We start from the raw sequence: 72,089 nt of genomic DNA, 5'->3' as shown, positions 1-72,089 counted from the left end.
GAGGGCACCACAGTAGCTGACGGTGTGTACAGGAGAGGGTACCGCAGGAGCTGATGGTGTGCACAGGAGAGGGTACCACAGAAGCTGATGATGTGCACAGGAGAGGGCACTACAGAAGCTGATGGTGTGACTGATGGTATGTACAGGAGAAAGCAGCAGAGAAGGTGATGGTGTATACAGGAGAGGGTACCACAGAAGCCGATGGTGTGTACAGGCAGTGGCACTGCAGAGGCTGACGGTGTGTACAGGAGGGGGCACCGCAGAAGCTGATGGTGTGTGCAGGAGAGGGCACCACAGGAGCTGATGGTGTGTACAGGAGAAGGTACCTCAGAAGCTGATAGTGTGGACAGGAGAGGGCACCACAGAAGCTGATGGTGTGTACAGGAGAGGGCACCGCAGAAGCTGACAGTGTGTGCAGGAGAGGGCACCACAGGAGCTGACGGTGTGTACAGGAGAGGACGCCGCAGGTGCTGACTGTGTGTACAGGAGAGGGTACCGCAGAAGATGACGGTGCGACCAGGAGAGGGCACCAAAGGAGCCTACGGTGTGTAAACGAGAGGACACCAAAGAAGCTGACGGTGTGTATAGGAGAGGGCACCACAGAAGCTGATGGTGTGCACAAGAGAGGGCACTACAGAAGCTGATGGTGTGACTGATGGTGTGTACAGGAGAGGGCAGTAGAGAAGCTGATGGTGTGTACAGGAGAGGATACCACAGAAGCTGATGGTGTGTACAGCAGAGGGTACGACATAAGCCAATGGTTTATACAGTAGAGGGTACCACGGAAGCCAATGGGTTGTACAGGAGAAAGCACCACAGGAGCTGACCGTGTGTACAGGAGAGGGCCCCGCAGAAGCTGACTTGTGTACAGGAGAGGGTACCGCAGAAAGTGTGTACAGGAGAGGGTACCACAGGAGCTGATGGTGTGTACAGGAGAGGGTACCGCAGAAGCCGATGGTGTGTACAGGAGAGTGCACCGCAGAAGCCGAAGGTGTGTACAGGAGAGGGCACCACAGGAGCTGACGGTGTGTACAGGAGAGGGCTCCACAGGAGCTGAGCGTGTGTACAGGAGAGGGTACCGCAGAAGATGACGGTGTGTACAGGAGAGGACACTGCAGGAGCTGACCGTGTGTACAGGAAAGGGCACCACAGTAGCTGACGGTGTGTACAGGAGAGGGTACCACAGAAGCTGATGGTGTGACTGATGGTGTGTACAGGAAAGGGCAGTAGAGAAGCTGATGGTGTGTACAGGAGAGGATACCACAGAAGCTGATGGATGGTACAGGAGAAGGCACCACAGGAGCTGACCGTGTGTACAGGAGAGGGCCCCGCAGAAGCTGACGTGTTTACAGGAGAGGGTACCGCAGAAGGTGTGTAAAGGAGAGGGTACCACAGGAGCTTATGGTGTGTACAGGAGAGGGTACCGCAGAAGCCGATGGTGTGTACAGGAGAGTGCACCTCAGAAGCCGAAGGTGTGTACAGGAGAGGGCACTGCAGAAGCTGATGGTGTGTACAGGAGAGGGCACCACATGAGCTGACGGTGTGTACAAGAGAGGGCACCACAAGAGCTGACTCTGTGTACAGGAGAGGGCACAGCAGAAGATGATGGTGTGTACAGGAGAGGGCATCACAGGAGCTGACCGTGTGTAAATGAGAGGGCACCACAGAAGCTGACGGTGTGTACAGGAGAGAGCACCACAGAAGCTGATGGTGTGCACAGAAGGTACTACAGAAGCTGATGGTGTGACTGATGGTGTGTACAGGAGAGGGCAGCAGAGAAGCTGATGGTGTGTACAGTAGAGGCTACCACTGAGGCTGATGGTGTATACAGGAGAGGGTACCACAGAAGCTGACGGTGTATACAGGAAAGGGCACAGCAGAATCTGATGGTGTGTACAGGAGAGGGTACCACAGATGCTGATGGTGTGTACAGCAGAGCGTACCACAGAAGCCAATGGTGTATACAGGAGAGGGTACCACAGAAGCCAATGGTGTGTACAGGAGAAGGCACCACAGGAGCTGACGGTGTGTACAGGAGAGGGCACTGCAGAAGCTGACGGTGTGTACAGGAGAGGGTACGCAGAAGCTGACGGTGTGTACAGGAGAGGGTACCACAGGAGCTGATGGTGTGTATGGGAGAGGGCACCACAGAAGCCGATGTGTGTACAGGAGAGGGAACCGCAGAGGCTGATGCTGTGTGCAGGCGAGGGCACCGCAGAAGCTGATCGCGTGTACAGGAGAGGGCACCGCAAAAGCCGACGGTGTGTAAAGGAGAGGGCCCCACAGAAGCTGATGGTGTGTACAGGAGAGGGCACCACAGAAGCTGATGGTGTGCACAGGAGAGGGCACTACAGAAGCTAATGGTGTGACTGATGGTGTGTGCAGGAGAGGGCAGTAGAGAAGCTGATGGTGTGTACAGGAGAGGATACCACAGAAGCTGATGGTGTGTACAGCAGAGGGTACCACATAAGCCAATGGTTTATACAGTAGAGGGTACCACAGAAGCCAATGGTGTGTACAGGAGAAGGCACCACAGGAGCTGACGGTGTGTACAGGAGAGGGCCCCGCAGAAGCTGACGTGTGTACAGGAGAGGGTACCGCAGAAGGTGTGTACAGGAGAGGGTACCACAGGAGCTGATGGTGTGTACAGGAGAGGGTACCGCAGAAGCCGATGGTGTGTACAGGAGAGTGCACTGCAGAAGCCGAAGGTGTGTACAGGAGAGGGCACTGCAGAAGCTGATGGTGTGTACAGGAGAGGGCACCACAGGAGCTGACGGTGTGTACAAGAGAGGGCACCACAAGAGCTGACTCTGTGTACAGGAGAGGGCACCGCAGAAGATGATGGTGTGTACAGGAGAGGGCATCACAGGAGCTGACCGTGTGTAAAGGAGAGGGCACCACAGAAGCTGACGGTGTGTACAGGAGAGAGTACCGCAGGAGCTGATGGTGTGCACAGGACAGGGCACCACAGAAGCTGATGTGTGCACAGGAGAAGGTACCACAGAAGCTGATGTGTGCACAGGAGAAGGTACTACAGAAGCTGATGGTGTGTACAGGAGAGGGCAGCAGAGAAGCTGATGGTGTGTACAGTAGAGGCTACCACAGAGGCTGATGGTGTATACAGGAGAGGGTACCACAGAAGCCGATGGTGTGTACAGGAGAGGGCACTGCAGATGCTGACGGTGTGTACAGGAGGGGGCACCGCAGAAGCTGATGGTGTGTGCAGGAGAGGGCACCACAGGAGCTGATGGTGTGTACAGGAGAAGGTACCTCAGAAGCTGATAGTGTGGACAGGAGAGGGCACCACAGAAGCTGACGGTGTGTACAGGAGAGGGCACCGCAGAAGCTGACAGTGTGTACAGGAGAGGGCACCACAGAAGCTGACGGTGTGTACAGGAGAGGACGCCGCAGGTGCTGACTGTGTGTACAGGAGAGGGTACCGCAGAAGATGACGGTGCGACCAGGAGAGGGCACCAAAGGAGCTGACGGTGTGTACAGGAGAGGGCACCACAGAAGCTGATGGTGTGCACAGGAGAGGGCACTACAGAAGCTGATGGTGTGACTGATAGTGTGTGCAGGAGAGGGCAGTAGAGAAGCTGAATGGTGTGTACAGGAGAGGATACCACAGAAGCTGATGGTGTGTACAGCAGAGGGTACCACATAAGCCAATGGTTTATACAGTAGAGGGTACCACAGAAGCCAATGGTGTGTACAGGAGAAGGCACCACAGGAGCTGACGGTGTGTACAGGAGAGGGCCCCGCAGAAGCTGACGTGTGTACAGGAGAGGGTACCGCAGAAGGTGTGTACAGGAGAGGGCATCACAGGAGCTGACCGTGTGTAAAGGAGAGGGCACCACAGAAGCTGACGGTGTGTACAGGAGAGGGCCCCGCAGAAGCTGACGTGTGTACAGGAGAGGGTACCGCAGAAGGTGTGTACAGGAGAGGGCATCACAGGAGCTGACCGTGTGTAAAGGAGAGGGCACCAGAGAAGCTGACGGTGTGTACAGGAGAGAGTACCGCAGGAGCTGATGGTGTGCACAGGACAGGGCACCACAGAAGCTGATGTGTGCACAGGAGAAGGTACTACAGAAGCTGATGGTGTGACTGATGGTGTGTACAGGAGAGGGCAGCAGAGAAGCTGATGGTGTGTACAGTAGAGGCTACCACAGAGGCTGATGGTGTATACAGGAGAGGGTACCACAGAAGCTGACGGTGTGTACAGGAAAGGGCACAGCAGAAGCTGATGGTGTGTACAGGAGAGGGAACCGCAGAGGCTGATGCTGTGTGCAGGAGAGGGCACCGCAGAAGCTGATTGTGTGTACAGGAGAGGGCACCGCAAAAGCCGACGGTGTGTATAGGAGAGGGCACCGCAGAAGCTGATGGTGTGTACAGGAATGGGCACCGCAAAAGCTGATGGTGTGTACAAGAGATGGCACCGCAGAAGCTGACGGTGTGTAGAGGAGAGGGCACTGCAGAAGCCGACGGTGTGGACAGGAGAGGGTACCGCAGAAGCCGATGGTGTGGACAGGAGAGGGCACCGCAGAAGCCGATGGTGTGTACAGGAGAGGGCACAGCAGAAGCTGACAGTGTGGAAAGGAGAGGGCAAAGCAGAAGCTGACGGTGTGGAAAGGAGAGGGCACCGCAGAAGCTGATGGTATGTACAGGAGAGGGCACCACAGGAGCTGAGTGTGTGTACAGGAGAGGGTACCGCAGAAGATAACAGTGTGTACAGGAGAGGACAATGCAGGAGCTGACCGTGTGTACAGGAGAGGGCACCACAGTAGCTGACGGTGTGTACAGGAGAAGGTACCGCAGGAGCTGATGGTATGCACAGGAAAGGGTACCACAGAAGCTGATGATGTGCACAGGAGAGGGCACTACAGAAGCTGATGGTGTGACTGATGGTATGTACAGGAGAGGGCAGCAGAGAAGCTGATGGTGTGTACAGTAGAGGGTACCACAGAGGCTGATGGTGTATACAGGAGAGGGTACCACAGAAGCCGATGGTGTGTACAGGCAATGGCACTGCAGAGGCTGACGGTGTGTACAGGAGGGGGCACCGCAGAAGCTGATGGTGTGTGCAGGAGAGGGCACCACAGGAGCTGATGGTGTGTACAGGAGAAGGTACCTCAGAAGCTGATAGTGTGGACAGGAGAGGGCACCACAGAAGCTGATGGTGTGTACAGGAGAGGGCACCGCAGAAGCTGACAGTGTGTACAGGAGAGGGCACCACAGAAGCTGACGGTTTGGACAGGAGAGGGCACCGCAGAAGCAGATGGTGTGTGTAGGAGAGGGCACCGCAGAAGATGATGGTGTGTACAGGAGAGGGCATCACAGGAGCTGACCGTGTGTAAAGGAGAGGGCAACCACAGAAGCTGACGGTGTGTACAGGAGAGAGTACCGCAGGAGCTGATGGTGTGCACAGGACAGGGCACCACAGAAGCTGATGGTGTGCACAGGAGAAGGTACTACAGAAGCTGATGGTGTGACTGATGGTATGTACAGGAGAGGGCAGCAGAGAAGCTGATGGTGTGTACACTAGAGGCTACCACAGAGGCTGATGGTGTATACAGGAGAGCGTACCACAGAAGCTGACGGTGTGTACAGGAAAGGGCACAGCAGAAGCTGATGGTGTGTACAGGAGAGGGTACCACAGATGCTGATGGTGTGTACAGCAGAGCGTACCACAGAAGCCAATGGTGTATACAGGAGAGGGTACCACAGAAGCCAATGGTGTGTACAGGAGAAGGCACCACAGGAGCTGACGGTGTGTACAGGAGAGGGCACTGCAGAAGCTGACGGTGTGTACAAGAGAGGGCACCATAAGAGCTGACTCTGTGTACAGGAGAGGGCACCGCAGAAGATGATGGTGTGTACAGGAGAGGGCATCACAGGAGCTGACCGTGTGTAAAGGAGAGGGCACCACAGAAGCTGACGGTGTGTACAGGAGAGAGTACCGCAGGAGCTGATGGTGTACACAGGACAGGGCACCACAGAAGCTGATGGTGTGCACTGGAGAAGGTACTACAGAAGCTGATGGAGTGACTGATGGTGTGTACAGGAGAGAGCATCAGAGAAGCAGATGGTGTGTACAGTAGAGGCTACCACAGAGGCTGATGGTGTATACAGGAGAGGGTACCACAGAAGTCAATGGTGTGTACAGGAGAAGGCACCACAGGAGCTGACGGTGTGTACAGGAGAGGGCCCCGCAGAAGCTGACGTGTGTACAGGAGAGGGTACCGCAGAAGGTGTGTACAGGAGAGGGTACCACAGGAGCTGATGGTGTGTACAAGAGAGGGTACTGCAGAAGCCGATGGTGTGTACAGGAGAGTGCACCGCAGAAGCCGAAGGTGTGTACAGGAGAGGGCACTGCAGAAGCTGATGGTGTGTATGGGAAAGGGCACCACAGAAGCCGATATGTATACAGGAGAGGGAGCCGCAGAGGCTGATGCTGTGTGCAGGAGAGGGCACCGCAGAAGCTGATCGTGTGTACAGGAGAGGGTACCGCAGAAGGTGTGTACAGGAGAGGGTACCACAGGAGCTGATGATGTGTATAGGAGAGGGTACCGCAGAAGCCGATGGTGTGTACAGGAGAGTGCACCGCAGAAGCCGAAGGTGTGTACAGGAGAGGGCACTGCAGAAGCTGATGGTGTGTACAGGAGAGGGCACCACATGAGCTGACGGTGTGTACAAGAGAGGGCACCACAAGAGCTGACTCTGTGTTCAGGAGAGGGCACAGCAGAAGATGATGGTGTGTACAGGAGAGGGCATCACAGGAGCTGACCGTGTGTAAATGAGAGGGCACCACAGAAGCTGGCGGTGTGTACAGGAGAGAGTACCGCAGGAGCTGATGGTGTGCACAGGAAAGGGCAACAGAGAAGCTGATGGTGTGCACAGAAGGTACTACAGAAGCTGATGGTGTGACTGATGGTGTGTACATGAGAGGGCAGCAGAGAAGCTGATGGTGTGTACAGTAGAGGCTACCACAGAGGCTGATGGTGTATACAGCATAGCGTACCACAGAAGCCAATGGTGTATACAGGAGAGGGTACCACAGAAGCCAATGGTGTGTACAGGAGAAGGCACCACAGGAGCTGACGGTGTGTACAGGAGAGGGCACTGCAGAAGCTGACTGTGTGTACAGGAGAGGGTACGCAGAAGCTGACGGTGTGTACAGGAGAGGGTACCACAGGAGCTGATGGTGTGTATGGGAGAGGGCACCACAGAAGCCGATGTGTGTACAGGAGAGGGAACCGCAGAGGCTGATGCTGTGTGCAGGAGAGGGCACCGCAGAAGCTGATCGTGTGTACAGGAGAGGGCACCGCAAAAGCCGACGGTGTGTATAGGAGAGGGCACCACAGAAGCTGATGGTGTGTACAGGAGAGGGCACCACAGAAGCTGATGGTGTGCACAGGAAAGGGCACTACAGAAGCTGATGGTGTGACTGATGGTATGTGCAGGAGAGGGCAGTAGAGAAGCTGATGGTGTGTACAGGAGAGGATACCACAGAAGCTGATGGTGTGTACAGCAGAGGGTACCACATAAGCCAATGGTTTATACAGTAGAGGGTACCACAGAAGCCAATGGTGTGTACAGGAGAAGGCACCACAGGAGCTGACGGTGTGTACAGGAGAGGGCCCCGCAGAAGCTGACGTGTGTACAGGAGAGGGTACCGCAGAAGGTGTGTACAGGAGAGGGTACCACAGGAGCTGATGTTGTGTACAGGAGAGGGTACTGCAGAAGCCGATGGTGTGTACAGGAGAGTGCACTGCAGAAGCCAAAGCTGTGTACAGGAGAGGGCAGTGCAGAAGCTGATGGTGTGTACAGGAGAGGGCACCACAGGAGCTGACGGTGTGTACAAGAGAGGGCACCACAAGAGCTGACTCTGTGTACAGGAGAGGGCACCGCAGAAGATGATGTTGTGTACAGGGGAGGGCATCACAGGAGCTGATGGTGTGCACAGGAGAAGGTACTACAGAAGCTGATGGTGTGACTGCTGGTGTGTACAGGAGAGGGCAGCAGAGAAGCTGATGGTGTGTACAGCAGAGGGTACCACATAAGCCAATGGTTTATACAGTAGAGGGTACCACAGAAGCCAATGGTGTGTACAGGAGAAGGCACCACAGGAGCTGACGGTGTGTACAGGAGAGGGCCCCGGAGAAGCTGACGTGTGTACAGGAGAGGGTACCGCAGAAGGTGTGTACAGGAGAGGGTACCACAGGAGCTGATGGTGTGTACAGGAGAGGGTACCGCAGAAGCCGATGGTGTGTACAGGAGAGTACACTGCAGAAGCCGAAGGTGTGTACAGGAGAGGGCACTGCAGAAACTGATGGTGTGTACAGGAGAGGGCACCACAGGAGCTGACGGTGTGTACAAGAGAGGGCACCACAAGAGCTGACTCTGTGTACAGGAGAGGGCACCGCAGAAGATGATGGTGTGTACAGGAGAGGGCATCACAGGAGCTGACCGTGTGTAAAGGAGAGGGCACCACAGAAGCTGACGGTGTGTACAGGAGAGAGTACTACAGAAGCAGATGGTGTGACTGATGGTGTGTACAGGAGAGGGCAGCAGAGAAGCTGATGGTGTGTACAGTAGAGGCTACCACAGAGGCTGATGGTGTATACAGGAGAGGGTACCACAGAAGCTGACGGTGTGTACAGGAAAGGGCACAGCAGAAGCTGATGGTGTGTACAGGAGAGGGTACCACAGATGCTGATGGTGTGTACAGCAGAGCATACCACAGAAGCCAATGGTGTATACAGGAGAGGGTACCACAGAAGCCAATGGTGTGTACAGGAGAAGGCACCACAGGAGCTGACGGTGTGTACGGGAGAGGGCACCACAGAAGCCAATGTGTGTACAGGAGAGGGAACCGCAGAGGCTGATGCTGTGTGCAGGAGACGGCACCGCAGAAGCTGATCGTGTGTACAGGAGAGGGCACCGCAAAAGCCGACGGTGTGTATAGGAGAGGGCACCGCAGAAGCTGATGGTGTGTACAGGAATGGGCACCGCAAAAGCTGATGGTGTGTACAAGAGAGGGCACCGCAGAAGCTGACGGTGTGTAAAGGAGAGGGCACCGCAGAAGCCGACAGTATGGACAGGAGAGGGTACCGCAGAAGCCGATGGTGTGGACAGGAGAGGGCACCGCAGAAGCCGATGGTGTGTACAGGAGAGGGCACAGCAGAAGCTGACGGTGTGGAAAGGAGAGGGCAAAGCAGAAGCTGATGTTGTGGAAAGGAGAGGGCACCGCAGAAGCTGATGGTGTACAGGAGAGGGCACCACAGGAGCTGACGGTGTGTACAGGAGAGGGCTCCACAGGAGCTGAGTGTGTGTACAGGAGAGGGTACCGCAGAAGATGACGGTGTGTACAGGAGAGGACACTGCAGGAGCTGACTGTGTGTACAGGAGAGGGCACCACAGTAGCTGACGGTGTGTACAGGAGAGGGTTCCGCAGGAGCTGATGGTGTGCACAGGAGAGGGTACCACAGAAGCTGATGATGTGCACAGGAGGGGGCACTACAGAAGCTGATGGTGTGACTGATGGTATGTACAGGAGAGGGCAGCAGAGAAGCTGATGGTGTGTACAGTAGAGGGTACCACAGAGGCTGATGGTGTATACAGGAGAGGGTACCACAGAAGCCGATGGTGTGTACAGGCAATGGCACTGCAGAGGCTGACGGTGTGTACAGGAGGGGGCACCGCAGAAGCTGATGGTGTGTGCAGGAGAGGGCACCACAGGAGCTGATGGTGTGTACAGGAGAAGGTACCTCAGAAGCTAATAGTGTGGACAGGAGAGGGCACCACAGAAGCTGATGGTGTGTACAGGAGAGGGCACCGCAGAAGCCTACAGTGTGTACAGGAGAGGGCACCACAGAAGCTGACGGTTTGGACAGGAGAGGGCACCGCAGAAGCTGATGGTGTGTGCAGGAGAGGGCACCGCAGAGGATGATGGTGTGTACAGGAGAGGGCATCACAGGAGCTGACCGTCTGTAAAGGAGAGGGCAACCACAGAAACTGACGGTGTGTACAGGAGAGAGTACCGCAGGAGCTGATGGTTTGCACACGACAGGGCACAACAGAAGCTGATGTGTGCACAGGAGAAGGTACTACAGAAGCTGATGGTGTGACTGATGGTATGTACAGGAGAGGGCAGCAGAGAAGCTGATGGTGTGTACAGTAGAGGCTACCACAGAGGCTGATGGTGTATACAGGAGAGGGTACCACAGAAGCTGATGGTGTGTACAGGAAAGGGCACAGCAGAAGCTGATGGTGTGTACAGGAGAGGGTACCACAGATGCTGATGGTGTGTACAGCAGAGCGTACCACAGAAGCCAATGGTGTATACAGGAGAGGGTACCACAGAAGTCAATGGTGTGTACAGGAGAAGGCACCACAGGAGCTGACGGTGTGTACGGGAGAGGGCACCACAGAAGCCGATGTGTGTACAGGAGAGGGAACCGCAGAGGCTGATGCTGTGTGCAGGAGAGGGCACCGCAGAAGCTGATCGTGTGTACAGGAGAGGGCACCGCAAAAGCCGACAGTGTGTTTAGGAGAGGGCACCGCAGAAGCTGATGGTGTGTACAGGAATGGGCACCGCAAAAGCTCATGGTGTGTACAAGAGAGGGTACCGCAGAAGCTGACGGTGTGTAGAGGAGAGGGCACAGCAAAAGGCGACAGTGTGGACAGGAGAGGGTACCGCAGAAGCCGATGGTGTGAACAGGAGAGGGCACCGCAGAAGCCGATGGTGTGTACAGGAGAGGGCACAGCACAAGCTGACGGTGTGGAAAGGAGAGGGCAAAGCAGAAGCTGACGGTGTGGAAAGGAGAGGGCACCGCAGAAGCTGATGGTGTGTACAGGAGAGGGCTCCACAGGAGCTGAGTGTGTGTACAGGAGAGGGTAACGCAGAAGATGGCGGTGTGTACAGGAGAGGACACTGCAGGAGCTGACCGTGTGTACAGGAGAGGGCACCACAGTAGCTGACGGTGTGTACAGGAGAGGGTACCGCAGGAGCTGATGGTGTGCACAGGAGAGGGTACCACAGAAGCTGATGATATGCACAGGAGAGGGCACTACAGAAGCTGATGGTGTGACTGATGGTATGTACAGGAGAGGGCAGCAGAGAAGCTGATGGTGTGTACAGTAGAGGGTACCACAGAGGCTGATGGTGTATACAGGAGAGGGTACCACAGAAGCCGATGGTGTGTACAGGCAATGGCACTGCAGAGGCTGACGGTGTGTACAGGAGGGGGCACCGCAGAAGCTGATGGTGTGTGCAGGAGAGGGCACCACAGGAGTTGATGGTGTGTACAGGAGAAGGTACCTCAGAAGCTGATAGTGTGGACAGGAGAGGGCACCACAGAAGCTGATGGTGTGTACAGGAGAGGGCACCGCAGAAGCTGACAGTTTGTACAGGAGAGGGCACCACAGAAGCTGACGGTGTGGACAGGAGAGGGCACCGCAGAAGCTGATGGTGTGTGCAGGAGAGGGCACCACAGAAGCTGACTGTGTGTACAGGAGAGGGTACCGCAGAAGATGACGGTGCGACCAGGAGAGGGCACCAAAGGAGCTTACGGTGTGTAAACGAGAGGGCACCAAAGAAGCTGACGGTGTGTATAGGAGAGGGCACCACAGAAGCTGATGGTGTGCACAGGAGAGGGCACTACAGAAGCTGATGGTGTGACTGATGGTGTGTACAGGAGAGGGCAGTAGAGAAGCTGATGGTGTGTACAGGAGAGGATACCACAGAAGCTGATGGTGTGTACAGCAGAGGGTACGACATAAGCCAATGGTTTATACAGTAGAGGGTACCACGGAAGCCAATGGTGTGTACAGGAGAAGGCACCACAGGAGCTGACCGTGTGTACAGGAGAGGGCCCCGCAGAAGCTGACGTGTGTACAGGAGAGGGTACCGCAGAAAGTGTGTACAGGAGAGGGTACCACAGGAGCTGATGGTGTGTACAGGAGAGGGTACCGCAGAAGCCGATGGTGTGTACAGGAGAGTGCACCGCAGAAGCCGAAGGTGTGTACAGGAGAGGGCACCACAGGAGCTGACGGTGTGTACAGGAGAGGGCTCCACAGGAGCTGAGTGTGTGTACAGGAGAGGGTACCGCAGAAGATGACGGTGTGTACAGGAGAGGACACTGCAGGAGCTGACCGTGTGTACAGGAAAGGGCACCACAGTAGCTGACGGTGTGTACATGAGAGGGTACCGCAGGAGCTGATGGTGTGCACAGGAGAGGGTACCACAGAAGCTGATGATGTGCACAGGAGAGGGCACTACAGAAGCTGATGGTGTGACTGATGGTATGTACAGGAGAGGGCAGCAGAGAAGCTGATGGTGTGTACAGTAGAGGGTACCACAGAGGCTGATGGTGTATACAGGAGAGGGTACCACAGAAGCCGATGGTGTGTACAGGCAATGGCACTGCAGAGGCTGACGGTGTGAACAGGAGGGGGCACTGGAGAAGCTGATGGTGTGTGCAGGAGAGGGCACCACAGGAGCTGATGGTGTGTACAGGAGAAGGTACCTCAGAAGCTGATAGTGTGGACAGGAGAGGGCACCACAGAAGCTGATGGTGTGTACAGGAGAGGGCACCGCAGAAGCTGACAGTGTGTACAGGAGAGGGCACCACAGAAGCTGACGGTGTGGACAGGAGAGGGCACCGCAGAAGCTGATGGTGTGTGCAGGAGAGGGCACCACAGGAGCTGACGGTGTGTACAGGAGAGGACGCCGCAGGTGCTGACTGTGTGTACAGGAGAGGGTACCGCAGAAGATGACGGTGCGACCAGGAGAGGGCACCAAAGGAGCTTACAGTGTGTAAACGAGAGGGCACCAAAGAAACTGACGGTGTGTACAGGAGAGGGCACCACAGAAGCTGATGCTGTGCACAGGAGAGGGCACTACAGAAGCTAATGGTGTGACTGATGGTGTGTACAGGAAAGGGCAGTAGAGAAGCTGATGGTGTGTACAGGAGAGGATACCACAGAAGCTGATGGTGTGTACAGCAGAGGGTACCACATAAGCCAATGGTTTATACAGTAGAGGGTACCACAGAAGCCAATGGAGTGTACAGGAGAAGGCACCACAGGAGCTGACCGTGTGTACAGGAGAGGGCCCCGCAGAAGCTGACGTGTGTACAGGAGAGGGTACCACAGAAGGTGTGTACAGGAGAGGGTACCACAGGAGCTGATGGTGTGTACAGGAGAGGGTACCGCAGAAGCCGATGATGTGTACAGGAGAGTGCACCGCAGAAGCCGAAGGTGTGTACAGGAGAGGGCACTGCAGAAGCTGATGGTGTGTACAGGAGAGGGAACCACATGAGCTGACGGTGTGTACAAGAGAGGGCACCACAAGAGCTGACTCTGTGTACAGGAGAGGGCACAGCAGAAGATGATGGTGTGTACAGGAGAGGGCATCACAGGAGCTGACCGTGTGTAAATGAGAGGGCACCACAGAAGCTGACGGTGTGTACAGGAGAGAGTACCGCAGGAGCTGATGGTGTGCACAGGACAGGGCACCACAGAAGGTGATGGTGTGCACAGAAGGTACTACAGAAGCTGATGGTGTGACTGATGGTGTGTACAGGAGAGGGCAGCAGAGAAGCTGATGGTGTGTACAGTAGAGGCTACCACAGAGGCTGATGTTGTATACAGGAGAGGGTACCACAGAAGCTGACGGTGTATACAGGAAAGGGCACAGCAGAAGCTGATGGTGTGTACAGGAGAGGGTACCACAGATGCTGATGGTGTTTACAGCAGAGCGTACCACAGAAGCCAATGGTGTATACAGGAGAGGGTACCACAGAAGCCAATGGTATGTACAGGAGAGGGAACTGCAGAGGCTGATGCTGTGTGCAGGTGAGGGCACCGCAGAAGCTGATCGTGTGTACAGGAGAGGGCACCGCAAAAGCCGAAGGTGTGTATAGGAGAGGGCACCACAGAAGCTGATGGTGTGTACAGGAATGGGCACCGCAAAAGCTGATGGTGTGTACAAGAGAGGGCACCGCAGAAGCTGACGGTGTGTAGAGGAGAGGGCACTGCAGAAGCCGACAGTGTGGACAGGAGAGGGTACCACAGAAGCCGATGGTGTGGACAGGAGAGGGCACTGCAGAAGCCGATGGTGTGTACAGGAGAGGGCACCGCAGAAGCCGACGGTGTGTACAGGAGAGGAAACTGCAGAAGCCGATGGTGTGTACAGGAGAGGGCACTGCAGAAGCTGACGATGTGGAAAGGAGAGGGCACCGCAGAAGCTGATGGGGTGTACAGGAGAGGGCACCACAGGAGCTGACGGTGTGTACAGGAGAGGGCTCCACAGGAGCTGAGTGTGTGTACAGGAGAGGGTACCGCATAAGATGACAATGTGTACAGGAGAGGACAATGCAGGAGCTGACCGTGTGTACAGGAGAGGACACCACAGTAGCTGACGGTGTGTACAGGAGAGGGTACCGCAGGAGCTGGTGGTGTGCACAGGAGAGGGTACCACAGAAGCTGATGATGTGCACAGGAGAGGGCACTACAGAAGCTGATGGTGTGACTGATGGTATGTTCAGGAGAGGGCAGCAGAGAAGCTGATGGTGTGTACAGTAGAGGGTACCACAGAGGCTGATGATGTATACAGGAGAGGGTACCACAGAAGCTGACGGTGTGTACAGGAGAGGGTACTGCAGAAGCCGATGATGTGTACAGGAGAGGGTACCGCAGAAGCTGATGGTGTGGACAGGAGAGGCCACCGCAGAAGCTGACGGTGTGTACAGGAGAGGGCACCACAGAAGCCGATAGTGTATACAGGAGAGGGCACTGCAGAAACTGACGGTGTGTACAGGAAAGGGCACCACAGAAGCTGATGGTGTGACTGATGGTGTGTACAGGAGAGGGCAGCAGAGAAGCTGATGGTGTGTACAGGAGAGGGTACCACAGAAGCTGACCGTGTGTATTGGAAAGGGCACAGCAGAAGCTGATGGTGTGTGCAGGAGAGGGTACCACAGATGCTGATGGTGTGTACAGCAGAGGGTACCACAGAAGCCAATGGTGTATACAGGAGAGGGTACGACAGAAGCCAATGGTGTGTACAGAAGAAGGCACCACAGGAGCTGACAGTGTGTACAGGAGTGGGCACTGCAGAAGCTGACGGTGTGTACAGGAGAAGGTACCGCAGAAGCTGACGGCGTGTACAGGAGAGGGTACCACATCAGCTGATGGTGTGTACAGGAGAGGGCACCACAGAAGGCGATGTGTGTACAGGAGAGGGAACCACACAGGCTGATGGTGTGTACAGGAGAGGGCACCGCAGAAGTTGATGGTGTGTACAGGAGAGGGCACCGCAGAAGCCAACGGTATGTATAGGGGAGGGCACCGCAGAAGCTGACGGTGTGTACAGGAGTGGGCACCGCAGAAGCTGACGGTGTGTACAGAAGAGGGCACCACAGAAGCTGACAGTGTGTACAGGAGAAGGTACCGCAGAAGCCGATGGTGTGGACAGGAGAGGGCCCCGCAGCAGCCAATGGTGTGTACAGGAGATGGCACCGCAGAAGCTGACTGTGTGTACAGGAGAGTGCACTGCAGAAGCTGATGGTCTGTACAGGAGAGGGCACCTCAGAAGCTGACGGTATGGACAGGAGAGAGCACCGCAGAAGCTGTTGGTGTGTACAGGAGAGGGCACCACAGGAGCTGACGGTGTGTACAGGAGAGGGCTCCACAGGAGCTGACTGTGTGTACAGGAGAGGGTACTCCAGAAGATGACGGTGTGTACAGGAGAGGGCACTGCAGGAGCTGACCGTGTGTACAGGAGAGGGCACCACAGAAGCTGATGGTGTGTAACCGATAGGGTACTGCAGGAGCTGATGGTGTGCACAGGAGAGGGTACCACAGAAGCTGATGATGTGCACAGGAGAGGGCACTACAGAAGCTGATGGTGTGACAGATGGTATGCACAGGAGAGGGCAGCAGAGAAGCTGATGGTGTGTACAGTAGAGGGTACCACAGAGGCTGATGGTGTATACAGGAGAGGATACCACAGAAGCTGACGGTATGTACAGTAGAGGGTACAGCAGAAGCCGATGGTGTGTACAGGAGAGGGCATTGCAGAAGCTGACAGTGTGTACAGGAGAGGGCACCACAGAAGCTGGTGATGTGGACAGGAGAGGGCACTGCAAAAGCTGATGGTGTGTACAGGAGAGGGCACCACAGGAGCTGACGGTGTGTACAGGAGAGGGCCCCGCAGGAGCTGACTGCGTGTACAGGATACAGGAGAGGGCACCACAGGAGCTTACGGTGTGTACATGAGAGGGCACCACAGAAGCCGACGGTGTGTACAGGAGAGGGCAGCACAGAAGCTGATGGTGTGCACGGGAGAGGGCACTACAGAAGCTGATGGTGTGACTGATGGTGTCTACAGGAGTGGGCAGCAGAGAAGCTAATGGTGTGTACAGTAGAGGGTACCACAGAAGCTGACGGTGTGTACAGGAGAGGGTACCGCAGAAGCTGATGGTGTGTACAGGAGAGGGCTCTGCAGAAGCTGACAGTGTGTACAGGAGAGGGCAACACAGAAGCTGACGATGTGGACAGGAGAGGGCACCGCAAAAGCTGATGGTGTGTACAGGAGAGGGCACCAAAGGAGCTGACGATGTGTACAGGAGAGGGCACCGCAGGAGCTGACTGTGTGTACAGGAGAGGGTAGTGCAGAAGATGACGGTGCATACAGGAGAGGGCACCACAGGAGCTTACGGTGTGTACATGAGAGGGCACCACAGAAGCCGACGGTGTGTACAGGAGAGGGCAGCACAGAAGCTGATGGTGTGCACGGAAGAGGGCACTACAGAAGCTGATGGTGTGACTGATGGTGTGACTAATGGTGTGTACAGGAGAGGGCAGCAGAGAAGCTAATGGTGTGTACAGTAGAGGGTACCAGAGAGGATGATGGTGTATACAGGAGAGGGCACCACAGAAGCCGATGTGTGTACAGGAGAGGGTACCGCAGAAGCCGATGATGTGTACAGGAGAGGGTACCGCAGAAGCTGATGGTGTGGACAGGAGAGGGCACCGCAGAATCTGATGGTGTTTGCAGGAGAAGGCACCACAGGAGCTGACGGTGTGTACAGGAGAGGGCACTGCAGAAGCTGACGGTGTGTACAGGAGAGGGTACCGCAGAAGCTGACGGTGTGACTGATGGTGTGCACAGGAGAGGGCAGCAGAGAAGCTGATGGTGTGTACAGTAGAGGCTACCACAGAAGCTGATGGTGTATACAGGAGAGGGTACCACAGAAGTTGACCGTGTGTATTGAAAAGGGCACAGCAGAAGCTGATGGTGTGTGCAGGAGAGGGTACCACAGAGGCTGATGGTGTGTACAGCAGAGGGTACTACAGAAGCCAATGGTGTATACAGGAGAGGGTACGACAGAAGCCAATGGTGTGTACAGAAGAAGGCACCACAGGAGCTGACAGTGTGTACAGGAGAGGGAACCACAGAGGCTGATGGTGTGTACAGGAGAGGGTACCACAGGAGCTGATGGTGTGTACAGGAGAGGGCACCACAGAAGCCGATGTGTGTACAGGAGAGGGAACCATAGAGGCTGATGGTGTGTACAGGAGAGGGCACCGCAGAAGCTGATGGTGTGTACAGGAGAGGGCACCGCAGAAGCCGACGATATGTATAGGGGAGGGCACCGCATAAGCTGATGGTGTGTACAGGAGTGGGCACCGCAAAAGCTGAAGGTGAGTACAAGAGAGGGCACCGCAGAAGCTGACGGTGTGTACAGAAGAGGGCAGCACAGAAGCCGACGGTGTGTACAGAAGAGGGTACCGTAGAAGCCGATGGTGTGGACAGGAGAGGGCCCCGCAGCAGCCGATGGTGTGCACAGGAGAGAGCCCCGCAGAAGCTGACTGTGTGTACAGGAGAGGGCACTGCAGAAGCTGATGGTGTGTACAGGAGAGGGCACCTCAGAAGCTGACGGTATGGACAGGAGAGGGCACCGCAGAAGCTGATGGTGTGTACAGGAGAGGGCACCACAGTAGCTGACGGTGCGTACAGGAGAGGGCTCCACAGGAGCTGACTGTGTGTACAGGAGAGGGTACTGCAGAAGTTGACGGTGTGCACAGGAGAGGGCACTGCAGGAGCTGACCGTGTGTACAGGAGAGGGCACCACAGAAGCTGACGGTGTGTACCCGAGAGGGTACTGCAAGAGCTGATGGTGTGCACAGGAGAGGGTACCACAGAGGCTGAGGATGTGCACAGGAGAGGGCACTACAGAAGCTGATGGTGTGACTGATGGTATGCACAGGAGAGGGCAGCAGAGAAGCTGATGGTGTGTACAGTAGAGGGTACCACAGAGGCTGATGGTGTATACAGGAGAGGGTACCACAGAAGCTGACGGTGTGTACAGGAGAGGGTACCGCAGAAGCCGATGGTGTGTACAGGAGAGGGCACCGCAGAAGCTGACAGTGTGTACAGGAGAGGGCAGCACAGAAGCTGACGATGTGGACAGGAGAGGGCACCGCAAAAGCTGATGGTGTGTACAGGAGAGGGCACCACAGGAGCTGACGGTGTGTACAGGAGAGGGCACCGCAGGAGATGACTGTGTGTACAGGAGAGGGTACCACAGAAGATGACGGTGCATACAGGAGAGGGCACCACAGGAGCTTACGGTGTGTACATGAGAGGGCACCACAGAAGCCGACGATGTGTACAGGAGAGGGCAGCACAGAAGCTGATGGTGTGCACAGGAGAGGGCACTACAGAAGCTGATGGTGTGACTGATGGTATGTACAGGAGAGGGCAGCAGAGAAGCTAATGTTGTGTACAGTAGAGTGTAGCACAGAGGATGATGGTGTATACAGGAGAGGGTACCACAGAAGCTGACGGTGTGTACAGGAGAGGGCATTGCAGAAGCTGATGGTGTGTACAAGAGAGGGTACCACAGAGGCAGATGGTGTATACAGGAGATGGTACCACAGAAGCTGACGGTGTGTATTGGAAAGGGCACAGCAGAAGCTGATGGTGTGTATAGGAGAGGGTACCACAGATGCTGATGGTGTGTACAGCAGAGGGTACCACAGAAGCCAATGGTGTATACAGGAGAGGGTACCACAGAAGCCAATGGTGTGTACAGGAGAGGGAACCGCAGAGGCTGATGGTGTGTACAGGAGAGGGCACCGCACAAGCTGATGGTATGTACAGGAGAGGGCACCGCAGAAGCCAACGGTGTGTATAGGGGAGGGCACCGAAAAGCTGACGGTGTGTACAGGAGAGGGTACTGCAGAAGATGACGGTGTGTACAGGAGAGGGCACTGCAGGAGCTGACCGTGTGTACAGGAGAGGGCACCACAGAAGCTGACGGTGTGTACCCGAGAGGGTACTGCAGGAGCTGATGGTGTGCACAGGAGAGGGTACTACAGAAGCTGATAATGTGCACAGGAGAGGGCACTACAGAAGCTGATGGTGTGACTGATGGTATGCACAGGAGAGGGCAGCAGAGAAGCTGATGGTGTGTACAGTAGAGGGTACCACAGAGGCTGATGGTGTATACAGGAGAGGGTACCACAGAAGCTGACGGTGTGTACAGGAGAGGGTACCGCAGAAGCCGATGGTGTGTACAGGACAGGGCACCACAGAAGCTGATGGTGTGCACAGAAAGTACTACAGAAACTGATGGTGTGACTGATCGTGTGTACAGGAGAGGGCAGCAGAGAAGCTGATGGTGTGTACAGTAGAGGGTACCACAGAGGCTGATGGTGTGTACAGGAGAGGGCACTGCAGAGGCCGATGGTGTGTAGAGGAGAGGGCACCTCAGAAGCTGATGGTGTGTACAGGAGAGGACACCGCAGAAGCTGATGGTGTGTACAGGAGAGGGCACCACAGGAGCTGACGGTGTGTACAGGAGAGTGCTCCACAGGAGCTGACTGTGTGTACAGGAGAGGGTACTGCAGAAGATGAAGGTGTGTACAGGAGAGGGCACTGCAGGAGCGGACCGTGTGTACAGGAGAGGCCACCACAGAAGCTGACGGTGTGTACCCGAGAGGGTACCGCAGGAGCTGATGGTGTGCACAGGAGAGAGTACCACAGACGCTGATGGTGTGTGCAGCAGAGGGTACCACATAAGCCAATGGTGTATACAGGAGAGGGTACCACAGAAGCCAATGGTGTGTACAGGGGAAGGCACCAAAGGAGCTGATGGTGTGTACAGGAGAGGGCACCGCAGAAGCTGACGGTATGTACTGGAGAAGGTGTGAAGAAGTACTGGTGGGGGGTGCCTGTACTTCGCTCTCTATATGGTAGAGGAGAGGCACAGAGGACCCCAGCCAAGATTCTCAAGCGGTAGAAATGGATGAGCAATCAAGGCCTAGCTTCTCGGGAGGTGATGCAGGCTGGTTCTTAAGTACAGTGTAGTCCCCGAACCCCGACAAAGGAATGTCCACACACTGTATTACTGAAAACACAGTCTTTATATAATTAATATTCAAAGGTATGTACACGATCACAATAACGCACTTTGTACTCGGAAATCAACAATGATAAATATATACAATTCTAAAGTGGTACCACCAATGTCATCAAATCTCATTAAAGTGCATCAACTGTACGGTTAAAATGTCACACAGATCAATAAGGAGGAAACCAGCAATAGAGATAGGAAGGAACGCAAAGTGGTTGAAACAATAGGCAGATGTCTGACCCCTACCCTTAGGCACAGTTCTGTGTGGAGATCCCCCCACCTGGGCAACCTGTAAAATAAAGATATATAGCACAAGCCCAGTCCATAGATTGTTCAATAGCCTTATTTCCTCCTATTAAGGTTTTACCCCACCAATGTACCTGGTGGAGTAGAGTTCTTCGAAGACATGTCGAAGGATCCTTCTTGAGTGACTCCCTTTAAAGCAGGAGCCACGGATCGTCGAGAGGCGTCGAAGATGGTGAACTTGTCATCGACGGCGGCGATGAAAAGTTCAAGGGTGCTGAGACCCCGATGTCGATCCAGGTGGTGCTCGTCAGCGACGTCCTGCGAGGATGAGGTGTGCGAGGCACCTTGGCGATAGATGGTTCAGGACCGCAAAGGGTTTCGGAAGAACTGTGGCCCAACAAGGGCGTCGAGTCGTCGAAGTCTTTGAGGTCGTGAGGTGGCGGGAAACCCACCGGACGGATTCTCCTCTGCGCGTTGGTCGTCCTCGACTTTCTCCAGCGGGACAAAGCGGTCGACGCTGCGGACAAGGGAGTCCTTGGATTCAAATGTTCTTAGGCAAAGGAGCGGGCTGCTCCGGTCGTCGGCGGCACAGCGTCAAGTGGTCCCACGGCTGGGCAACACAACTTCGACGGGCCTCCAGTGGTTACACAAACCTTCGAACCCTGGTCGACGGCAATGCACTTCGACATCGGCGAAGTCCAGGTGCTTTGCTTCGTTCTCCTCAGCGGTCCCGTCTCAGGTCGGCAGCCTTACGAGGGTCTGACTTCCAGGGAGCTTCGGCAAAGGTTAGCGGTGCTCGATGGTCCCTTGGAGCACGGGAAGAGGGCGCCTTACCAGGTCCTCTCTCGGATCAGTCTTCGATGGATTTGGCAGCTTTCAGATCGGTCAAAGCAAATGCAACAGCAAGTCTTCTTCTTCTTGCTGGGCGTCGAGGATCAGCAGTTCCAGTTACTCTTAATGTGAAGACACAGCTTCTGAACGCTTCTGAACAATTTCCAGTGGTGAGAGGTCCCCAGATATACTATCTTGTCTCTCATCCACACTGCTGTGTCACTCTCAGCAGCCAATCATGCAGAAGGGCATTCATGCAGTCAGTCAGCCAATCAGGCACACAGTGCATTCAGGCCATCCTCCTCCCTCTCAGACACTCACAACAAGGAATGTGGATTGGGACAAGTACCCAGCCATTCAACACTACACACTGCATTCAGGCCAGTTTCGGGCAGGGCTGTCTCAGTCTTTGTCTCTCATCCCAGAAACCAGACAACCACAACAAGAAGTACATATTGGTCACACACTCCATTCACCCAGGTCCCACCCACAGGAGGTACCCACAACATACAATCACAGGGAAGGCTCCAGCTAGTCTGGCCGGGCCTTCACAACAACACCATCTATGGCACTTCCACCCAACAGCCAGTCAGGGGGAAGGGACAGAGTCAGGGCTTCCCAGGACTTTGGGAAAACAAGGTAATAGGTACTAGAAAGCAAGAGGCCACAGGGGCCATCTTGTTTTCCATCAGGAATCAACTGATTCCAATGGCAGGGCCAGGGTATCCCAAAATGGCGGATACTCAGCGCACCTGTCAAATTCAGCATGGAGCTGCCACCAGCCCATACCCTGCTCTGCGGGCCACCCACAGGTGCCCAAAAACATACACTAGGGGCACAGGGTTGTACCCCCACCCACGGGTGCCATAAGGGTATCCCACGGGTCTGTTCACCAAACCAAAAGAGAGCGAGCTGCACCGCCAGGAGTCCCACATGAACTCCTGCGCGGAAAATACAACAGAACACATGATAAAAGGCAGTAAAGGACAAGGATACGGAGGCCCTGTCCCTCCGATGCATTTCCAGCATCACAGTCGCCCCCCCCCCAAGACTGAGGTGGAGGGTGCCTAATCTCCCACGGGATAGACACCCTCATCCAGACGGTCAACGTACCTTCTAGAAAGGCCATCTGCATTATCGTGACTCTTCCCTGGTCTGTGTTCTATGGTGAAGTCTAGCCCTTGCAGGCTAATAGACCACCTGAGCAGTTTCGGATTTTCACCCTTCATCTGCATAAGCCACTTCAGGGGCTTATGGTCTGTTTGGACCTTGAAGGTAGACCCCGTAAGGTAGGGCCTAAAACGCCTAAGGCTCCAAACTATACTGAAACACTCCTTCTCAACAGTAGCCCACCTACGTTCTCTACCCTTGAGCTGTCTACTGATGAAGATGATAGGATGTTCCCTCCCTTTGTCCTCTAACTGGGACAAGACAGCTCCATTTCCGGTGTCGCAGTCATCCGTCTGGACGATAAAGGGTCGGCTGTAGTCAGGCGCACACAACACAGGTGCCCTACACAGACTTTCTTTCAAGCCATCACAGGCCCTCTGACAGTCTTCTGTCCAATTAACCTTCCTAGGTTGTTTGGGGGAAGTCAGAGCTGTCAGTGGTGCAGCTATGGTTCCATAGTCCACCATGAAATTGCGATAATACCCAGTGAGGCCCAAAAAGGCTCTCACCTGGGTTTGAGTAGTGGGAGTCTCCCAGTCCTATACATCCTGTACCTTACTGGGGAGAGGTTGGATTTGACCCCCTCCTACCTCATGACCAAGATATGTGACTTTCCCCTGAGCTATCTGGCACTTGGTGGCCTTGATAGTGAGGTTAGCCCTTTTCAAGGCCTGCAAGACCTTACCCAGATGAGTCAAATGCTCTTCCCAAGTGGAACTGTAGACGGCAATGTCGTCTAAATAAACCACATAAAAGGATTCCAACCCACTGAGAGCATGATTGACCAATCTCTGGAAGGTGGCAGGGGCATTCTTCAACCCAAAAGGCATGACCCTAAACTGGTAGAGTCCCTCTGGTGTTGAGAACGCCGTCTTTCCTTGTCATGGTTCATCAGAGCTATTTGCCAATAGCCTGAGGTGAGGTCAAAGTTGCTCACAAACTTGACAGCACCTATGGCAGAGGTCTTCAAACTGTGGGGCGCGCCCCCCAGGGGGGCGCGACCGCCTACTAGGGGGGCGCCAGAGCCCAGCATGAAATGTGTAAAAAAAAATTTTTTAAAAAAATTCTTTTTTTTTTGTTTTTTTTTTTAGATTGGAGGAAATGGGAGGGGGAAGATCACATGGACCATAAAACTGTCTTAGGCGCCAATGAGAACATGGCCAGCAGTTTCAAATGGATATTCAGTCCTTTAGTCACAGACTGAATAGTACCCAAGGGGTTGTTTTTTATTCAAATGTAAACAAATTGTGATATTTAAAGAATATTTATTCAGCAACAATGGTCAAAACTACTAGCTGCATAGTGAAGCAACTCCTCAAACTGGCCCACATTGGCCATAAAAGTGGCCCATTTTGACTGGCCTACACTAGCATTTTGCATTTTTGGTACAGTCATCGCCCTATTGCCCTATAGGTCAGTCCAAGCCTCCCGACTCATCCATAATGGGTGAGGAGGCATCCACCCACTGGCCACCTCACCCATTATGGAGGAGCCGAGGAGCCAGCGCAGTGAAACACTGAGCACTCCCTCAGCTGCTTTATCCAGCTGAGGGAGTGCTCCTGGGCCAGCTGAACTGTCAAAGGGAAACACTGTTTGCCTTTGACAGTTAATTTCCCCAGCCGCACATGACCACTGAGCCATGCAACGTTGGGGTGTTTTGCTTCGCCAGCCTTGCATAGCTCATTGGAAATGCTGGCTGGGACACTGCATGTATGTATGTGCAAGGGTGTGCTCCTGCGCCTCCTCGCACATACGGGCAGAGCAACCTGGAGGGGGCATTATAGCAACCACACGCAGGCCCCTGCAGAAGGTACGTTTATGGCGATTTATTTTTTATTTAAATGTGTATGGATGTGTGTATGTTTGTGTTATGGGACTGTGGTGGGAGCAGGATGGGCGGCAGCACTGAGATAGTGGTGGGAGTAGGGTGGGGGAGAGCCCAGGGTCTGTACTGGGAGTAGGGTGCGGTGACGGCACGCAAAAGTTCATAGCGATTTCTACATACTGTCCATCCAGCACTTTTAGGGGGGCCCGGCCTGCCTAAACTTGGCTCAGGGGAGGCCCGAGCCAAAAAGTTTGAAGACTACTGACCTATGGTGTCCACAAGCTCATCAGCCCTGGGCAACGGGTGCGCGTCAGTTTTGGTGACGGCATTGACTCCTTGGTAGTCCTCACAGAACCTCCAATCCTTGGTACCTGCCTGGGAACTTGACTTGGGGGCAAGGACCACGGGACTGGACCAGGGACTGGTTGAGGGTTCAATAACACCCAGATCCAACATCTTGGCGACCTCAGCCTGGATGTGGTTCTTAACAGTATCTGACATACGGTAGCACCTGCTTTTGACAGGCACCCTGTCACCAGTGTCAATCTTGTGCTTACACCACGGTGTAAGGCCTGGCGTCAGCGAAAACTGAGAGGCATACTGCTGGAGCAAAGTCCTGCAGGCCCTCTGCTGCTCTGTTGCCAAATCTGGAGAGAGATGCACTCCCTCCACTGAGCCATCCTGAGGGTTGCTATACAGCAAATCAGGAAGGGGCTCACTCTCATCCTCTTCTTGCTCTGAAGCTAGCAAGAGACATGAGACCTCTGCTCGCCTGTGGAAAGGCTTGAGCCTATTGACATGGAATACCTGAGGGGCTACCCCTGGGATTCCCATGTCAACCAGATAATTGACCTTGCCCATCTTGGAGATTATCCTGAAGGGTCCAGTCCATTTATCTGCCAATGCCCGAGGCTTGGTAGGCTCCATCATGAGGACCTCCTGTCCCGGAGTCCAATCCACTTGCAATGCTTTAAGGTCATGCCAGTATTTGTTCAATTCCTGGCTGGCCTTGAGATTCGCTGTTGTCTGTCCCATCATCTGTGTCATCCTCCATCTGAGGCCTAACACATAGTCCCCCACTTGCTTGGCGGGACCTGGAGGGGTGGCTTCCAAACCTTCTCTGATCAAGGCAAGGGGCCCCCTCACGGGACGTCCAAAGAGTAACTCAAAGGGGCTGAAACTAACACCCTCTTGAGGTACCTCGCTGTAAGCAGACAGCAGGCATGGCAGGAGGAGATCCCATTTCCTCCTTAGGGGCTCTTACAAAGCACCTATCATGCCCTTGAGAGTTTTATTAAATCTCTCAACCAGGCCATTGGTCTGGGGATGGTAAGAGGTGGAGACCTTATAGGTTACCCCACACTCTTTCCACATAGTTTTCATGTAACTAGACATGAAGTTGGATCCTCTGTCAGAGACAACCTCCTTAGGGAATCCAACATGGGTGAAAATGCCCAGGAGAGCCCTGGCAACCACCTTGGCCGTTACAGTCCGAAGGGGTATAACCTCAGGGTACCTGGTGGCATGATCTACAAAAACCAGGATGAACCGATGTCCACCTGAAGTGGGAGGGTCCAGGAGACCGACAATGTCGATGTCCACCCTCTCAAATGGTGTGCCAACCACTGGCAATGGCTGCAGTGGGGCAATGACACTGCCTCCAGTCTTGCCAGACAACTGACAAGTTGGGCAGGTCCTGCAGTGGGACTCCACTTCTACTCCCATCCGGGGCCAGTAGAAATAGGCAGAGAGCCTCTGCTTAGTCTTCTTGGTACCAAGATTACCAGCTAAGGGCACCTCATGCGCCAACTGCAGTAGGAAGGGCCTGTAAACCTGGGGTACCACCAACCTCTTGAGGGCACCAGGTTCAGGCTTAGTGGGCTCACTAACAAGGAGCTCACCCTCTCAATAAATCCGGAATGTCCTAGGCACTTCTCCTTGTGCCTGGGACAGGGCCTGTTTCCTCAGACCCTCGAGAGAGTGGCACTCTCTCTGTCCTTTACAGAAGTCTGCCCGGGAGGGTCCCCCTTCAGCTAACAAGCATTGAAGATCGGGATGATCCTCCGGGTTGAGAACCACAGGAAAGTCTTCTGGCTCTTCTCCCACAGGAGTTGAGACGGGGTGTACCACTGGACCCAGCCCCTCCGGAGCATGGATCACAATGGGTGCTGTAGGAACAGCAGGAAGAGAAGAAGCTCCCTCCACAGAGGTGGCCTTCTTGTTCTTCCTTCGTCTTGCCTTAGGCCGCGGCTTTGGCTCGGGTGCCTGACTCACAGCCAGACCCGGGGTCACCTGTGACCTAGTGACCGCAGCAGCAGTCATGGGAAGACTATCCGAGATCAATCCCAACTCTACTAGATCATTACCTAACAGAATGTTAGCAGGGACATTGTCCTGAACCAGGACAGGAAGCTTTGCTGTCTTGTCTCCAATTACGAGTGTGACTAGGGCTACAGGAGATAATTTGGGAGGCCCACCAGCTAACCTGGTGGTTCTCAGAGAAGCACCTACATAGTCCTCTGGCTTGAGCAGGGTCCTGTCCACCACTGTCATGCTTGCCCCAGTGTCTCTCAAACCAGTAGAAGGCTGGCCGTTCAGCAGGACACTTCTCAAAAATCTACGGGTGTTCTGTGGGATAGTCGCCAGTACTTCCGCGTACTTGTCCCAGGCCCCAAGGGACACTAGGGAAATCTCTACAGGAGCACCAAATGTGATCCCTGTAGAGGAGGGGAGGACAGTGGTCTCCACCTCAGACATGGGGTAAGGGTAGGTCAGGCTGACAGCCTATACTCCAAGTGCCTTACCTTTACACTTGGAGTCACCCCTCTTGTGATCCAGAGCCCCACAATCCCAACAAGTGCCGGGAGTGCGGGGTACGGTACTGGAACCACTGGGAGCCTGCTTTGCAGCAGGTGGACCACTACTCTTATTCCCACCCACAGATGACTTATCCCCACTAGATTTTTGGGTCTTAGGAGAGGAGGGTTTAGGCTTACCCGACTTTGACTGCTTTTAGGAACCCCTCAGCTTTCTGAGAGGCCCCCTTTTCTTTGTTCTTGTCCTTCCCACTGGAGTCCTTAGGGGACACCCGGTGGGAGACCCACTTGTCAGCCAGCTTAGCCAGCTTAAAGGGATCCAAAATGTTCTGGTCAGCAACAAACTGACGCAGCTCCGGTGAACAGGCTTCAGAAAAATGCTAAAAAAACAACAGGTGGGACAATTCAACAAAAGCTTTCACCTTGTAACCATCAATCCACCCCTGAAAAAGGCTGCTCACCATTTTGGCATCGAGACTGAGGAATCCAGTCCTGCAGGGACAGACTTGTTGAAAATATTCTCAATGAGAAAAGGTCTGTTAGCCAAGCTATTCCTCTCCTAGAGTCCATCAAAGAAAAGGGTTGCTACGTTCATGTCTACTCTCTCTCTTACTTGGGCGGTTAATCCCAAGTGGAGAAGTCTTTTAGGCCCCCTCCTTCAGATCCCCTCTACATCAGGGGTCACGTCCAGCCTGATTCTCAGGTGGTTACCACTACCAGAAAGAGAGCTGGTGTTCCACGCGCAACCGCTGAGGCACCCCCACCAAGGACTGCAAGAGACTTTATAGGCTGGGAAAGCTTATTATGAATTCTGCCGTGTACCTCACCAGAATAGCAAAAAACACCACCTTGCTTGCCAGCTACAGCAGCACTCAGTGGGATGAGGTCTCTCGGCCTATGGACTCAGTACTGGAACCATCTCTGGCTACCATCTTCTTAAGATCATGGAAGGCAAACAGGTTTCCCAAAACATCCTCAAAAATGTCTTGGATTCTGCAGACACCTCCAGATGGGTTATTGCAGAGGGTACTTTCTTAAAAAGACATTCATGGCTCAGAGACCCAGGATTTAAGCCAGAGACACAGGCAGCCTTAATTAACATGCCCATCAAGAGGAGGGTTTTCTCTTTGGCAAAGCTGTTGAACAGCTGGAGACAGCAAAAAAGGAGCATGAGACAATCAAGGCCCTTGGTCAGATCTCCAACAAGCCCTTAATTCCTAGAGAAGTGTGCCGTAACTTTCGGGCTCAAGGCCCAGGAAAACAAGGCCAAATCAGAGCAAGCTCATCTGGCGCCTCCTTTTACAGCCCGCATGTTCAGTCATCCTACCAGTACCAACAGCATGGATTTTGCAGCGGGAAAGGACAAGGCAGAGCTGCAGCCTAGTGTTACTCACCGCTCCGTAAATAGGTCAGGAAGATAGATAGATGACCTTGGAGATGATATGTACACAGGAATCGATATCCAGCCTCCAATTCCAGCTCCCCTGAGTACAAGACTCAGGCTTCCTCAAAGAGGGGCTCTTCTTTACAACGTACCTCTCTGCTGTTTCTATTAGAACAGGCAGAGGTGTCAGTTGAATAAAAGAGGGGGGAGAACACACACTGCCAATAACAATGCTGCAAAGGGATACAAAGATATTAGACAGTGCTGAGAAAACAAGTAAGCAATCAAGCACAGTATGGGACAGGAAATACCTAGGCAGGGATTGGAGTGGAACTTTCCCCGGAATGGACCTACAAGTAAAGAAGTAAACCCTAATGAGTGAATTATAATCTAATGGATTCTTCCTATAGAGAGTTTTTAGCCAAACTACAGACCTGAATTGTGGGACTCTCAAGGGTTAACGATTTCCAGGATTGGAGATAACGACAGGAAAAAATAATAAACAGGTAAGTTAGTACAGGGAAGTAAACCCGGGCGGCACGAGGGTCATGCTAGAGCCGGGTTGGTGCAGGATCAGGAGAGCGTCAATATGCACTTTGAAAATAAGTTTGTTGTGTGTTGTAATTCAATGAATGTCCCAAATCCAGTAGAAAGGAATACCAACAGAGCAGTAGGTAAATGAGGTACAATAGTCAAAGATGGCGCTGGCAGAAATAGCAGAAAACAAACACAGTTGGTTACCTGAAACACACTTTTCCCAATCGAGGGTTGGAGCAACTGAGGTGTTCCGAGTAACTGCTGACGAATGAGTTGCAAAGACAGCAGGAGCAGGGAAGGACAATCCAAATAACGTTCCGCGTCAAATACCAGAAGATCACAACAATGATGAGGGCGGAGAGAAGGCAGTCCAGGGGCAGTCCGGGTCGATACCGTAGCAGTCTATAAGAAGTGCCAATGGAATAGGAGAAGTAACAATCCAAAAGTTCGGGCGTGGGTCGGAACCAGGAGATCAAGTCGGGATTTTGTGACAAGGTTTCACGAAGGAAAACGGACGTTACCGCAAATAGTAAGAAACACTAATTAGCAGCAACAAGCCCTCTGGAAGATGGCAGTTTTAAACCCGTAAGGGGGGCGTGCCTTGTTGTACGTCCTTCACGTATGAGACGTGTCAGCTGACACGGATTCTGCCGTAGCTTGTACAGACGCCATAGCAACCTGTATCTGCTCCACAAAGGAGCCTGTGAATGGTACGTACACCGCAGGGAAGTTTTTCTCTGCCGAAGTGTAACAGCATCCTCCCTCAAAGACACAGGCAACTCCCGGGCGGAATACAAATCTTTCAAAAGATCAGGGCAATGCAAGTTGGACAAAGGTTCCCAGGTACGATCCTCAGGCCCGAAACCCTTCCAATCCACCAGATAGGACACCGTACCCTTAGAGACTTTGCAGTCCAAAATGCGTGTGACCTCGTACTCCTCTTTGCCGTCCACCAAAATCAGTGAAGGACATGTCGGTAGACGAGTAGACCGGACAAAGGGCTTGATCAGAGAGACGTGAAAGACCGGGTGAATGCGGCAAGAACGTGGCAATGACAACTTGACCGCTGCAAGGTTAATAACTTCAGAAAAGGTAAAGGGCCCCACAAATTTAGGCAGAAAAGAGCGTTTACCAGCAATCCGTAAGTTACGGGATGACAACCACACCTTCATGCCAATCCGATAGACTGGTGCCGGCGAACGATGAACATCCGCGTACTTCTTTACACGATCTTGAGCCTGAAGCAAGTGACAGCGAACATCCCGATGAACTTGGTCCAGATCTCTTACGCTATCTCTTGCGGCTGGATTGGTATCCGGCAAGGTCGGATCAAGCGGGAGTGCACTAGGGTGGCAACCATACAAGGCAAAGAAGGGAGACACCCCGTGGACATATGCATAGAATTATTGTATGCAAACTCGGCATAAGGCAATGAAGTGAACCATGACTGTTGAAACTGAAGACATAAGTAGCGTAGGAACTGTTCGATAGTGGCATTGGTTCTTTCAGTCTGCCCATCAGTCTGAGGATGGTATGCCGAGGAATACCTATCCTCAATACCTAGGGAAGCCGTAAGAGTCTTCCAGAATGATGAGGTAAATTGCGTCCCACGATCGGAAACAATGACAGATGGCAAGCCAAAGAAATGAAATATGTTCGTCATGAACAATCTAGCCAGACCAGGAGCTGAGGGCAAATTGGAACAAGGAATGAACAAAGCATATTTTGTGAAGTAGTCCACAATCACCCAAATGGTGTCGTCAGGCAAGTCAACAATGAAATCCATTGACACCATTTGCCAAGGTTTGTATGGGATTGGCAGGGGCTGTAACAAACCCACAGGCTTGGCTCTGGAGGTCTTACATTGGGTGCAAACGGCACAGGTTATGATGTAATCCCTTACGTTGCGTGCCATGGAAGGCCACCAAGCCCAACGACGTAATGCCTCGAGGGTTTTCTGACTTTCTGGATGTGCTGCAACCAGAGAATCATGGGACCACTGGAGAGCCAAGGTCTGGGCCTGGCCCGGTGGAACAAAGACGTGTCCTTGAATGAATGGCAAACCCTGAACTAGTTCCAGGTTGAAATCGGCAATTTCCGTTGGATGGGTTGAGACCCAATCAACGATGATTGAACGTAAGGACGGTTGAACAGAACATCCACAAACAACTTTGTTTGGTAGGAGAGGTAGTGCTTCATCTCGCCGGAACTGGTTCCCCGCATGTAGGCGGGAGAGAGTGTCGGCTGACACTTGGGCCTTGGCAGGACGGTAGGTGATAACAAACTGATATTGTGAAAAAATAAGTGCCACTGCGCCTGCCTGGCAGTAAGACATTTCATTGATTTGAAAGCTAACAGGCTTCTGTGATCCGAGTATACTGTTACAGGATGTTTTGCCCCCAGGAGGTGATGTCTTCACTCCATAAAAGCGTCTCTGATGGCTAGGAGTTCACGTTCCGTAATGGGATAATTTCTCTCGTAAGGTGTCAACTTGCGAGAGAAGTAGGCAACGGGATGTATATCACTGGAATGAGGACAATGTTGAGACAACACAGCACCAACTGCATAACCCGAGGCATCAGCTTTCACAAAAAACGGGAGATCTGGATCGGGATGTTTGAGGTCAGGCGCGGAAGTGAAAGCGGCTTTTAACTGGTCAAAAGCCTTTTGGGTTTCAGATGACCATACATATGATATGGCATCTTGGCACTGGTCAGAGAGGTAAGAGGCGCAGAAATCTCCAAAAAGCCGTTGACAAAACGCCTATAAAAATTTGCGAAACCCAGAAATGATTGTAGTGATTCGACAGTTTTGGGCTCTGGCCATTCCAAAATGGCACTGATTTTAGATTGACTCATACGAACCCCACTGCTGGTGAGATCGTAACCCAAGAATTCCACCTCTGAGGCATGAAAGATGCATTTTTTGGCTTTTACGAACAAATTGTGATCCCTCAGCTGTTGGAGCACCGTTTTGACATGTAGTAAATGGTCCGTCTGGTTTTGCGAATAGATCAGAATATCATCCAGGTAAACTACCACGTACTGATCAAGGATGTCATGGAATATATCATTCATAAATGCCTGGAAGGTGGTCGGTGTGTTAGAGAGCCCAAAGGGCATCACCAAGTACTCAAATAGACCGTAATGTGTCTTGAACGCAGTTTTCCACTCATCCCCTCTTCTCATACGGATTAAATTGTATGCCCCTCTGAGATCGAGTTTAGTGAATATCTTTGAGGATCCCAACTGATCAAGGAGAGCAAAGATCAGGGGAAGGGGGTACTGTTTTTTTATGGTAGCTGCATTCAAGGCGCGATAGTCAATACACTGACGTAAATCCCCTTCTTTCTTTGGAACAAAAAAGAGCGTGGACGCAACTGGGGATTTTGAAGGACGATTAAACCCCATGGCAAGAGCCTTATCTATGTACTCTTTGAGTAATGCATCTTCCTTGAGAGTGAGTGAATACACCCTTCCAGCAGGTATCTTTATCCCTGGTATCAAGTCTATCAGACAATCATAGGCCCGATGTGGAGGTAGAGATTCTGCCATACCTTTATCAAATACGTCCAAATATTCTGCATAATGAGAAGGGACCATGGACGCAATGTTGTTTGATATTGCTCCAATATGCATGGTAGAGGATACCAGTGCCCTGGCAGGGCTATCCTGGCTGATTCCAGGCAAGGCAGTGCATTGACTATTGCAAACGTTGGAAGGAAACTGGATCTGATATGTCGACCAATCAATGACAGGGTTGTGGAACTGCAGCCATGGAATACCCAGGATGACTTTGTAGGTCGGAGCTTTGATAATATCGAATGATATCACTTCTATATGGCCTTCATCAGTGCTCATATGCAATGGAACCGTCTGATGAGTTACCATTCCAGAGACAAGGATCGAACCGTCCACCGCATTAACAGTTTCAGGTACGGTTTAGCAAATTAGCGGTATGCCTGACATAGAAGCAAAGCATTGGTCAACATAATTACCGGTTGCTCCTGAATCTATCACTGCCATTGCCGGAAAGGAACGGCCTTGGGTCAAAGAAAATGTAACAGGAAGGCGGACCAGCTGAACTGGATTCTGTATCTGAGAGTCCAAAGGTGGTCCTCCCGACATAGTGTAACGCTCACCTAATTCTCGCAGAGGCGCCGGTCTTGACTGGGCGACTACCGTATCTTCAAAAGTGATGTGCACCACCCGGTTGGCTCTTTGGGATGGACCTCTGTGCACTGTATGCCTGACTCGAAGAGTAAGATGTCTGCAGATAGAAAATATGGGATTAATGAACTGGGGTTATTGGGGTGTCCCTGTCTCTTTCCTTTTCTCCTCTCCTGTAGAACCCCAAAGGTTAACGCTCTCACCTTAGGTAAGTGAACGCCGAGCTCTCCATCTGCCTCGGGAGAGGGTGCTGTAACCAGTTTCTTCACTGGATAGGTAGCGCAGGCCTCTTGACTTCAGAGGACTGCTGTCCGTCGTTTACTTCACGAACGGTGAGTTCCGAATATTTCAAATGTCTTTAAAAGTCTTTTGTAATGCTGTCTCTTATTTTGCAGGGTTCCGGCGATGGCGGTTGACTGGCTGAAGTGAGTTGAGGATGGACCCGTATGCGGAATAGAAGCGCCTGGAAGCGCGCAAGTAAGCGCTTGTTGCCTGCTTCACGATGCGCACTAACTGTCCTTTTATTTTGCAGGTACCAGTTCGGAGCTGCTGAAGGATGCCGGAATGCCCACTGAGTTCGGCGTGGATGGAGTAATGGCACGTGAGTATTGAACGTTACCCAATGTCTTTAAACGCACCTTCTTTTGTCTTACAGATGCCGGAATGCAGTGCGATGACCTCCGGAGCGCGTGAAGAGTAGGTAAGCCTTTGTCTTTCAGATGCAGGAATGCTGCGCGAGGCGTTGGTGACAGCCGATGGACCAGGTAAGAGATGCACTGTCACTGAAGACCGTAGTGCTAACCTGTTCTTTCTTGTCTTTATAGATGTTGCTGAAGACTGGATTCAGGATGGTAAGCCTTTTTCCTTTAGGCCCAGGATCAGATGCAGAAGACACGATGAGCGTTCTGCTGCAGAGGATGCAGAATAACGCAAAGCAAGATTCATCCATCGGGTGTGGTTTAAATAGCCTCCTGTAGTGCTTAGGTGTATCCTTCCACAGCCACGCCTAGATAAGAAAAGAGTTCCTGCTTTCCAGAAGAGTTCCAGTGTTCTGAAACTAGGGAGTGGCTCCTGCCCCACCCAACAGGAAAAGTAGTCCCAAACAGAAGAGGATCAGGGGTTCAACTGGCAGGTAAGTAAGCAGCATGGTCTGCTGCAGGTAAGTCCACCCAAGCATTATGAGCCCGGCGCTTGCAGCGCTGGGACTGGGCATATTTATGAGCCTGGCGCCACTGGCGCCAGGACAGGGTCCAAAAGGTCCCAATTGGGACTGACTGGCACTCGGAACCTGGGTTATGGGTCTGCTTCCAAGGGAGTTGGGTAAGTCCTGGCCTTTTGGAAGCAGAGATCATGACAGTACCCCCCCTCAAGGCCCCTCCCAAACCGGGCTTCCCCGGGGGTTTTGGCTTGTCAGGAAATGTTTGATGAAATCTTTTGATTAGACGAGGAGCGTGGACATATTCTGCAGTTTCGCAGGATCTTTCTTGAGGGCCGTAGCCTTTCCAGTCAATTAGGTAAAATAGCTTAGATTTGGAGATCTTGGAGTCCAGGATGCTTTTGACTTCAAACTCGAGTTCTCCATCAACTAGGATAGGTTTTGGGGATTTAGTTAGTCGGGTTTGAGGTTGCACGGGTTTTAAAAGAGAGACGTGGAAGACCGGATGTATCTTCATGTGAGGGGGCAAGTCCAACTTAACCGCTACTGGGTTTACTATGGTAGTGATGGAATAGGGACCAAGGTATCGTGGGTTGAATGTGCGTGGTCCTTTTAAAGGTAGATATTTGGTGGATAACCAGACTTGATCTCCTACTTGATATTGGGGGGCTTCCTTCCGATGTTGATCTGCTCCTTTCTTGTATTGTTCCTTAGCCCTTTGAAGGTGAGAAACGGCTTCCTTAAAAGCTTGGGTGATTGTAGAGTGCAGGTAGTCTACTGCTGGTGTTCCAAGATCTTGGGGTGGATCCAACTCTGAGGTTCGAGGGTGACAGCCGTATAAAAGAAAAAACGGGGTTTTCCCAGTTCCTGAGTGGACAGAGTTGTTGTAGGCATATTCGGCTATCCAAAGGATATCTTTCCAAGTTTTTTCAGTTTGTTGCAGCATGCAGCGTAAATACTGTTCCAGAGTTTGATTGGTCCTCTTGGTTTGTCCGTCGGTTTGAGGGTGGTGACTGGTCGATAATCTCACATCAATTTGAGCCGACCGACAACAACTTCGCCAAAAATGAGAAATAAATTGACTACCTCGATCCGAAATTAGCACTGAAGGAAAACCGTGCAGTCGGACAATGTTTTCGAGAAATTCTCGGGCCAGAGTTGTTGCTGTTGGCAAGCCTTTGAGTGGAATGAAATGCGCCATCTTGGAGAATAAGTCCACGATTACCAGGATCGTATTGTATCCGGAGCATGGAGGTAGGTCGGTGATGAAGTCCATAGAAAGCGTATGCCAAGGGCGAGGTGGGATGTCAATAGGGCGTAAGAGGCCGGCTGGTCTTTCCTTTTGACTCTTGTTTTGGGCGCATACTCCACAGGACATTATAAAGTCTCTGATATCTTTTTTCCAAGACGGCCACCAGAAGTAGCGCTTGATCTTTTCTGAGGTTTTGGCCATACCGGGATGTCCTTCCATTAGAGACTCGTGATAACAAGAGATCACCTTTTTCTGTAAATCTGTGCTGGGCAGGTATAATCGTTCTTGGAAATACAATAAGTTGTCCTTTACTGCAAAGTCCTTTCCCTGCAGATGCCAATTCTGTATTTCTGCTGGAGTTATAAGTTGCCTGGTTTTATCCTTAATTTCCTCTATGGATTGTGTGGTTATTACACCCAGAATTCTTTGTTCGGGAATGATAGGTACAGGTTTAGGGTTGGTCAAGTGTTCCTCCACTCCCATCCGAGAAAGGGCATCAGCTTTACCGTTTTTTGTACCAGGTCGATAGGTAATTATGAAGTCAAACTCGGCAAAGAATAGTGCCCAACGGAGTTGTCTAGAGGATTGGGCTTTTGCGGTTTTCAAATATTGCAGGTTTCGGTGATCCGTAATCACAGTAACGGTGTGTCGGGCCCCCAGAAGATAATGCCGCCAAGCCTTAAAGGCAGACTTGATAGCCAGAAGTTCCTTATCAGTAATAGTGTAATTGATCTCAGGAGGCGAGAATTTGCGAGACCAGAATGCCACAGGATGTAACTGATTGGTTACTGGGTCCTTCTGTGATAGAACTGCCCCCATGGCAAGGCTCGAAGCATCAGTTTCAACGATGTAGGGGAGTTCGGGGTGAGGATGTTTTAGAATTGGTGCAGAGATACATTTTATCTTCAAATTCTGGAAAGCTTGTTCCGCCTCGGTAGACCATTCAAAACGTTTGTTTTTCTTTAACAAGGCGGTGATGGGCTGGACTATTCGAGAGAATTCGGGGATAAACCTGCGGTAAAAGTTGGCGAAGCCTAACATGCTTTGAACCCCTTTTACGGAGGATGGTGATGGCCATTTGAGAATTGCATCGACCTTCCTTGAATCCATACGCACTCTGCTAGGTGATAATATGAATCCCAAGAATTCAACTTCAGTCACGTTGAAAACACATTTTTCCAACTTAGCGAAAAGTCTGTGTTGACGCAACCTCTTGAGGACCATTTTCACGTGTTTCCGATGTTCAGATTCCGATGAAGAATAAACGAGGATGTCGTCAATGTAAACAACAACACACACATCTATGAGCTCTCTGAGGACATCGTTCATAAAATATTGAAAGGCGGCCGGGGCATTGCAAAGTCCGAAGGGCATGACCTGATATTCAAATAGCCCATATTTGGTGCGGAAGGCCGTCTTCCATTCATCGCCCTCTTTTACTCGTACCAAGTGGTAGGCTCCTCTAAGATCCAGCTTTGTATATATGCATGCTTTTCTGACTTGGTCCAGGAGTTCAGGGATCAAAGGTAACGGATATCTATTCTTGACGGTGATCTGGTTCAGGGAGCGATAATCTATACAAGTTCTAAGGTCTCCTTCCTTTTTTGGAATGAAGAACAAAGCTGAAGAAGCAGGGGACTTGGAAGGCCGAATAAACCCATTTGCCAGGTATTGATCCAGGTATTGTCGAAGGTGAAGGTTCTCAGGCTCGGTGAGGGCATAAATTCTACTACAAGGAGGAGTAGATCCAGGTATCAGGTCTATCTGGCAGTCATAAGACCTATGAGGAGGTAGAGAGTTAGCCTGATCCTTCCGGAAAACATCTTGGTATTCTAGGTATTCGGGAGGTAACTGGGGAGTCTCTGAAGAAATTGCTGCCAGTGCAACACCAGGTGGAGGGTGACAAGTAGAGACACATTCTGGAAACTGGACCGTTCTTGCTCGCCAATCTATCAGAGGATTGTGTTTCTATAACCAAGGTATTCCTAGAATAATCTGAAACTGAGGAGTCTTGATCACATCGAACACGATCTTCTCATGGTGTCCATCTTGATTTACTAGCGTCACCTCTTGAGTGGTATGCGTTACTGGCCCGGAGGCTATCTCCGTACCATCCACCGTAGTAATGATGTCCTTTACAGCCTTGGGACAAAGAGTTAGATTCATCCTCAAAACCATTTCATGATCCACATAATTGCCGATGGCACCGCTGTTGACGTAAGCTTCAATTGCATGTAATCGATCTGGATTATCAGGGCTAATGAGGACCATAGGTATCACGAAATGCGAGGTCACGGAACTGGTTTTCACGCTCGGCAAGAGGACCTCTATTCTTGTCGGGCAAGGTCGTTTCCCTGCTTAGAGTTTGTAACTTTGGTAACTGCAGCTCCTACTGCCTTCCTGGCAGGTTTCACCGGACAGTCTCGAAGAAAGTGCCCTGAGTTTCCGCAATAGAAGCATAATTGCAACTGTTTTCTCCTTTCCCGCTCCTTTTGTGTTAGAGGACCTTTCAGGCCCCCTATTTGCATGGGTTCCCCGGAGTCTACTCCTTTGGAAGGAGTTGGCGGTTTGGAAAATACTCGAGCATCAAACTTGGAACGATCGGCCTTCCTGTTCTGCAGTCTGTGATCTATTTGAACGACTAAGTCTATATAGTCCGAACAATCTTGTGGGGGATTCACTACTTGGGCTAACACATCTTTGAGCTCTCCACGTAGACCTCTATAAAACAGTGTAATCCTTTTGTCCTCAGGCCAGTGAGTTTCCACTATCAGTCTGTTGAAAGACGCAATATAAGCCAAAAGGTCTTGATTACCTTGTCGCAACGAAAGAAGCTCATTGTCCAAAGCCTGCCCCTGTGAATGTCTTGCGAACAGTTTTTCCATACTGAGCTGAAAAGCTTGAAAATCATGAAGGACCGGATCATCTTGATTTACTAGAGGGATCGACCAGTCTGCTGCATTGCCACTAAGGTACGAAAGCACGAAAGCTACTTTAGCTTGATCAGTTGGAAAGGCTTCTGGCCGGCATAAGAAATGCAACCGGCACTGATTGATAAATACTGCAAACCTCTTTGGGTCACCAGAAAATCGTTCGGGCGGAGCCAGAGGTACATTCCCAGGTAGGTTGATCTGCACTGGATTCATAGAGGATGTAGAAGGAAGATTTCCCCCAGATGCAGGTAACGGGGTCTGTCCGGCTTGTGACTGTAGCAATTGTCTAGCGAGATCATCTGTTCGCTCCTTGGAAATAATCAGTTCCCTTCTTAGAGCGTTCGTTTCCTGACAGGCTGCATGCACTTCTGCCCTTAGTTCCCCAAGTAACTGGGCTAGCTGGTCGGTATCCGAGGTTTCCATAGCGCCTGGACGGGAGTTTTGTGGTAGTCTTTGCGTTCTGTAACGCTCACCTGATTCCCGTAGAGGCGCCGGTCTTGACTGGGCGTATACCGTATCTTCAAAGGTGATGTGTAACACACGGTTGGCTCTTTGGGCTGGACCTCTGTGCACTGTATGCCTGACTCGAAGAGTAAGATGTCTGCAGATAGAAAATATGGGATTAATGATCTGGGGTTATTGGGGTGTCCCTGTCTCTTTCCTTTTCTCTTCTCCTGTAGAACCCCAAAGGTTAACGCTCTCACCTTAGGTAAGTGAACGCCGTGCTCTCCATCTGCCTCGGGGCAGGGTGCTGTAACCAATTTCTTCACTGGATAAGGGGAGCAGGCCTCTTGACTTCAGAGGACTGCTGTCCGTCGTTTACTGCACGAACGGTAAGTTTCGAGTAATTCTAATGTCTTTAAAGTCTTTAGTAATGATGTTTCTTGTTTTGCAGGGTTCCGGCGATGGCGGAGGACGGGCTGAAGTGAGTTGAAGATGGAGCCCGTGTGATGAATAGAAGCGCCTGGAAGCACGTAAGTAAGCGCTTGTTGCTTGTTTCACGATGCGCACTAACTGTCCTTTTATTTTGCAGGTACCAGTTCGGAGCTGCTGAAGGATGCCGGAATGCCCACTGAGTTCGGCGTGGATGGAGTAATGGCACGTGAGTATTGAACATTACCCAATGTCTTTAAACGCACCTTCTTTTGTCTTACAGATGCCGGAATGCAGTGCGATGACCTCCGGAGCGCGTGAAGAGTAGGTAAGCCTTTGTCTTTCAGATGCAGGAATGCTGCGCGAGGCGTTGGTGACAGCCGATGGACCAGGTAAAAGATGCACTGTCACTGAAGACCGTAGTGCTAACCTGTTCTTTCTTGTCTTTATAGATGTTGCTGAAGACTGGATTCAGGATGGTAAGCCTTTTTCCTTTAGGCCCAGGATCAGATGCAGAAGACACGATGAGCGTTCTGCTGCAGAGGATGCAGAATAACGCAAAGCAAGATTCATCCATCGGGTGTGGTTTAAATAGCCTCCTCTAGTGCTTAGGTGTCTCCTTCCACAGCCACGCCTAGATAAGAAAAGAGTTCCTGCTTTCCAGAAGAGTTCCAGTGTTCTGAACCTAGGGAGTGGCTCCTGCCCCACCCAACAGGAAAAGTAGTCCCAAACAGAAGAGGATCAGGGGTTCAACTGGCAGGTAAGTAAGCAGCATGGTCTGCTGCAGGTAAGTCCACCCAAGCATTATGAGCCCGGCACTTGCAGCGCTGGGACTGGGCATATTTATGAGCCTGGCGCCACTGGCTCCAGGACAGGGTCCAAAAGGTCCCAATTGGGACTGGCTGGCACTCGGAACCTGGGTTATGGGTCTGCTTCCAAGGGAGTTGGGTAAGTCCTGGCCTTTTGGAAGCAGAGATCATGACACATAGGGATTCCATCTACTGTCGGGATTTGGAGTTTCCCGCCTTTCTCTTAGGTTTTTTGGGACATTCAGGCAGCAGATGATCGGAGGCCCCACAATACATGCAAAGATTGTGCGATCTGCGGTATTCTCTTTGAGCAGGCGTGAGTGGACCCCTAACCACACCGATCTGCATAGGTTCTGGTGCAGGAAGTGTCGAGGATGATGGCAAATAGAGCAGGTTTCTTCTCTCCGCGCCTTTCAGCTTTACGGGTATCAATCTGAAGGACTAAATCAAGCATTTCCCCAAATGCTGTGGGAACCACTGGGACAGTGGAGAGAATGTCCTTTAGTTCGTCCGAGAGACCTTGATAGAAGACTGCAGTCTTCTTTTCTTTGGGCCAATCCGTTTCCGCTGCCAGCTGATTAAAGTGAGCCAGATAAACCAACAGAGAATTGTTCCCTTGTCGATGCTTCAACAATTCCAAGTCGGTAGCTTGAGTAGTATAACGTGTATCAAATACTTTACCCATCATAGCTAAAAGGGCATCGCAATTGTAGAGAACATGACTATTTGATTCTAACAATGGATTTGACCAGGCGGCAGCGGTGCCACCCAAATGTGACAAAACAAAAGCCGCCTTAGTAAAGAAGTAAACCCAAATGAGTGAATAATCTAATGGATTCTTCGAATAGAGAGTTTTTAGCCAAAACTACAGACCTGAATTGTGGGACTCTCAAGGGTTAACGATTTCCAGGATTGGAGAAAACGACAGGAAAAAATAATAAACAGGTAAGTTAGAACAGGGAAGTAAACCCGGGCGGCATGAGGGTCGCGCTAGAGCCGGGTTGGTGCAGGATCAGGAGAGCGTCAATATGCACTTTGAAAATAAGTTTGTTGAGTGTTCGAGCAACTGAGGTGTTCCGAGTAACTGCTGACGAATGAGTTGCAAAGACAGCAGGAGCAGGGAAGGACAATCCAAATAACGTTCTGCGTCAAATACCAGAAGATCACAACAATGATGAGGGCGGAGAGAAGGCAGTCCAGGGGCAGTCCGGGTCGATACCGTAGCAGTCTATAAGAAGTGCCAATGGAATAGGAGACGTAACAATACAAAGGTTCGGGCGTGGGTCGGAACCAGGAGATCAAGTCGGGATTTCGTGACAAGGTTTCACGAAGGAAAACGGACGTAACCGCAAATAGTAAGAAACACTAATTAGCAGCAACAAGCCCTCTGAAAGATGGCAGTTTTAAACCCGTAAAGGGGGCGTGTCTTGTCGTACGTCCTTCACGTACGAGACATGTCAGCTGACACGGGTTCTGCCGTAGCTTGTACAGATGCCATGGCAACCTGTATCTGCTCCACAAAGGAACTTGTGAATGGAACGTACACCCCAGGGAAGTTTTTCTTTGCTGAAGTGTAACACCTAGGGGCGGAGGAGCCCCTGCCTTCAAATGGCTTGCCAATCCATGTTCCCTCCGAAGCATCTCCAGTGGGGGGGTCGCATAACACTCTTCGCCTAGCAATGGCAGGGAATAACGTCATACCGTTGGGTCCTCGATACTGTGGCTAAAGGATACTTGGTGGAGTTCCTTGAAACACCTCGTCACCATCCACCACATGTAGAATGAATGTCCTCCGAACACCTCCACATCCTCGAAGAGGAGATCAAAATCCTATGACAGAAAGGAGCCATCGATCTGGTGCCCTTCATGGAACAAAATCAAGGTATTGTGGTGGAACAGAGGCAATCTGCTTAGGGGATAGACTTTCCACACACCAGTGATTGAAGCCACTCTCATGACAGACACATCCATGACTGGGTGGGACGCTCACTTCCTGCATCACACTGCTGATGGCCTGTGGACACAGGTACTAACCAGGAAGCACATCAACCTTCTCAAACTACTAGCGATTCTCAAAGTACTTCAAGCCTTCAAACCTCAGCTAGCGCACAAGACAGCCCAAGTCCTGACGGACAGTACCACAGCCATGTTTTATGTAAACAAACAGGGGGCTACACATTCTCCAGGGCTGTCCAAACTAGCCCAGAACATTTGGCGATGGGCACTACATCACATGTTCCTAGTAGCATAACATGTTCCAGGGGAATTCAATTCTCTGGCAGACGTTCTAAGTAGGAGTACAATGCTACCCTCCGAGTACGAGTGGCAACTAAGGGTTCAATGTGATAATTTTGCCGCAAAAATTTCACCATACAAAAATATCAACATATTTTTGCGGCGAAATCCACAATGGACCCTGCGGGGGACACCCCTCCAACCCCCCCATCACTTTTTAATGTGCGGGGGACACCCCCGCAACCCCTGCTCCCACACATTATCCCCAATAAAAATATCGCCTAAGGCAAACCAAACAGTCATATTTACGGCAATATTTTTGTTGGGGATATTATTACCTGATACCCAACTAAGCATAGACGTGCTAGGCATCATCTTCTCAAACTGGGGTTTCCCAGAGATAGACCTTTTCGCAACCCTGGAAAACATGCGATGCCAAGATTACGTGTCCAGGTTTCCCCAGAAAGCATCCAAGGGGAATGCACTTCTGATGAACTGGTCAGGGAAATGTGCATATGCTTTTCCCCAAACACATCTGCTGAGCAAAGTAGTCCACAAGCTACACCAGTAACAAGTAACACTGATACTAATAGCTCCAATGTTGTCCCGCCAGACCTGGTTCTCACACCTACAAGTGATGTCCCTGTGTCCTTCCATGAAACTACTCTGCATGGACAACCTGTTGACCCAGGATCAGGGAACAACGCTGCACCCATGCCCTCAGAGGCTGAATTTAGCAGCTTGGCTCCTGAGGTCATAGAATTTGGTCACCTTAACCTAGATCAGAGGTGCATGAAAATACTCAAGGAGGCAGGCAAGCCCAACACAAGTCACTGCTATTTTAACAAATGGAAACGCTTTGTGTTATGGTGTAGGACACAGTCTCTTAATCCAACTGACTGTTCACCGTCCAAAATAGTCCTCTACCTTCTTGACTCAGGATTAGTCTTTAACTCACTCAAAGTACAACTAGCGACTCTCTCCGCTTACACCATGTCTACGAATAGAATTTTGTGGAGGAAGGAACCCGTAGTTTAAGCTTTCATGGAGGGTGTCAAAAAGGTGCACCCTGCCATCTCTAATACTACTCCCAGCTGGGGCCCCAATGTCGTACTCGCAAGGCTCATGGGTGCCCCCTTTGAGCCTATGCACAAAGCCAGCCTTTAATGCCTTACATATAAAATGGTCTTCCTAATCGCCGGTACTTCTATCAGATGGATAGTGAACTACAAGCTCTGTAAGTACAAGACCCCTTCATAGTTATACACAACGACAAGGTGGTGCTACATACACATCCTCGCTCCCCACCCAAATTCATATCAAAATTCCTTGTCAATCAAAGTATAGAACTTCCTTCGTTTTTCCAAAACCCAACAAACGAAGCAGAGAGAAGTCTACATGCACTGGATGTACGCAGCGCTGTGTTGTTCTACCTTCAAAAGACAAAGTCGATCAGGAAGACAGATAATTTCTTTGTGTCTGTAGTGTGAGAAACCTGAAGGTGTCTCATCCGCTGGTCACCGGGGATCTGTCATCCAGGTGGCCAGGATATGTCCATTGCTTTTGAATCCAGTTCCTGGGTGGAACAGTGTGGGTGGATCACCTGGATGCGGAGTCTTCGGGGAGTGGAAGTGGGACACCGGATGGTGAGACTCTGTATCCTCTTCCCTGTAACACCTTTTCCCCATAGAATAATTAGGAACTCAACCCCCTGCCCACTTTCCAGACATGAACATTTTCTCACAGACAACTCACTGTGACCGAAAAACGGACTAACGCCAGAGCTGTATGCCTGACATGTCCCAATACAATGGTCAGGCAAGGTCAGGCAACTACTGATGATTACACACACCTGACTTCCATCGCACTTCCCCACATGAATAAAAGGCGGAGCACGAAAGCACACTCTGAGCAAGCCAAAGCACACGAGGAAACAGCAGTTCCAAGATGGTAGTTTAGTACGAGGAGAAAGACGGCGAGACCAGAGAGGGTTGCAAGGAGGGAAGTGCCCTAGACCTTTTCAGACTGTTACTTTTGGGAGCCTTGGAAAGTAAGAAACCTAAAACCTGGAATTAAAGCTGAAGAAACCAGCATTGTGTGTCGGAGGTACCTGGGGAGCTCCCGTGTTGATAACCAGGGCGGGGAGGAGCGGTTGCCACCATAGTACTGTCCTTGGCTCCTACAACAAAGCAGCACCAGTAAAGACAGCACAGCCGGTGAGTCGGAGAGACTGATAACAGACCGGCCTGTGTTAGAGCCAAGGTTGCAAGCTGCAACATTGTAAGAAGAAATCTAAAGAGAACAGTTTATGAATCGTATCTGACGAGTGACACAAATGAATAACCGAGGAGTGACTGAACTTTTGGAAGCCAAGAAAGATACCGTAAACAGAGTGGTCCGGTTCCACATGGGTACTCATTCGAAAGTCTCTGTTGGGTATCCAACTGGTTGGCATATGTGAAAAGAATTGTGAGATCAAAGTGGTCCTGCAACAGGTCAAGCTAAACCCTGTACACATTTGAAAAGTCTTTGATAATTAATACAAACTGAAATTGGTCCAAGCCCTGCCCAGGAAGACAAATTGTGTAACAGGAAGGATCTGAGCCCAGCTGAAGTGGATCCGGGGTGAACTGTGAGTTACCTGAGAAAGAATATTCTCTGAACATTGAAAAGGGGGATCTGAGCCCGGAAAAAGGGGGGAATCCAAAGTAACAATCATTGTATAAAAGGGATCTGAGCCCGGCTTGGAGGTGTCCAGGGTGAGGAGTGAATCTTCTGAGTTGAGTACTTGTGAGAGGAGAAGAACTTTCCATTTGTTTTTGTACATCAGGCCCTCTGAATCAATAGACTCTGATAAGTAAAGAGACTTGGGCACAGAAAGTCCTGATGCTGGTAACTGAACTCTGTCCTCGTGCCTAGGAAGCCAAAGAGTGTGCTACGCTCGAGTGAACTGTCTTGTCCCATGCTGAAAACGTGGGGAAGGGAGGCCAACGGCCTGAACATCCTGACATATCATTTTGAACACTTCTTTCTTTTCATAAAATTATAGTTACATCCCACTTTCGGCAGACCTCTTTGTGGCATATGTGACGTTTGATGCATTATGTTGCCCCATCCTCACACAGCATGGCGCCTGGTGTTTCCTGTGTCGATCCAGCTGTCTTCACGCCTACCTGTCCTGTCATCGCCGCCTCTCCATCGGCATTGGTGCAGCTCGGGGAACAGCTATGTAAGGACGGTTGCCATGGACGATGTCACGTTAAGTAGGTTTGCTTGCCCCTTTTCTTCGCTGAAGTTCCTACCTCTATATTCTATCTCCTTGCCTTGAATGTTCACTCGCTCTTGTTTCCTCTAACTACATTTTATTAGATTCAATTCCTGTCAATCAAGAACCAAGACACCAGCATTTCTCCGACCTCGGTCTCGCACTGACAATCTGTCGATCGCGCACCCTGAGGGTAGGAATCCTTCATCTTCCTACACTAGTCCTTTCACTTCTATTCAGGTATTCTCTCTTCTTACACTGCACAATTTAATCCTTTTCCTTGGCCCTTGCTACAGCACTTCAGCACAAGGTCCCCGACATCTCCCAGCCTTTGAAGCATTATCCTTCTCCACTTTGGAATCCTGACACCGGATGAAGTGGAACGACCATTCGTCGGAATCGGACAAAGTTGTTCAACCTTGACCAGACCAGCAGGGTTTTCTTTTCTTCCCCAGAGGGTTTCCCTGAGACTCCTGTCCCCCCCTCTGTTATTCCTAAGGGGGATAGGGGTTTCGGGCGGTTTCTCGCACTCGGCTCTCCATTGCTGCATCTGACAGGTCAGTCGTTCATTACATGTCTTGTTTTTGACAGATAGCAATTCCTAACATCCTGGCTTTTCGGCAACATGGAGAAGCAGATGCAGCAATTGGTTGCCGCAGTGCAGAACTTGGCATTAGATATGCAGACCATAAAACAAGAGAGTATGTCAAAAAGAGAATATGTCACTCAGACAGGAGGTGACACGTACTCCAGGAGCAGATGAGTTGCACCGGGGCACTTTACCACGGGGTAAATACGAAGGCAACCCCCATAAGCTAAAGGACTTTTTAGACCAATGAACTGTCCAATTCACCTTTAAAGCAGCTTACTTTCCCATAGATAGAGACAAGGTCAGACATCTAATTTCAAATTTGACGGGAGCAGCATTCGCCAGGGCCACACCATTGGTAACTACAAATAACCCCATTTTGGACTCCTATCCTGCATTCATCAACAGCCTCCGATCTATGTTTGGCCGTCAAGAGATTATGGTCTCAAACCAGGAACAGCTACTGGATTTTAAGCATGGGACCATGAATTTGTTTGCATACATTACCTAATTCAAACAAATGGCCGCCAGCACAGATTGACCAGATGACGCCTTGATTACGATATTCAGACGTGGACTCTCAGAGGATTTGAAGGACGAGGTCTCTCCGGTACTCAGAGCAGTGAACCTCGCTGAGATGATTACTCTCACCATGCAGATGGACTACCTACTGCAGGAACTTTGTGCCGAGCGACAGAAGGGGAGAATGGTCCGCAGCATGCCGGAACCCTCGCAAATTCCATCCTCCTTGATGGATACAGCGGAATCAATGCAGTTGGGCATGGCTCATGGGCCCCTGACCCCTGAAGAACGCAATAGACGCCGGACCTTGGGTCTTTGTATGTACTGTGGGTCTAAATCTCACCTGGTTAAGGAATGTCCTGTATCTCAACAACATCTTAGTCTATTCTCAAAACCACAAGGATCCCACTCTACAGTGTTACAGCGCCTTCAAAGTAACCACCAGTATTGCAAACTTGAGTAGTGCAAATTCCACCAGACAGAAATCACTTATATGGGCTGTTTTATCGGCAAAAGGCACCCAGTACCCAAGTCAGTCAAAGAACTCCAGCGCTTTTTGGGATTTACTAATTTCTACAGAAAATGTATATCTAATTTCTCCAACATTCTTTTAGCACTAACAGATTTACTTAAAAAGGGGCTCAAGTATGGTGGGTCTCCTTTCGAACGGACAAAGCCTTCAACAAACTCAAGGTGGCCTTTGCTACTGCCCCAATATTACGTACTCCTGACCAGAGCCGATGCTTTATAGTGAATCAGATGCTTTGTGTAATGCCCTTCGTGCTGTTCTTAAGCAGCCCTATGGGACAGAGGTGGAATACCCATTCAAGACACTCCTTTCATTAGAACGGAACTATTCTGTGTTGGAAAAGGAACTGTTGGCCATCAAGTGCGCCTTTCAAGAATGACTCCATTTACTATTGGGAGCATCCTGTCCAGTCGAAGTCAGAACTGATCACCAAAATCTCAAGAGTCTCCAGTTTGCAGAAACCCAAAACAGTAGACAAGCCCGTTGGCCCTATTCTTTCCCCGTATAATTTCACATTCAACATTGTGATGCTGGAAATGCATCGGAGGGACAGGGCCTCCGTATCCTTGTCCTTTACTGCTTTTTATCGTGTGTTCTGTCGTGTTTTCCGTGCAGGAGTTCATGTGGGACTGGCGGTGCAGCTCTCTCTCTTTTGGTTTGGTGAACAGACCCGTGGGATACCCTTATGGCACCCATGGGCGGGGGTACAAACCTGTGCCCCTAGTGTATGTTTTTGGGCACCTGTGGGTGGCCCACAGAGCAGGGTATGGGCTGGTGGCAGCTCCATGCTGAAGTTGACAGGTGCGCGGAGTATCCTCCATTTTGGGATACCTCGGCCCTGCCATTGGGATCAGTTGATTCCCGATGGAAAACAAGATGGCCCCTGTGGCCTCTTGCTTTCTATTACCCATTACCTTGTTTTCCCAAAGTCCTGGGAAGCCCTGACTCTGTCCCTTCCCCCTGACTGGCTGTTGGGTGGAAATGTCCTATATGGTGTTGTTGTGAAGGCCCGGCCAGACTAGCTGGAGCCTTCCCGGTGATGTATGTTGTGGGTACCTCCTGTGGGTGGGACCTGGGTGAAAAGAGTGTGTGACGAATATGCATTCTGTGTTGGGGATGTCTAGTATCTGGTGGTTGACACAATGACTGAGACAGCCCTGCCCGAAACCGGTATGAATGCAGTTTGGAGTGTTGAATGGCTCGGTACTTGTCCCAATACACATAACTTGTTGTGAGTGTCTGGAGAGAAGTGAATGGCCTGAATACCTTGTGTGCCTGATTGGCTGCCTGCCTGCATGAATGCCCTTAGTCGCGATTGGATGCTTGAGTGTGACCCAGCGGAATGAATGGGAGATCAACAGTATATCTGAGGACCTCTCACTGCTAGGAATCGTGTTCAGAAGCTGAAGTCCACTACAACGAGTAACTTGAGTAACTGAAGCTTGACCTTGAAGCCCTGCTGGACGAGAAGAAGTGCTGTTGCTCTCCTTCGCAATCTGAAAGCTGCTGTGCCTCCAAGGACTGACCCAGAGAGGACCTGTTAAGGCGCTCTCTTCCCGAGCTACGCGGGACCATTGTGCACAGCTGATCTTTGCCAACGCTCCCTGGTAGACAGACCTTCGACAGGCTGCCGACCCGATACGGGGACTGCTGCGGAACTCCAAGCAAAAGCACTCGGACTGTTGTCCGCCACTGTCGATAACCGCCGTCGCCGACCGGAGCCGCCATGCTCCCGTTTGCCTAAGAACGTCAATTGATCATCGGACGCTCTCGTCTGCATCGTCACCCACTTGTCTCCCGCTGGAGAAGGCCCGACCATCGACGCGCCGAGGAGCATCCACCGGTGGGTTTCCCGCCACCTAAAGACCACAGAGACGCTGACGACTTAACGCCCTTGCTGGGCCACAGTTCTTCATCATCTCTTTGCGGTCCAGAACTATCGTCACCAAGGTGCCCCGCACGCCTCTTCCTTGCCGGACGCCAACGCTCTGTCGTTGACGGGCACCGCTAGGAACGAAGCTGTCACTTCACTGCTGTAGTTCAACCTGTTCACTGTCGGACGTTCGTTGACCCGTGACTCCTGCCTTAAGGGGAGGGCACTCAAGAAGGGCCGTCGATTCCCCAACACCGAACGCCGAGTTCCTCGACACCTCTCGACGATCCGTGGCTCCTGCCTTAAAGGGAGTCACTGAAGAAGGATCGGTCGACGCGTCGTCGGAGAACTCTACTCCACCAGGTACATTGGGGGGTAAAACCTTAATAGGAGGAAGTAAGACTATTGAACATTATATGGACTGGGCTTGTGCTATATATCTTTATTTACAGGTTGCCCAGGTGGGGGGATCTCCACACAGAACTGTGCCTAGTAGTAGGGGTCAGCATTCTGCCTACTGTTTCAACCATCTTGCGTTCCTTCCTATCTCTATTGCTGGTCTCCTCGTTATGGATCTGTGTGACATTTTAACAGTACAGTTGATGCACTTTAATGAGAATCGATAACATTGGTGGTACCACTTTAGAATTGTATATATTTATCATTATTGACTTCTGAGTACGAAGTGCGTTATTGTGATCGTGTACATACCTTTGAATATTAATTATATAAAGACTGTGTTTTCAGTAATACAGTGTGTGGACATTCCTTTGTGGGGGTTCGGGGACTACATTGTACTTAAGAACCAGCCTGCAATACCTCCTGAGAAGCTAGGCCTTGATTGCTCGACCACGTACCAATAATAGAGAATCTTGGCTGGGGTCCTCTGTGCCTCTCCTCTACCATATAGAGAGCGGAAGTACAGACACTCCCTACCAGTCTTTACAAACATCATTCCGTGATAAATAAATTTCATGGCGGATGCCTTGTCCCAAAACGACAGGGTGACCGACAGACGGTTCTTGTCTGAATGCATCTTCCCAGACGCAGTTTCAGTATGCTCTGTCACCAATTTCCTCAGCTCTCGAGGTCTAGTGCAGTGAAGTGGCTGAAGCACACAACCTGTCTCACGTGGACAAGTTGTACTTCTTGGGTGACCAAGTCTTGGTTCCATCCTTCACTTTGCGCAAGGAAGTCCTACGTTTTTGTCATGACTCTTCGCTGGCAGATCATCAGGGTGTCGCTAATTCCTTGGAGCTTGTGCAACAACATTTCTGATGGCCTGAAGTGGTCAAGGATGTATAGGATTATATCTCCTCTTGTGTGATCTGTCTCCAGACTAAGGTTCCTCGAAAACCCCCTCTGCGTCATTTGGTTTTGTCGACTGTACCTAGGAGATTGTGGCAGAAGATCTCTACGGATTTCATTGTCGATCTGCCTCCTGCAAAGGGACAAACTGCCATAATTTATTTATTTTAATTCTTGATAACGCACGAGATCGCTCGGAAGCCTCAAGGCGCACACGAAACAACAAACAGTAAACAGGAGACAGAAGAGCAGCGTCAGTTGCAAGAGAAACTAGTATTTATTTAAGGGTGACCATCGATTACTTCACTAAACTGTCTCATTTTCTTGCCCTGCCCTCTGTGCTCGCTGCCCACCAGATGGCTAGGATTTTCATTGGGACTATTCTATTCTATTGTAATGGGTTTTTATATAGCGCCAGCACGCCCGTAGGCCTCAGAGCACTCACGGAACATACAGACAAGCAACAAAAAGACAGCACAGTGTGGTGAGTTAAGTCTTCCTAATCACCTCCCCCTCAAAGAGGTAAGTCTTCAATGCCTTCTTAAACTGTGCAACTGAGGGGATCTGTCTGGGTGACTGTGGGAGGGCATTCGAGATCTTTGGGGCCCAAGAGTTGAAACTGGCACCTCCAAACCTTACCAATAGAAAGCAAGGCTGTATTAGTAAGGCTTCTTTGTTTGATCTCAAAGTGCGTCGAAAAGGCAGTCTCTTGATCCAAGAGCTAAGGTAGGGTGGGGTGTCTCCGGCTAAGCATTTGTAGATCAGGTTTAGTGCTTTGAAATTAATTCTCTCGCGGACAGGGATCCAATGCATCTCCCTGCGTGCGAGTGTTACATGGTCTCGACGCTTCATGCCACATACGGCTCTGACTGCACCGTTCTGAATAGTCTGGAGTCTATTTATATTGGCTTGTGAAGTTCCAACCAGCAGCTGGTTACAGTAGTCAAGCCTTGTATTGATGGTGGCTGCTGCATTTAAAGCTCTATTTCCCTCTGACAAATATTGGTGTATCGGCCAGAGGAGCTGGGTCATATAGGTGCAAGCAGAACTTAGATGAGAGACATGTTTTTTAAAGTTCAGATTAGAGTAAAAAATTACACCCAGGGTTTTCACATGGTCGGAGACCGGTATCCTGGTGCCTTCAATAAGAAAGGCTTTGTATTGGGAGTTTCTTTAACTTCACATCTGTTCCCAGAATCCGAATTTCAGTCTTACTTTCCTTCAATGCAAGGGAGTTTTCCACCATCCATTTTTTAATGGCAGCAAAGATCCCCCTTACTGTTGTTAAATCTTCATCGTAAGTTCTGGATAACTCCAGGACAATCTGTGTGTCGTCTGCATAATTTGCAAAATTGACACCAAGGCTTTACAGGAGATCAAACAGTGGTTTAGAGTAGATATTATATAGTAGTGCTGACAGGCATGAGCCCTGAGGGACACCACAACTGAGTTGGACTTTATGCGATTGAAAATTCTCCCTAGCGACACTTGCCCATCTTGGTCCCAGAAAGGACCTAAATCAATCTACAGCCAGTCCAGAGAAGTTTCCCACCTTAGCCAGCCTATCTGCCATGATATCATGATTCACGAAGTCAAAACCAGCGGACAGGTCAAGCAACAACAGCATGGCCAGCCCGACCTTATATATGATATCCGCTATACAGCCACCAATGCTGTTTTAGTCCCATGGTTTTTCCTGAAACCTGATTAGCCTTTGGACAGGATTCCCCTGTGTTCTACTAAGGTGTTGTACTGAGTGCAGGCAACCTTGTCTATGACCTTCAGCAAGTATGGTACATTAGTAATCATTTTATTATCTTCTCAAGACATGGTTTGCCGGATATCATCCTTTCCGATAGGGGTCCTCAATACACCACCAGGTATTGGCGGTTGGTCTGCTCTTCTTTGAACATTCAGCGGGCCCTTAGTTTGGGCTATCACCCGCAGACTAATGGCCAGACTGAGCAGCTGAATCAGAGCCTGGAGGGGTATCTGCGATGTTTCATCTCGGCTGGCCAGGACAATTGTGCAGATCTGCTCCTCCTTGCGGAACTTGCCTACAACAACGCCACGCACTGTTACACTCATCTGGTCTCTGTGGAGGCATTGGGGCACTGTTGCAGTCCTCCGGGGGGTGAGGTCGCTCGGGTTCAACTTCGTCCTCTGCGCTTATGTGGTGACTGGTGAGAATAGGTGATGCTGCTCGGGACTGATTCTGTTGATTCGTTTTGGCAAGCACTCCATCCTGCTGCTTCTGGCAGGGGCGCTTGTATGATCTGGACCGAGTTCCGTCACTGGTCCCTTGCACATGGTAGTCCAGTCCTGCTGCGACTATGCCACTATACTTCAGGTAAATGTTCCTGTTTGCCTTTGTCTTTCCTCGTCTGTTTTTGTTGTATTGCAAAGTTTGTTATGTTGTATTGCTGCCCATTCCACTTTTGATGTTTGCTCTCTTGCCTTGCAGGTGATGTTGGTTCCCCGGCAGAAGCTGCAGAGCTCAATGCGACAGCCGGAGGGAATGAGGAATGAAGCTTACAGTAGCTGGTAAATTGTTAACTAGGGGGCGTGCGGGGTTCAAATGCGGCGCGACCCTACGACGGATGTTCTAACCTTGTCTTTCTTCTTCTTCACACGGTCCGAGTTCGTGGATGCGGAGTGCAGTGATGCGGCGTCGGGATCAAGATCACTGGATGCCAGGCGATGATTCTGCAGATGAAGCGATGAAGCACCGGTTTCCTGGAGGTGAGCATGCAGGAGAACGCCTGGTTTCAAAGGTAAGTAAACTGGTCCAAGTGGTGGTGAGTGTCACGTTGCATGCGAGTGCATAGTAACGCGAAGCACCAGCCTTAAGAATGGAGCAGCTTATATATCTGAGCTTCTGAAGCCAGGCCCACCAGGTTCAACCTGCCTGCCACACCCTGCCACACCTGATGAGTCAGCACATGAAGACCAGGCCTAGGGAGCCACACCCGATGAGTCAGCACATGAGGATGTTCTCTGGAATAAAGGCTTTCAGCTTCTGGAAAGTTCTTGTAAAATAAAAGCACTCCTGCACTAAAATAAAGTAAAAGCACTCCTGCACTGGAATAAAGTGTTCCTGCTCACATCTCTATATGAGCCTGGCGCCAAAGGCAGGGCCCCTGTGTTTTTAGGTCCCAAAGGGACATAAGTGAGTCAAGTGACCCATTGCCCCCATCGCTAGATGGTGTGGTTTTTGTGTTCTGGGGCCATGACACCACTCCCCCTTAAGGCCCCTCTCATGGGTGGTGTCCCCCATGGCCCTGGTTTAGTGGGGTTCTTGAGGTGGAACTGCCTGATTAACCTTTTAAGTGCCATGGGTATTTCCCCCCAGTGCCGGGGTCTTTTTTGGTGATTTCTAGGTTGCTGTAGGGGGGTGAGAGAAAATAAGCAAAAAGGGCGAACATTTTGGGTTTTTTCAAAAAATGCCAATAAAATGATGTACAAAGAAGCCCGTGGTTTTTTCCTTGTAAGAGCTAGGAACAAATGGTTTTCTGTGCTGAGTTCCCCAATTTCCTAGCATTCAAGAACAGGTTGAGTGGAAGCGAAAGAAAAATTCTTTTGATGTGGTTATCAACTGTTTTGTGAGAGGTAGGCGATTTTGGCCATTTTTACCAATTGGACATGCATGGACGGAATGGAAGAAAAGGGTAGGAAAGCCGAATTGGAGGACAGAAAAGCATATATTTCTGAAAAGTAGACAAAATTCCAAGTTTAGGAAGGGGTGATTTGCGTAGGTCAGGGAACAACTAGGTATGGGAAAATGCCATAGATTGGGCGAAAAGCAGGAAAATGACCGAAAAAAAGGTATGTGTTGGACATGGTTGGCTTGGTACGGCAATGGCTTCTATGAATTTTGAGAAAAGCAATGCTCCGCTACATTCCCCCGACTCTTGCAGTTAGAGAAGCACACATTTTTTGTAGTGTTTTACAAAACAAGCAATACCACAAGCCAAACACTGAGCCATGGTACACAGGAGTTTTACGCTCACGGCCTGAACAGACACACTTAGCATGTGTAAATTGGGAAAACCAATATGGTGAGGAACGGCAAGCATCCATTTTTTGAAAGAGCACAGGCAGACCTTTTCAAGGGTAGGTGACCTGTGCAGGTTACAAAAGTGTATGGTGCGTAAAGCAGCGACTAAATGTAGGTCACATTTGGGAAATGAAAGGGTTGTGTGACAAAGGGCACCAGCAAATGGGTCAAAACGTTATGAAAACCACAAATACACAACAAATGTTATACCTTCCTGCGTTCCCACAGGTGTCCTGATGAAAACGGTACCTCACATGTGTGGGTGCACCTACCTCGGCGCCAAGGGGAAAGCCTAAAACACAAGTAACCCCAAGTATGTTTTCACACCTGAATTTCACACTTTCTCCAGACAAGCACAACATACAGATATGGCCCTCGGGTGTCCAAGCCACCAGGGAAAACAGGGAACCCCATACATTTCCGAAAAGAGGACACCCCTGGGAATCCGCAGAGGTATGATTTGATTTGCGCAGATCGGCCCAGAATTTATTACCCAGACACCCCCACAAAGTCGGAAATGTGAGAAGAAATATACCAAACATATCAGTCTTTGTCCTGCCCTGGGGCAGTCCAGCACCAAAATGCTAGGCAATTCTCCTCTGAACAAGAGTACCAACAGCATCCCCAGACACATGTTTCGGTCTGGTTGGACCTCTTCAGTAGGGAGGAGCTGTGCCTCTCTAAGAATAGTGAGCAAGGGGTCCACGTCTGGATTCCCCTAGTAACTTAGGGTGAGACCCAAAGTTACTTAAATATGCAAATTGACAAGGGGGGTCCTGGGAGTCTCTCTGCCAGACATTAGTCCTGGTTACGAGAGACTTACCCAGAGTCTTTAGCTCACTATCTTTCACAGAGAAGAAATATCCCAAACATATCAGTCTTTGTCCTGCCCTGGGGCAGTCCAGCACCAAAATGCTAGGCAATTCTCCTCTGAACAAGAGTACCAACAGCATCCCCAGACACATGTTTCGGTCTGGTTGGACCTCATCATTAGGGAGGAGCTGTGCCTCTCTAAGAATAGTGAGCAAGGGGTCCACGTCTGGATTCCCCTAGTAACTTAGGGTGAGACCCAAAGTTACTTAAATATGCAAATTGACAAGGGGGGTCCTTGGAGTCTCTCTCCCAGACATTAGTCCTGGATACGAGAGACTTACCCAGAGTCTTTAGCTCACTATCTTTCACAGAGAAGAAATATCCCAAACATATCAGTCTTTGTCCTGCCCTGGGGCAGTCCAGCACCGAAATGTTAGGCAATTCTCCTCTGAACAAGAGTACCAACAGCATCCATAGACACGTGTTTCGGTCTGGTTGGACCTCATCAGTAGGGAGGAGCTGTGCCTCTCTAAGAACAGTGAGCAAGGGGTCCACGTCTGGATTCCCCTAGTAACTTAGGGTGAGACCCAAAGTTACTTAAATATGCAAATTGACAAGGGGTTCCTGGGAGTCTCTCTGGCAGACATTAGTCCTGGTCACGAGAGACTTACCCAGAGTCTTTAGCTCACTATCTTTCACAGAGAAGAAATATCCCAAACATATCAGTCTTTGTCCTGCCGTGGGGCAGTCCAGCACTGAAATGCTAGGCAATTCTCCTCTGAACAAGAGTACCAACAGCATCCCCAGACACGTGTTTCGGTCTGGGTGGACCTCATCAGTAGGGAGGAGCTGTGCCTCTCTAAGAATAGTGAGCAAGGGGTCCACGTCTGGATTCCCCTAGTTACTTAGGGTGAGACCCAAAGTTACTTAAATATGCAAATTGACAAGGGGGGTCCTGGAAGTCTCTCTGCCTGGCATTAGTCCTGGTTACGAGAGACTTACCCAGAGCATTTCAGTGCTGGACTACCCCAGGGCAGGACAAAGACTGATATGTTTGGGAAATTTCTTCTCTGTGAAAGATAGTGAGCTAAAGACTCTGGGCAAGTCTCTCGTAACCAGGACTAATGTCTGGCAGAGGGACTTCCCGGACCCCCCTTGTTAATTTGCACCTACCTGGGCCTACCTACCTACGAAACACGCCACCAACAACACATGGCCTACCGTCCCGCGTTCCCACAGGTGTCCCGATGAAAACGGTACCTCACATGTGTGGGTGCACCTTCCTGGGAGCCAAGGGGAAAGCCTAAAACACAGGTAACCTCAAGTCTGTTTCCACACCTGAATTTGACACTTTCTCCAGACAAGCACAACATACAGATATGGGCCTCGGGTGTCCAAGACACCAAGAAAAACTGGAAACTCCATGCATTTCCAAAAAGAGGACACCCGTGGGAATCGGCAGAGGTATGATTTGCGCAAATTGGCCCAGAATATATTACCCAGACACCCCCGCAAAGTCTGAAATGTGGGGTAACAAAATGCATTTTCCACACATTTCACTTGGCGCACCCATCGAAACACACCGCCAACAACACATGGCCTACCGTCCCGCGTTTCCACAGGTGTCCCGATGAAAACGGTACCTCACATGTGTGGGTGCACCTACCTGGGCGCGAAGTGGAAAGCCCAAAACACAGGTAACCCCAAGTCTGTTTTCACATCTGAATTTGACACTTTCTCCAGACAAGCACAACATACAGATATGGGCCTCGGGTGTCCAAGCAACCAAGGAAAACAGTGAACCCCATGCATTTCTGAAAAGAGGACACCCGTGGGAATCCGCAGATGTATGATTTGCGCAAATCGGCCCAGAATTTATTACCCAGACACCACCGCAAAGTCCGAAATGTGGGGTAAGAAAACACATTTTCCGCACATTTCGCTCGGCGCACCCATCGAAACACGCCGCCAACAACACATGGCCTACTGTCCTGCATTCCCAATGGTGTCCCGATGAAAACGGTACCTCAAATGTGTGGGTGCACCTACCTCAGCGTCAAGGGGAAAGCTTAAAACACAGGTAACCCCTGTCTTTTTCGACACCTGAATTTGAGACCTTCTCCAGACAAGCACAACATACAGATATGGGCTTCGGGTGTCCAAGCAACCAAGGAAAACAGGGAACCCCATGCATTTCCGAAAAGAGGACACCCGTGGGAATCTGCAGAGGTATGATTTGAGTAAATCGGCCCAGAATTCATTACCCAGAAGCCCCGGCAAATTCCGAAATGTGCTGAAAAAACCCACATTTTTCACTTTGTCTGGGGTTCTGGGTAAAACATTCTGGTCCGCTTCGCGCAAGTTGGACCTCTGTGGATTCCTACTGGTGCCCTCTTTTCAGAAATGCATGGGGTTCCCAGTTTTCCTTGGTGGCTTGGACACCCTATGCCCAAATCTGTAGGTTATCACCCCAAGCCCTTTTGTGGTTACCATTGGGTTAGCCGTTTCCCTTTGCGGCTAGATTGGTGAACCCACAAATGTGAGGTACCCGGTGGTTGAGCAGAGTGAAATGTCTGGAAATTGTGTTTTTTACCCCCAAATTTGGAATTTGCCGGAGGTACTGGGTAGTAGGTTCTGGGCCGATTTGCACATTTGCGAAGAAGCCCAGACAAAGTGAACATTATGTTTTCACCAAATATCACACTTTGTCTGGGGTTGTGGCTAAGAAAAACTGGGGCAATTTGCGCAAGGCAGACCTCTGTGGATTCCCACGGGTGTCCTCTTTTGGGAAATGCATGGGGTTCCCTGTTTTCCTTGCTGGCTTCGACACACTAGGCCAAAATCTGTAGGTTGCCCACATGAACAAATTGTGCTGTGGCGAAAGGCTTGGGGTTACCAGCGGATTAACCTTTTCCGTTTGGGCCCCCGGTAGGTGCACCCACACATGTGAGGTACATTTTTGATCGGGGTACCGGTGGGAACGCGAGAAGGTATGACATCTGTTGTTGGCGACGTGTTTCGGTGAGTGGGCACAGGGAAATGTCTCTGAAATTGGCTGGAAATGAAGACAATTCTCAGACATTTTGCTCTGGCCACCCACTGAAACACACCGCCAACAACACATGGCCTACCTTCCCGCGTCCCCACACGTGTCCCGATGAAAACAGTACCTCACATGTGTGGGTGCACCTACCGGGGGCGCAAAAGGAAATGGGTAACCCACTGATAACCCAAGCCTTTCGCCACTGACCATTTTGTTCATGTGGGCAACCTACAGATTTGGGCCTAGGGTGTCGAAGCCAGCAAGGAAAACAGGGAACCCCATGCATTTCCCAAAATAGGACACAGTGGGAATCCACAGAGGTATTACAGTTTTGAGCGACCCCTGCTTTGAAGGGATCGTTCAAAACAAGGTGCCAAAAAGGACGAGCTATCTCGTCCTTGGCACTGCATATGCAATTCCAATGACGAGATATCTTGTCCTTGTCACTTAAGGGGTTAATCGTGGAGCATGGACATGCTCACTGGGTTCCCAGGTCCCAGCTTGGGGTCCATAACATTTCCAGTCTATAAGGTAGTATAACTTGGACCGGACCATTTTAGAGTCTAGGATCCTTTTAACTTTGTATTCTGGTTCTCCGTCAACTATTTTGGGATCCGGTGGGGTATCGATCTGCGTACCTGGTCTCAATGGTTTTAGGAGGGAGACATGAAACACTGGGTGGATCCACATGTGGGCCGGTAATTCCAATTTCATGGCCGCAGGGTTCATCACAGCCTTCATAGTGTAGGGTCCCAGATATCTGGGACGAAACCCCTGCGGTCCTTTCAGGGGGATGTTTTTGGATGCCAACCAAACCTTGTCTCCGACTTGGTAGTTGGGAGCTTCCCTTCGGTGTCGATCCACAAACTGCTTCTGTTTCTCTTCGGCTCTGGCAAGATGCTCTGCTGCTTCCTTAAAAACCTGGTTGATGGTTTTGTGTAAGGTCGTTACAGCGGGCATTTCTAATGATTCGAGTGGGTCAAAAGTAGATGTCCGTGGATGTCGACCGTACACTATGTAAAATGGGCTTTGTCCCGTACTGGTGTGAATGGAGTTGTTATATGCGTATTCTGCTAACCAAAGTATGTCCTTCCAGGTATCCTCGGTTTGTTGCAGCATACACCTTATGTAACACCTTATGCATTGCTCGAGGGTCTGGTTAGTCAGTTCGATCTGGCCGTCGGTTTGGGAGTGATGGCTTGTAGATAACCGGAGGTCAATTTTGGCAATTTTACAACACCTCTTCCAGAATGCAGAGACAAACTGAGTTCCTCGCTCTGATATCAATATTGATATGAACCCGTGTATCTGTTCCAAAAACACGATAGCCAGAGTAAAAGCACTTGGGAGACCTTTCAGGGGAATAAAGTGGACCATTTTGGAAAACAGATCTACGACAACTAAGATGGTATTGTATCTGTTACAGGAGGGAAGGTCTGTAATAAAATCCATTGATAGCATATGCCAAGGTGCTGGGGGTACTTCTAAAGGGTGTAGCAGACCTGCGGGACTTTGTTTTTGGGACTTGTGTTGTGCACAGGTGCCACAGGTTGCGATGAACTGGACAATGTCCTTTCGCCAAGTTGGCCACCAGTAATTGTTTTTTATTTTAGCTTGGGTTTTGGCTATTCCCGGATGCCCTTCTACTAATGAATCGGGATAGTTTGCGATGATTTGATTGTGTAATTTCTTATCCGGGATGTACAATTGTCTTTGGTAGTATGGTAGGTTGTCCACAATCGTATACCGGTCTCCCTTCCCTAGCCATTCCTGTTGCACTGGTGGGCTCATCAAGTGTTGCAGGTCAGATTTTAAGTTGTCTAGGGAGGTAGTCACGGCAATCTTGCCTTGGATTCGTCCTTCAGGGATGATGGCCACATGGTCTGGTGTAGTGAATGCCTCTTCTCCCTCACTCATGCGAGACAGGTCGTCCGCTTTTACATTGCGTACTCCGGGTCTATAGGTGATCACAAAGTCGTATACCGCAAAGAAGAGAGCCCAGTGGAGTTGGCATGATGATTGCGCTTTAGCGGTCTTCAGATATTGTAGATTTCGATGATCCGTGACGACAGTGACTGTATGTCTAGCTCCAAGAAGATAATGTCTCCAGGCTTTGAACGCTGCCTTAATTGCTAGCAGTTCTTTATCAGTGATTGCATAATTCAATCCAGGGGCTGAAAACTTGCGAGACCAGAATGCCACAGGATGCAACTGACCTGTTTCGGGGTCTCGTTGTGAGAGGACTTCTCCCATTGCTATGTTGGAAGCATCAGTTTCGACTACGTGTGGTATTTCTGGTCGAGGATGCAGTAGAATTAGTGCTGTGGTAAATGCTTCATTTAGCTCCTGGAAGGCTTTCTCTGCCTCAGCGGACCATTTCAATTGTTTATTTTTCCATAGTAAAGAGGTGATTGGGTGGACGATCTGAGAGAACCCGGGAATGAACCGGCGATAAAAGTTGGCGAATCCCTTTATGGATGTCGGTGAGGGCCAGTAAAGGATAGCGTCTACCTTGCGTGTGTCCATACGTACGCCCCGAGGTGTGAGAATAAAGCCGAGGAATTCTACCTCTGTCACATGAAAGAAGCATTTCTCCAATTTGGCATATAGCCGGTGTTGCTGCTGTTTCTCCAAAACTGCCCGGACATGGTTGACGTGGTCCTCCTTGATGGTCGAATAGATAAGAATGTCATCAATATAGACAAGAACGCAGACATCCAACAGTTCGCAGAGCATGTCATTCATGATAAATTGGAACGCTGCTGGGGCATTACATAATCCAAAGGGCATTACCTGATATTCATAAAGGCCATATTTCGTACAAAAGGCTGTCTTCCACTCGTCTCCTTTTTTGACTCTTACTAGATGGTAGGCCCCTCATAAGTCTAGTTTTGTATATATCTGAGCATTGTTGACTTGATCCAAGAGCTCGGGGATAAGCAGTGACGGGTATTGTTTTTTTACCATGATCTGGTTAAGTGCTATGTAGTCGATGCAAGTTCTCAGGTCTCCCTCTTTTTTAGGCACAAAAAAGAGGGGTGAGGATGCAGGGGACATGGACGGACAAATGAAGCCATGTGCCGGATACTGATCGAGATAGGTTTTTAAATGCTGGTTTTCCTGTTCTGTAAGGGCGTAAATCCGGCTGCAGGGAACTCGAGCTCCAGGTACCAGATCAATTTGGCAGTCACAAGGTCTGTGCGGAGGTAGGGTGTTTGCTTTCTCCTTTTGAAAGACATCTTGGTAATCCAGGTATTCAGGTTGTAGTGAACTGGTGAGGCCCAGTATGGTTTCTTTCTTCGACAAACCTGGGTTGGGAAGACCTTTTAATGAGAATCCCTTGCTATATAACAGGTGTCAGTACAGTCTTGGGTAAAGGTCAGAACTCGTTTACGCCAGTCAATCCTGGGATTGTGGGTCACCAGCCAGGGCATTCCCAATATCATCTGGAACTGAGGAGTGCTGATGAGATCGAAGGTGATGTCCTCTTGGTGACCGTCCTGACACAGAAGCGTGACCTTCTCAGTGTAATGCATAACTGGGCTGGATGATGGCTGAGATTCATCAACTGCTGTGGCGTTTTCTGAAACTTGCTTCTGTCGTAGAGGAAAGCCTATCCGGGTAGCCAGATCTTGGTCCATGTAATTTCCCACAGCCCCACTGTCAATGTATGCCTCCAAGGCATGTATTTTCAACGGTTGCTTGTCATTTATCAGGAGCACAGGGATGACTAGCTGTGAGGTCTGTATAGGTTCCTTTTCACCGCTCGACAAGTGGATCCCTACGCTTGCCTGGCGTTGGAGTTTCCCGAGTCCTGTTCTTCTTCTTCACCCTTGTCAGTTGCTCCAACTGCTTTCCTGGGTGGTTTCACTGGGCATTCTCGGAGATAGTGACCTGCCTTACCACAGTACAAACAAAGCTGCTGCTGTCTTCTTTTCTCCCTTTCTGCCTTGGTGAGTGGGCTCCGCAAGCCTCCGATTTGCATTGGCTCAGACTGATCGTGTGATTTGATTTGATTCTCACGAGGTCGCACGTAGACCGACCGCCCCTCGGCCTTGGTCCGATCCATCCTCCGATCCTGCAATCTGTGATCAAGCTGCACTGTCAGGTCAATGTAGTCAGCACATCTTGCAGGTGTGTTGCTGGCCCGGCAGAAGCTGCGGAGCTCGAGACGACAGCCGGAGGGAATGAGGAATGAAGCTGCAGCGGTACAGTAGCTGGTAAGTTGTTAACTAGGGGGCGCGCGGGGTTCAAATGCGGCGCGGCCCTAGGACGGATGTTCTAACCTTGTCTTTCTTCTTCTTCACAGTGTCTGAGTTTGTGGATGCGGAGTGCGGTGCTGCGGCGTCGGGGTCAAGATCACTGGATGCCAGGTGATGAGTCTGCAGGTGAAGCGATGAAGCACCGGTTTCCTGGAGGTGAGCATGCAGGAGAACGCCTGGTTTCAAAGGTAAGTAAACTGGTCCAAGCAGCGGTGAGCATCACGTTGCACGCGAGTGCACAGTAACGCGAAGCACTGGCCTTAAGGATGGAGCAGCTTATATAGCTGAGCTTCTGAAGCCAGGCCCACCAGGTTCAACCTGCCTGAAACACCTTGCCACACCCGATGAGTTAGCACATGAAGACCAGGCCTAGGGAACCACACCCGATGAGTGAGCACATGAGGATGTTCTCTGGAATAAAGGCTTTCAGCTCCTGGAAAGTTCTTGTAAAATAAAAGCACTCCTGCACTGAAATAAAGTAAAAGCACTCCTGCACTGGAAAAAAGTGTTCCTGCTCACATCTCTATATGGCCTGGCGCCAAAGGCCAAAGGCGCCAGGACTGAGTCCAGCCAGGGCCCCTGTGTTTATAGGTCCCAAAGGGACTTAAGTGAGTAAAGTGAACCATTGCCCCATCACTCGATGGTGTGGTTTTTGTGTTCTGGGGCCTTTGGCCATGACAGGCACTCTGCATTGGGTATGAGCCCTTTTGTTCTGCTCTCACAGCTTCGATCCAGCTTGTTTCCCCACAGTTACTCCAGTATCCACCCCATAACCAAATATGGATTCCCTGGTTTTGGACACTGTGATGCTGGAAATGCATCGGAGGGACAGGGCCTCCGCATCCTTGTCCTTTACTGCTTTTTATTGTGTGTTCTGTCATGTTTTCCACGCAGGAGTCCATGTGGGACTCCTGGCGGTGCAGCTCTCTCTCTTTTGGTTTGGTGAACGGACCCGTGGGATACCCTTATGACACCCATGGGTGGGGGTACAACCCTGCGCCCCTAGTGTATGTTTTTGGGCACCTGTGGGTGGCCCGCAGAGCAGGGTATGGGCTGGTGGCAGCTCCATGCTGAATTTGACAGGTGCGCGGAGTATCCTCCATTTTGGGATACCCCGGCCCTGCCATTGGGATCAGTTCATTCCCGATGGAAAACAAGATGGTCCCTGCTGCCTCTTGCTTTCTATTACCCATTACCTTGTTTTCCCAAAGTCCTGGGAAGCCCTGACTCTGTCCCTTCCCCCTGACTGGCTGATAGGTGGAAGTGCCATACATGGTGTTGTTGTGAAGGCCAAGCCAGACTAGCTGGAGCCTTCCGGGTGATGTATGTTGTGGGTACCTCCTGTGGGTGGGACCTGGGTGAATAGGATGTGTGACGAATATGCATTCTGTGTTGTGGATGTCTGGTATCTGGTGGTTGACACAATGACTGAGGCAGCCCTGCCTGAAACCGGTATGAATGCAGCTTGGAGTGTTGAATGGCTTGGTACTTGTCCCAATACACATAACTTGTTGTGAGTGTTTGGAGAGAAGTGAATGGCCTGAATACCTCGTGTGCCTGATTTGCTGCCTGCCTGCATGAATGCCCTTAGTTATAATTGGATGCTTGTGTGTGACTGAGCGGAATGAATGGGAGATCAACAGTATATCTGGGGACCTCTCACTGCTAGGAATCGTGTTCAGAAGCTGAAGTCCACTACAACGAGTAACTGGAGTAACTGAAGCTTGACCTTGAAGCCCTGCTGGACGAGAAGAATTGCTGTTGCTCTCCTTCACAATCTGAAAGCTGCTGTGCCTCCAAGGACTGACCCAGAGAGGACCTGGTAAGGCACCCTCTTCCCGAGCTACAAGGGACCATCGTGCACAGCTGATCTTTGCCAAAGCTCCCTGGAAGACAGACCTTCGACAGGCTGCCGACCCGAGACGGGGACTGCCACGGAATCTCAAAGAGAAGCACCCGGACTGTTGTCCGCCACTGTCTACGACCGCCGTCGCCGACCGGAGCCGCTGTGCTCCTGTTTGCCTAAGAACTTCCTTTGATCATCGGACGCTCTCGTCTGCATCGTCGCCCGCTTTATTCCGCTGGAGAAGGCCCGACCGTCGACCCGCCGAGCAGCATCCGCCGGTGGGTTTCCCGCCACCTAAGGACCACAGAGACGCCGACTACTCGACGCCCTTGCTGGGCCACAGTTCTTCATCATCTCTTTGCGGTCCAGAACTATCATCCCCGAGGTGCCCCGCACGCCTCTTCCTTGCAGGACGCCAACGCTCTGTCGTCGACGAGCACCGCTAGGAACGAAGCTGCCACTTCACGGCCGTAGTTCAACCTGTTCACCGTCGGACGTTAGACGACCCGTGGCTCCTAGCACTCAAGAAGGGCCGTCGATTCCCCGACACCGAACGCTAAGTTCCCCGACGCCTCTCGACGATCCGTGGCTCCTGCTTTAAAGGGAGGCACTCAAGAAGAATCGGTCGACGCATCTTCGGAGAACTCTACTCCACCAGGTACATTGGGGGGGTAAAACCTTACTAGGAGGAACTAAGACTATTGAACATTATATGGACTGGGCTTGTGCTATATATCTTTATTTTACAGGTTGTCCAGGTGGGGGGATCTCCACACAGAACTGTGCCTAGTGATAAGGATCAGCATTCTGCCTATTGTTTCAACCATCTTACGTTCCTGCCTATCTCTATTGCTGGTTTCCTCGTTATTGATCTGTGTGACATTTTAACCGTACAGTTGATGCACTTTAATGAGATTCGATAACATTGGTGGTACCACTTTAGAATTGTATATATTTATCATTATTGACTTCCGAGTACAAAGTGCGTTATTGTGATCGTGTACATACCTTTGAACATTAATTATATAAAGACTGTCTTTTCAGTAATACAGTGTGTGGACATTCCTTTGTGAGGGTTCGGGGACTACACTGTACTTAAGAACCAGCCTGCATCACCTCCTAAGAAGCTAGGCCTTGATTGCTCGCCCATTGCTACCTTATAGAGAATCTTGGCTGGGGTCTTCTGTGCCTCTCCTCTACCATATAGAGAGCAGAAGTACAGACCACCCCCTACCAGTCTTTACAGACATACAGAGAGGTCATGCCTTGGCGGGGACCGCTCTGCAGGTGGACCTTGATCGTGGGAAACTCTTTGCTGATCGCCGTCAATCTCCTACTCCAGCTTTGGTGCCGGGGGACAAGGTATGGCTGGCTTTAAGATTTCTTCCCCGTCATCTGGTTCCCTCTAAGTTGTCGCCCAAGTTCTTCGGCCCATTCGGGATATAGGCTTCCAGAGGTGCTGCTGCCTTTCTACTGAGACTTCCCGCTTCTTGGTCACAGATACATCTGGTTTTTCACATGTCACAACTCAAGCCTGACATTCCCGACAGACTACACAGGACTACAGTACCTCGCCTACCGCCGATGCACACTTTGTCTGGTCCTGAACATGAACTGTTGGGCAATTGTGTCTCCCGATACTTTCGGGGTCGTCTTCAGTTTTTGGTGGAATGGTGAGGGTATTCGCCTGCGGATTGCACTTGGGAACTGGCTTCTTCTGTTCATGCACCCCGGTTTGTGCACATGTTTCATCGTCCCTGGTGACAGGGCATACTGTTACATCCAGCTTTCGGCTGACCTGTTTGTGGCATAGGTGGCGTTTGATGCATTATGTTGCCCCATCCTCACACAGCATGGCACCTGGTGTTTCCTGTGTCAGTCCAGTTCTCTTCATGCCTACGTGTCCTGTCATCGCCACTTCTCCGTCGGCATTGGTGCAGGGCGAGGAAAAGCTATGTATGGGCGGTTGCCATGGATGACGTCACGTTGCTACTTTCCAAGCAAGACGCTCCTATGTTTGTTTGCCCTTTTTCTTCTCTGTGGTTCATAGCTCTATATGCTGTCTACTTGCCTTGCATACTCTCAAGCTCTTGTTTCCTCTAACTACATTCTATTATATTCAATTTCCGTCGATCAAGAACCAAGACACCAGCATTTCCCTGACCTCAGTCTCACGCTGACAATCTGTGGATCGTGCACCCTGTGGGTAGGAATCCTTCCTCTTCCTACACTAGTCCTTTCACTACTATCCAGGTATTCTCTCTTCTTCCACTACGTAATTTGATCCTTTTCCCTGGTCCTTGCTACAGCACTCCACTGTGAGGTCCCCGACATCTCCTAGCCTTTGAAGCATTATCTTCTCGACTTTGGATTCCTGGCACTGTATTAAGTGGAAAGACCTTTCATCGGAATGGCCAGGTGTCATTCAGATCGCGCAAGTGCAGGGGTGGGGGAGGGGGAAAAGTGCAAGGGGAAGGGGAGGGGGGAAGTGCAGTACAAGGTAAGTGGCGTAAAGTAATAAATAAATAGGGCCAGCTGGTGGCAAGTGCAAGGTAAGTGCAGAACAAGTGCTGGAAAAGGGGGGGGCTGTAGGGATACAGAGACAGTCCCGCAGTGCAGAGGGGTTCCAGGGCATCAGTGCAAGTGGAGAGTGGCTGGGCCCAGGACCGAGGCCGTTAAGAGTGGTCCAGTTGCAGAATCAGTGCAGTTTCAGTGAAGAATATTAGCTGTTTAGCAGGGGAGAGGGAGAGAGAAAGCAGAGGCAAAGAGGAAGGTTTTGAGGTGCTTCCGGAACCGGAGATGGTTCTCCTCAAGTTTCAGGGAGGCAGGAAGGCTGTTCCAGAGGGAGGCCCCTGCCGCGGAGAGAGATCTACCCCCAACTTGTTGCTTCGAGAAGCGGCTGACCCTGAGGGAGTTGGAGGCGGATGAGCGAAGGGCTCGGGAAGGAAGATATTTGGGAAGAGAGAGTTGAAGGTATTTAGGACCAAGGCCCCAGAAGGCCTTGTGGACAATGCAGAGGGTTTTGAACTTTATCCTCGCAGCCACTGGGAGCCAGTGTAGAGATTTCAGTCCTGGAGAGATACGGTCCCTGGGCTTGAGGCCAAGGACAAGTCTCGCAGTTCTGTTCTGTATGAGTTGCAGAGGGCGGAGAGTGGAGGAAGGCAGATTAAGGTAGAGGCTGTTACAGTAATCCAGCTTCGAGAGAACCAGGGCTCGGGAGACAGTGAGCTTCTGGGGGAAGGAGAGGAAGGGAAGAATACCTCTGAGGAGGTGCAGCTGGTAGTGTGACTTCTTAGCGACGTCAGAAATATGAGGAGAGAAGGAGAGTGTGGAGTCGAAGATGACCCCAAGGTTTTTTGCATTGCAGGTAGGAGCAGGGAGGGGGCCAAGGGAGGCAGGCCAGAGAGCTGCAGGGAAGGAGGGAGTGGGTGTACCGATGAGTAGAATCTCAGTCTTACTGGCATTAAGGCAGAGGTCATTGGTGGCACACCATTCCTGGATAGCAGACAGACAGTCAGAGATGAGGGAAGGAGAGGGGGAGGCTGAGGGTAGCCTGAAAATGAGCTGGGTATCGTCCGCGTAGCACTGGAAATTAGGGCAGAGAGCGGCGATGCGGTGGGCAAGGAGTGCCAGATACTGGTTGAACAGCCAGGGAGAGAGATTAGATCCCTGGGGGACACCACAGGTGGAGAAAAAGATGTCGGAGAGGAAGGACCCCAGTTGGACCTGGGAGGGTCGATTTGAAAGGAAAGAGGTCAGCCACGCCAGAGCCTGACCAGTGATACCCAGGTTTTCACGGAGACGGTTGAGCAGGATGGCATGGTTGACAGTGTCAAAGGCAGAGGAGAGATCGAGCAGAATGAGAACACACGGAGTGTTGGAATCGAGGTTCAAGAGCAGGTCTTCACGGATGTTCAGGAGAGCAGTTTCCGTGCTTCCGGCAGCTCTGAAACCAGATTGATGGTCATGAAGACTACCAACAGATTCAGCATGGAGGTTAAGCTGGGAGATGGCCAGCTTCTCCAGGAGCTTGCCCAGGAAGGGAGTGATGGAGATAGGGCGATAGTTAGTCAGAAGAGGGTTTCTTGAGAAGAGGGTGCACAAGGGAGTGCTTGAGGGGGGAAGGGAAGACTCCAGTGGCGAAGGAGTGGTTGCAAAAGTCAGCCAGGGCAGGAGCCAGGGAGTCGATGTGGTCCTTGATAGTTTTGGAGGAACAGGGGTGAACCTGTTTAGACGAGACTTTCATAGATCGGACTTGTCTGGAAACCTCGTCAGCAGAGAAAAGTGGAAAGGCAGAGAAAGAGGGAGGAGGGGTGACTGCAGAAGGGCCAGAGGAAGAGGCGGGAAGGGAGGGAGGGAGGTGAGAGGAGGAGAGCGAGGACAGGATGTCCTGAGTTTTAGAGATGAAGTGAGAGGCCAATGCAGTGCAGAGGGCCTGGGAGGGGACAGGAGAGGTAGAGACTGCAACAGGGTTGGCCAGCTCCTTGCAGATTTTAAAGAGTTCGGTGGAGTTGTTAGATGCCGCAGAGATGCGGGCTTGGATAAGGGCTCTCTTCTTGGTGAGAACGGAGAGCCGATACTGCCTTTGGAGCAGGCGGCAGGCCAGTTTGTCAGAGGATGAACATGAAGCACGCCATTTCCTCTCTGCAACCCTGCACTTGCGTTTTAGGGTGGCGAGATCCGAGTCATACCAGGAGTTACATTTGGCTTTGGGCTTCAGGCGGATTCTCATGACGGGGGCAAGGATATCAAGAGTAACAGATATAGCAGAGTGGAGCATGGAGAGGGCTGTGTCAGAGTGGGAGTCAGCCGAAGGAGCGGGGGGGGGGCGAGAAGGTATCAGCGAAAGCCTCAACTGACACACGATTCATGGGTCGGATGACCGAGAAGGTGGGTGGCAGTGAAGAGGGTGGCTTTGCCTGTGGGGTAGGGAGGGTGAGGTGGGAGGATAGGAGAAAGTGATCACTCCAGGAGAGAGGAGTGGAGAGAGGGACGGAGAGGGGAAGGTCAGAAGAGATCAGAGCATCAAGAGTGTGCCCAGCAGAGTGAGTAGGCCCAGACGGTAGAATAGAGAGTGAGAGAGAGTCGCAGAGGTCACGAAAGAGAGCAGTGGGGGGACTGGAGGCATCAAGGTGGATGTTGAAGTCGCCAAGAAAGAGGAGTTGAGTGGTTGAGGATAGGAGTGAGGAGGAGAGGTCAGCCCACTCAGAGAGGAAGGAGGAAATTTGACCAGGTGGACGATAGATAGTAGCCACGGTAAGGGAATGGCTAGGAGAGAGAGAGAGTCGGCAGACAAGACATTCAAAAGAGGAGTAGGTCTGCGTAGGAGTGACAGTGGCAGGAATCCACTCAGGGAAGATAAGGGCAACACCACCCCCTGCACGGTTAGGCCTGGGCATGGAGAGGATCTTGTAACCGTCAGGTAGGAGTGTGTCAAAGCTGGTGGCAGAGCTGGCTGTGAACCATGTCTCAGTGAGACAGAGGACGTCGAGGTCCAGTTCCTCAAGAAGGTGACAGATATCAGGGGAGTGTTTGGCAGAGCGAGAATTTAGAGTGGCAATGTGGAGAAGGTTGCCCTCCTTGAAGAACTTCCGGGGAGGGGTACAGATCAGAGGTACGCCCTGCAGAGGTGTTGAAGAAGGAGGTGAAGAGGGAGCACGAGTGGGGGCAGGGAGGGAGGGTAGAGGCAAGGTAGCCAAGGATAGAGGAGGGGGGACAGCAGGAGAGGAGGGGAAGTTGATGAGGTGTGGGAAGCGTCTATCAAAGAGGAGAAGGTTGGCCTGAGGGCCTTGGACCAAGATGGTTCCATTAGCGTAGACATTAATGATGGCCTTAGCGGAGCAGAATGGGGCCAAGACGACATCCCAACGGGTTCCACCATTAATGGGAGATGAGGAGAAAGGAGCGAGCACAGAAACCATATGAAGGGTCCATAGGTCAGGCGAAGGCACGAAAAAGAGGATGTCAGTGAGAGTTTCCTTAGAGCAGGCACTAGTGTAGGTGTCAGCGATAGGGAGGCCTGGGTTGGAGACCAGGATGTCCTTTTTAAACTTTTTCCTACCAGATTTAGTGAGGAGAGCAGGATAGTCAATGGAGAAGCAGTTAGAGAAGATAGGCGAGACAGAGAGCACCATGGAGTAGGAGGGAGGGGGGGGAGACAGACGAAACGAGAGCACGCGGACAGGAAGTGAGCGGCAAGCACAAGTTACCACAATTAGAGCAAACAGTAAAGCGTATTAGGTACCGGGCCACCTAAGTTTGAGAATCCTGCAAGGGGAGAAAAACACCCTAGTTTACCACAGTTCAGAGCAAACAGTAATGCGTATTAGGTACCGGGCCACCTAAGTTTGAGAATCCTGCGAGGGGAGAAAAACACCCTAGTTTACCACAGTTCAGAGCAAACAGTAATGCGTTTTAGGTACTGGGCCACCTAAGTTTGAGAATCCTGCGAGGGGAGAAAAAACACCCTAGTTTACCACAGTTCAGAGCAGACAGTAATGCGTATTAGGTACCGGGCCACCTAAGTTTGAGAAACCTGCGAGGGGAGGATAACACCCTAGTTTACCACAGTTCAGAGCAAACAGTAATGCGTATTAGGTACCGGGCCACCTAAGTTTGAGAATCCTGCGAGGGGAGAAAAAACACCCTAGTTTACCACAGTTCAGAGCAGACAGTAATGCGTATTAGGTACCGGGCCACCTAAGTTTGAGAAACCTGCAAGGGGAGGATAACACCCTAGTTTCCCTCAACTGTGAATACAGTGAGGCAAGGCCCCATGCGGAGGAAACCAGGAGTAGGAGGGGGGGGCCGGGGAACGGAGAACAGGTGGAACTGGCGCCTGGCGTCCCCTGCGGACACCTGCAGACACACAGGGAGCCGCACTGTAGGAGTCGCCCTTGGCCTGGGGCCCTTAGCCGCGGGGGCTGCCGGGCAGAGGGCTGCCCAGGAGGGGGGAGGTTATAGGCAGAGGGAGAGGAAGGGGGGTGTGGGTGGGCAGGGAGGCGGGGAGGGAGAGGAGGACCAGGAAGTGGGAGGGGGGAGCAGGAGCAGGCCAAACACTGTGTGGGGCGAGTGGGGCGAGTTCTCGCAATAGGCTCTCCATTGCTGCATCTGACAGGTCAGTCATACATTGCACATCTTGTGTTGACAATTATTCCCGTCACTATTTGTATTTAGAGGTAATGACTGAGAATATGTATTTTTAGTATAGGCCTTTTTATTTTGTCAAGACATCACTAGGACTGCATTATTATTATTTGTTGGTCGCAGCTTGCTACCATCTGTATATTTAGGATTAGATAGGTATTTATCACATCCTTT

This window comes from Ambystoma mexicanum, chromosome 13 (assembly GCF_040938575.1).
Source record: "Ambystoma mexicanum isolate Mex_15411 chromosome 13, UKY_AmexF1_1, whole genome shotgun sequence".
NCBI classification, from domain to species: domain Eukaryota; kingdom Metazoa; phylum Chordata; class Amphibia; order Caudata; family Ambystomatidae; genus Ambystoma; species Ambystoma mexicanum.
This window is presented reverse-complemented; position numbering follows the sequence as displayed.